The sequence below is a fragment of the Macaca nemestrina genome, chromosome 4, assembly GCF_043159975.1.
Source record: "Macaca nemestrina isolate mMacNem1 chromosome 4, mMacNem.hap1, whole genome shotgun sequence".
Taxonomy (NCBI): Eukaryota; Metazoa; Chordata; class Mammalia; order Primates; family Cercopithecidae; genus Macaca; species Macaca nemestrina.
Genome location: NC_092128.1, coordinates 69,963,244 through 70,035,332, shown reverse-complemented (window position 1 = coordinate 70,035,332; position 72,089 = coordinate 69,963,244). Strand labels below are relative to the sequence as shown.

Below are 72,089 nucleotides of genomic sequence, written 5' to 3'. Positions count from 1 at the left end.
GTGCCTCTGGTTGAAATATTCCTGGATCAATGATTAAGAAGTTAAGGCCAACTGCCAATGAAGTCAGACTATTCCCCAACCATCAGGTAACATTTTGATCTTCTCTATTAAAATGTCTTACTGGATGGGACCAGATCTCATACTTTTCATATATCCTCTATAGCACCTACTAAAGTGTTAGGCAGAGATATATGCTCAAGGAAATAATCAGTGACAGGGGTGGGAAATGAATCAAGGGTGAATGAATCAAGGTTATGGTAAAGCCATACCTTACATCACCCATAACTCAAAAGGCAGTCACCAGAGTAAATCTCTATTGTAGTCACTGAAGAACAGACTTCTTGTCCCCTACTAAATTATGTCTGAAAGAGAACAAATGATTATGGCCCTTTTATTTACTTCTCTTAGCCACTAAGAGATTGTATACGGGCATGAGTACTGCTTGATGGATGATATCTCCAAAAAAGGGTTTTCTGCCTCAGAGGAAACACTAACCTGTCATAAAGCACATTCTAATCCCAATAACACAATTTATGGAATCATTAATGTTAAAAAGTATTATATGTTATTCATAAGTAGGTGATATTTAGAATGGTGGTCTTAGTCTAACATCATTTAAAATACATTTTACTTTTAAACACTGGCATGAGGTAGAAGAAAGTCACAAAAGAAAGTAATCTTCAATATACTGACACCTATTCATACAATTAGCCCCGAGAGAGAAGAGTTACAGCCTTAAGCTAGATTATTGACTACTATTAAAATATTACCCTTACCTGAAATAAATTTCTTATATTTGAAACTGCCTTTTCTTTGCAGTTAAAGGTATTATAGAAAAAGAAAAATACACACTGAAATATTTATGAAGATTGTATGCAACAGCTTCTGCTAACCATGATTCTTTAACATGTTGCTCTAAATTACCTCAATTGTGATGCAGGCCTCTTCCACTTAAATAATTAATTAGATATCAATATGAAGGCTAAAATTCCTTCCAGTATAAGAAGCAAAATAAAAAAATTCACATTTAATATAATGTACTTCTCATAAAAACTAGCAGCACTTCATTCTACCAGGACATACAAATTTGGCTTCATTGATTGGTCAAAAACAAAGGAAAATGTATATAGGTCCAAAAGAGCTCCTTGCACAAGGGGAATGTGAGGCTACAAGAAGTTTTCTTTAACAATTAACTATTTCCCCATTAAGTGGTGTGTGAAACTACTGGAATGTCAATTTCAATGGCAGAGAGGCGAGAGCGTGCTGAATAGGGCTGTGAGTAAGTATGCATACTGGGTGGATGGGAGTACAGTGGTTGCCAGAAAGGAGAAGGCAAAGATTTGCATGTACAATACCAAATAAACAGTATAAGGGAAGTCATAAACAGGCCCCCAGCACTAGCAATAGTGACATACACTGCATAGTCAAATGAAAAGACTGGCTCAAACTTCTTGTTCAGATGGATGTTATAAAAGATGACCCAGATAGATGGGGAGAGGCTCACAGTACCTGCCAGGAAAAATAGCAGCCCAGCCACCAGGTGGCAACCTGCACTATTGACCAGACACTTGGCCAGTTTGATGTTGGGCACCGAGGACCTGAAGGCAGTGTTGCACATTCCAATCAGGCAGAGCAGCAGGGCACCCATGGCGATCAACATGCTGAGGGGTAGGGCAAACTGGAGGACACGCAGGTCCAGCTGGTCAACTGATGAGTACCAAGTAGTGTCGTACATCAGGCAGTCACTGCTCCCGTCATACCGGGCACATTTCACCCACAGGCCTGTGTAAACAGTCAGGTTCTTCTCGTTTCTGTTGAATGTGATCAATCGTAATTTTCTCCAGTTGGGAAGCAGAGTCCCTGCAAAGAGGCCTGCTACTGAGGCGATTCCACATAAGAAGGAAAGGACTGTGGCTGCGTGGACATCCCGACAGCCCATGGCAGGCAAGCTTGTGGAGTGCTGTCAGTCAGACTAGGGGGTGACACACAAGAGGATAAATCGTGAGGGGACAATAGCAGAACAGAGCAGGAAGGGTGGTGCCAACTGGCAAAACATTTAATGATGAAATGTCAATGCAAAGAGGGAAAGTCTCTCCCGTTTCCTCTCCGTACAATACAAATGTATATACATGCAGGTGTGTGTGACCTCAGAGCACAGGTACACACACATTTGGTTATTACTGACTGGGTAATGGAGCAACTAAAATCTTTAGTCATCAGTATTTTTCTTCAGAATTAAAAAACAACCAAGATAATGTTAAAATCTCTTACAATTACACCTTCAATCTTCTTGTTTGTCAATAATCGTTCTTTCAAAACACATATATCAAGCACTCTGTATATGTCAGGCACTCATATAGCAAGGGCGCACTCATCAATCATCAGTTAGCTACAAACACCACAAATTCAGCCTCAAATGCTCATGCAGCAGGGGTGAAGGTGGCTCATAAAAGGCAAAGGTGTAGGGAAAGAAGCAGTACAGAACAGGGGAATGGTTGAGAGTCAACTCTTAGCAAGGCTGCTTGAATTCTAATCCCCATCTCCTCACTTACTAGCTCACTGACCTTGGGCCAGATTCAGAACTTCCCTGTGCCTCATTTTCTTCATCTGTGAAATGGAAAGAATAACAGTGCCAACCTCGCAGGGTTGTTCTATGGGTTCAATGAGATAATATAATGTTGAGTGCTTAAAACATGTCTAGGACATAATAAATGCTACGCCAAGTGTTAACTACTTCTTAGCATTCAGTGACCCAGCTCATCACTTGGCATCTGATGTGATGCCAAGCACATCAGAGCAGTTCAAAGAACATTCATTGAATGAATGTTAAATAAGAAAAATCAAACTGATCTCATTCCTATGTACTAGGCACACGAGGAAATTATAAAAAGTAAATGAGCTCATCTCCAATGAGTCAGTCAAATGAAAAGATGAGAACATTGGTACCTGAAATTATTCTGCTTAATTACTTCCTTGTTGATTCAAGATGACCCAAGTGCTTTTCAGGGAAATCTACAGCACTTGTTGGTTATTACTACTACTGTTCGTATAAGATGAATGCAAACGTTTTTCAAGTAATGACAACCTATTTCTATTAATGCTATTATAAGAAAAACAGTCACCAGGACTTTCATTACAAATTAAAAGGCCATGTTCTTTTTCTGTATATGACAAACTATAAAAAGCTTGCATTATATTCAGCTTTAATTTCCTCAAGGGTCTGATATTCACTCTCGAAGCAGGACTCAAATGTTTTTTCTCTGCCTTCTATAATATCTACTATGAGGAAATAGAGCAGACTACTTCAATAAGGTTTACTTTTTTTGGTCAGAGCATGATGAAGGGGCAAGGTTGAGAATAATTTTTATTTCTGTATACAGTTCCATCATCCTTTGCAGAATCAAATATTATCTGCTGGGATGGTGAAGTTTTGTTTCTAAGTTTTTAGGATCAGAAAGACAATTATGACCAAAATGCTAGGAAGCTGGCTTAGAATGTGATTCTCATGAATTCCAGTGGAAGGGCACAATGTTCTTTAGAAAACAATGTTATTTGCATATTTAATCTAGTCATATAATACAGGAATAATTTTTTCTTTTTTTTCTTCTTTTTTTTTTTTTTGAAACAAGTCTTACCCTGTTGCCCAGGCTAGAGTGCAGTGACACAATCATGGCTCACTGCAGCCTTGACCCCCCAGGCTCAAGCGATCCTCCGACCTCAGCCTCCTGAGTAGCTGGGACCATAGGCACATGTCACTATGTTAATTTTTGTTTTTTGTTTTTTTGTAGAGGCAGGGTTTTGTCATGTTGCCTAGGCTGGTCTCAAACTGTGCTCAAGCAATCCACCAGCGTCAGCCTCCCAAAGTACTGAGATTACAGGTGTGAACCAGCCCTCCTCCCTCCTTCCACCCCCCCCAATTCTTCTTCCCGTTCTTTTTTTCCTTCTTTTAGAGAACTGGTTTCACCATGTTGGCCAGGCTGGTCTCTAACTCCTGGCCTCAAGCAATCTTCCTGCCTTGGCCTCCAAAAGTGCTGAAATGACAACCTGGGATTATAGGTATGAGCAACTGCGCCCAGCCAGAATAATTTTACTAACCAAAAAAATGCCTATGTGTACATACATATATATTCAAATATATACAAAGCATATATAAATGTACAATATAAAATCAGAGTTTAACCACAAGTAACCATTTTTAAAGCTCTCAAGTTAAACATGGTTAGTTCTAAGTTTTTCCATTAGTATTAGTTTACTATTTATTATGTTACCTTCTGTCAATATTATTAGAAGTAGCAATTGTTTAAGAAAATTTTATGAAAGGGAGAGACAAATTACAGTATTTTTTTCCATGCAAACTGGGAAAAAGTTGTCTTGCTTAATTGTGGCAACCAAACACCTCAGTACAGCAATGGAAACTAGTACAGATTTGAGAATGTTTGCACTGGAAAAAGCTACTAGAGATGCCAAACTCTAGGATACAGCTCTCTGGTGGTCTTTGCTTATTCACCTATCTCCCCCATACAACTTGTGTGCCTGGCACACAAGTGATTCTAGGATTATTTGAATAAACGAGTAGTGGGCTCTGTACAAAGACCCCAGTAACTCACAAAGGTGGGCCACTGGTAATGAAGAACTGTACAAGGAAGTAGTTATTAGTAAGAAGCAATCATTTATTCAACAAGTACTTACATCGTGCTGAGTGTCTAGCATACACAAAACACTCTGTTAGGCCCTGGAAAAACACCAAGACCACTGAGACCTGGACCTTGCTCCCAATGTGTCTATAGACAGACTTGTGGAAAAAAACAGTTGTTTTATGTAAACTTAGGCCCTGGAAAAATACCAAGACCACTGAGACCTGAACCTTGCCCCCAATGTGTCTACAGACAGGCTTGTGGAAAGAAACAGCTGTTTTATGTAAACTTAAAGTGCTGGTGGTGAATCAACTGTATAATTACTACATATCAAGTGATTATTGTTAGGTGTTAAGCAAAGTGAATAAGGTACCTATTCATAAAAATTTATCAGCCAGGAGTTAAAGACTGAGAAATGAAGGAGAATAAGGATTTGATTAAAGTTGTGAAGACATAAGAAAAAGGTTCCCTCTGTTCCTCTCAAGCTTCAGAAGTCTTCAGATAACCCACTCAAAGTCCTAATGCAATCACAATTCCTTCTTGCTTTCAGAAGCAGTATACTGCCTGGGTGAATTGGCTCATGCCTGTAATCCCAGCACTTTGGGAGGCCAAGGCGGGCAGGTTACTTAAGGTCAGGAGTTTGAGACCAGCCTGGTCAACATGGTAAAACCCCGTCTCTAATAAAAACACAAAAACTAGCCAGGCATGGTGGCACGTGCCTATAATCCCAGCTACTCAAGAGGCTGAGGCAGGAAAATCGCTTGAACCCGGGAGGTAGCGGTTGCAGTGAGCCTAGATCACACCACTGCACTCCAGCCTGGGCGACAGAGCACGAGACTCTGTCTCAAAACAAACAAACAGCAACAAAAAACAGAAGTAGCATAGAAATAATTGGAATTTCAATGTAATTGAGATTTCTCCAATCAAACTGCCCTGTAACACTGATTCCTGAAATGTAAATGGAGTGAGAAACAAGATCAGGATGTATAACTCTATTATTAATAAATTCCAGGCCAGGTGCTGTGGCTCATGCCTGTAATCCCAGCACTTGGGGAGGCTAAGGTGGGAGGATAGCTTGAGCCCAGGAGTTTGAGACCAGCTTGGGCAACATAGCAAGACCCAATCTCTACTAAAAAAAAAAGAAAATTAATTATTAAGAAAAATAAATTCCTATAATTCTTAGCCTATAGACTATCAAATGACATTAATGAAGAGAGGTGGGGCAATATATATTTCAGTATGAAGTGCTTTTAACTGTAATCTGCATCAAATCAATACAAATATTATATTGGTTCTCTGAAATTGCCTTTGATGAAGCATTTTTAGCTCAGATCTCAGGGATGGACAAAGGCCTATCTATACAGAGTCAACAAGGATACCATGGCACTTTCTCAGAAGGGAAGTACTATTAACCTTTAGCTTAATTCTTAAGCTAAATTTTGGCCTGATGCTGGAATTAATGTCTAGCTCCTTGTAGCTTCTTTTGGCTACTTCGCTTTTATGCCCTGTTCTTAATTTCACATGCTTATGGTTTGATAAGTTATATATCCAACGAGAAAGAGAAAGTAATTTATTTTAAGACAGGGTCTTACTCTATCACCCAAGCTGGAGTGCAGGGCATGATCACAGCTCACTAGATTTCAGTGAGCTGAGATCCTGGGCTCAAGTAATCCTCCTGCCTCAGCCTCCTGAGTAGCTGGGATTACAGGTGCATGCCACCATGCCAGGCTAACTTTTAGGTTTTTCTGTAGAGATGGGGTCTTGCTATGTTGCCCAGGCTGGTCTTGACTTCTTGGGCTCAAGCAATCCCCCAACCTCAGCCTTTCAAAGGGCTGGGATTACAAAAGTAAGCCAGCATGCCTAAAGTAAAATTTTATAGGATAGTTTGGGGAAAGAATACGTTTGATGTTTTAAAACAAAGATAATGCTGACTTCCAGATTAGGATTTGTTCATACTTGCAAGGGTAAAAAGACTACTCTTGTCCTGTGTCATTTAGTTTTAATCCACAATAATTTTTTTCAAATGCAAACCTCATCCGCCATTCCATTTCTTACCATTCAATAAGTTCCCATTTCCCACAGAATAAAGTCTCTAAAGTTTCCAATCCTCCCCATAGCTTACACCACCTGATTCCTACCAAATTCTCAACCTTCTTATGTGCCACTCTTCCACCCTACACACTACAGTCTATGCAGCCACACCACCTTTCTTTTAACTTCCCAAATTTTTCGCTTTCTAATTCGGTTAAGGGCCTTCCCTCATGGTCTTTCTCCTAGAACTTTCTTAATTCCAACCTATTATTTGCTTGGCTAATATTTACTCATTCTTCTAGTATCCAGGGAGGCTTGCCCTAAACCTCCCCCCACCCCTGGTTATATGCTGTGGTAGCATTTTTGCACTTTTTCTTCTGTAGCAGTGATCGTTCTTATAATTCCTTGTTCAGTGTTTTCTTTCCCATCAGACTGTGAATTCCAGGACAGAGATCCCTTTGTTTTGTTCACTGTGTCCTATACTGGCACATAAAAGGCACACAATTATTTTCTGAATGAATGAGCAAACAAATGGAGGTTTTGTATAACTCTAGTCAGAATACACACAGAAATTTAGTCTCAGTTCCATTCGCTTCATTTGGGACAATTCATACCACCCTGCATTCTGATACATCCAGACTGCTTCTAGACTGTGCCCCTGCCTTCTCCTTTTTGGCCAAAAGACTCTCCTATTTTACAAAACAACATTCATTTTCTTCCCCCAGAAACCTGTGCTTAGCAAAGACGAGGCCATCCTTAGGTACCTACATGCAGACTATGCTTCTAGGAATACATATCTAGGTTTAGCAACGCAGGCTAACTTCAACAATGCTTTGAAAGTCAATTATTCCTGGCCGGGCGCGGTGGCTCGTGCCTGTAATCCCAGAACTTTAGGAGGCCGAGGCAGGCAGATCACAAGGTCAGGAGTTCCAGACCAGCCTGGCCAATATGATGAAACCCCAAGACTCCATTTCAAAAACAAAAAGTCCATTGTTCCGGTGTTGATTCTTCTGTTTTCAACTTAACAGGTATGTCATGAATTAGACATACTTCTCTTAAGAGTGGTTAATATATCAAATTAATATTTAGTAAAGCTAAACAATATATATATATATTTTAATGGAGAAAAAAACATCTTTTTGCCATGTGAAAATCCCTAATTAGGGACTGTGGAAAATGTGCCAGGCTAAGAACACTTTAACAAATCTGACAAGCAGTCATGAGTACTAGCTGGATGACAGCTTTGAGCTACGTCGTACATACACCTAAGTGTGTTTGTTGTTTCCATCTAGGAAGCTGCTTGGTATTGTTGTCCAGGAGACCAAAGACCTGAATACCACTCAGAACCTATCATTTACAAACTGGACAAGTCACTTATGTCCTCTGAACCTCAAATTTTTCATCTGTAAAGTATACCACAAAGTAGTAAAATCATGAATAGCAAAGTCCTTTGTAAACCAGAATACGGTCAGAAATGTAAGTCAGTAATGATTATTAGCAGGCTTATTTACTTTTTTCAACTAGAAACATACTTTTCTTCTGGACCCTCAGCAAATGACCACAGATGGTTATAGGTTATAGTCATATAATAAGAAGGACAGAACATTCTCTTTGGAGACACTGACTAAATCAAATATAGACTCTATTTCAAATAACCACTTCAGATTTGTCATTTGACCCTCTGTTCCACCATGACTTTTAGAAAAGAAGATAAAATTTGGTACACAATTAAATGTTATCAAAGACATAATTTCAAATAAAAATATTTTCAAAGTATATATTTTCTGTGGTTTTGAATAGAATTTAAAGAAGGCTGGAGCAGGAACAGTGGCTGAGAGCTTTAGGAAGTCACAGATCTCATAGACCCTGCACTATTTTTTCCAGGCACAATTCTGAGTTATAGTTACAAGAGAGTTACAAGAGTACATATGTCTAATAGCAGCTGGCTTCTATTTTTTTGAGACAGGGTCTTGCTTTCTTACCCAGGCTGGAGTGCAGTGGTGCAATCATGGCTCACTGCAGCCTCGACCACCCAGGCTCAAGCAATCCTCCCACCTCAGCTTCCAGAGTAGCTGGGGCTATAGGCATGTGCAACCACACCTGGCTAATTTTTTTTTTTTTTAATTATTATTATACTTTAAGTTCTAGGGTACATGTGCATAATGTGCAGGTTTGTTACATATGTATACTTGTGCCATGTTGGTGTGCTGCACCCATCAACTCGTTAGCACCCATCAATTCGTCATTTACCTCAGGTATAACTCCTAATGCAATCCCTCCCCTCTCCCCCCTCCCCATAATAGGCCCCAGTGTGTGATGTTCCCGTTCCCGAGTCCAAGTGATCTCATTGTTCAGTTCCCACCTATGAGTGAGAACATGCAGTGTTTGGTTTTCTGTTCTTGCGATAGTTTGCTGAGAATGATGGTTTCCATCTGCATCCATGTCCCTACAAAGGACCCAAACTCATCCTTTTTTATGGCTGCATAGTATTCCATGGTGTATATGTGCCACATTTTCTTAATCCAGTCTGTCAGTGATGGACATTTGGGATGATTCCAAGTCTTTGCTATTGTGAATAGTGCTGCAATGAACATACGTGTGCATGTGTCTTTATAGCAGCATGATTTATAATCCTTTGGGTATATACCCAGTAATGGTATGGCTGGGTCATATGGTACTTCTAGTTCTAGATCCTTGAGGAATCGCCATACTGTTTTCCATAATGGTTGAACTAGTTTACAATCCCACCAACAGTGTAAAAGTGTTCCTATTTCTCCACATCCTCTCCAGCATCTGTTGTTTCCTGACTTTTTTATGATTGCCATTCTAACTGGTGTGAGGTATTTTTTAAAATTTTCTCATACAAACAGGATCTCGTTATGTTGCCCAGGATGGTCTCAAACTCCCAGGCTCAAGGGATCCTTCCACCTCAGCCTCTTAAAGTGCTGGGATTACAGGGCTGAGCCACCATGCTCAGCCCTAACTTAATTCTTGATGGTAACATTGAGAGTTCCTTCTACCTATAATTTGGGTTTTCTGAGAAACTGTAAGTCATCAATCATTGCACTCACAAGAGAGGTCTGTCCTATACATTTATTTTGTTGAACAAGAGGAAAAAAAAGAGTCATTGTTGGCAGACATGGTAGCAGGAGGGAGGGAAATAAGATATAATTAAAGGACGTACTTACCCTTTGAGGTACCCGACAGTTCCAAAACAACTTTATTCAGCTTAGAAGATAAACATGCAGATCTGAATACACAGTAGCAATAATCTGAGCCTAAAGAAATAGGAAAAATACTTCAATTTAACACAGTACTTCTCTAAAAGCTCTGCTTGAATTCCCATGAATTAGAAGAAATGATTAGTAATCACCTAAAACCAATGAAATGTTATACTAAAAAGGGCAGATAGTAAATTTTTTAAAAAGGCAGTTGAGCACGGGTGCAGCGGCTTACACCTGTAATTCCAACACTTTCGGAAGCTGAGGCAGGATGATCACTTGAGCCGGAGTTCAAGACCAGCCTGGCCAACATGGCAAAACCCCATCTGTCCTAAAAATACAAAAATTAGCCAGGCATGGTGGCTCATGCCTATAGTCCCAGTTACTTGGGAGGCTAAGGCACAAGAACTGCTTGAACCTGGGAGGCGGAGGTTACAGTGAGCCGAGATTGCACCACTGCACTCCAGCATGGGCGACAGAGGGAGACTCTGGCTCAAAAAAAAAAATAATAATAATAATAATAATAATAATTAGCCAGGTGTGATGGTGCACACCTGTTGTCCCAGCTTCTTGGGAGGCTGACCTGGGAGGATCACTTGAGCCCAGGAGTTTGAGGCCACAGTGAGTCATGATCATGCCACTGCACTCCAGCCTGGATGACAGCAATGATCTGTCTCAAATAATACAAAAATAAAAATTAAAAGGCTGTTTATTCCTTAATTCATGCATTATATGTGAGAAATATATAGAATATAGAAAAATACATAGAAATAGAAGGAAAAAATTAACTCATTTTGTGACTTGAGAATATAGGAGAAATGGGGATGAAAAACACTTTGCTGTCTTGGGAATATATGATTGATATTTAATGAATGCTTTAGATCATTTTCATGACTACGGTGAAAGGATAAGGTGGGGAAGATTGTGCAGTTGTCTTGGAAGCAAAAGAAATTTTCTTTTAAATTTTAAAAAAGGACACTGACAACAAGACCAGACAAAATTGATCTGAATTCTGCATCCTGAAATTTGCAACTAGAATGCTTAAAAAAAATAGTTCCACCAATGGCTCAACCTGCCATTTGAAGATGCTTCTATATATCTACTTTAAACATTAGTCACTTCCTCTTCAAATACCATTTATCTCAAACAGGTAAGATGAGAATGGAAACTCATTATTATGTGCGCCTGAGAGTTTCCTGGATTGAGGCGTTCATCACTAGCCCTATTATGATCATTATGTAGAATGCTCTCTACAACTGGCTGCTCGGAGATTTCAGTCCAGTCCCGTGGGGTCCAGTCCCAACCCCTCCCCCACCCCAAATGTGTTTCTTGAGTTGATATCAAGCATAATTCCTCACTCCAAAGTCAGAGGAAATCGCTTTACAATTAATAACACACATAGACTCCTTGGGCAATCATTTTAAGTGAGGTCACCAAGTCTGACCTTTCCCGTGGCTATGGGCCCCTCACAAGGCCGGGAACATAGAACTTACAGAAAAGCAAAACAAGCTCCCAGGGTAATCCGCATCCCCCTCCGCCCCCCTCCGCCTCCTCTCCTCCTCCCTCTTTTCGAAGAGCCCTGTGCTTAGTAGACGCAGACCTGGCAGAAAGAAAAAAATGCCCTACTATTTACAGCCAATGGAGAGAGACCGCAACAGCGACTGTTAACGCTCTCAGAGCTAGCCCATCCCTGCAACACTGAGTGGGTTTGAACCGCAAGCAGGTCATCATTACACAACCAGCATCAGCTGGTTATTCAAAAATAGCAGCTTGGGCTCCCCCACAAACCCGCGCCAGCAAAGCTCCCAGCCCTTGGCGGTTCCGGCAACACACCTCGACATTTCCATACTCCTGTGTACAAAATAATTTTTTAAAGCCTTATCAAATACCTACTCAATTTTCACATCCACAGATGTGGTCAGCGTTTTCCAATGCTCCCGATTCCCCTGGATTTAGCTATTTTACATAAAATCCTCAGTTACTTATGCAAAAGACCCAGAAATCGGAACATCTTGACCACACCTACCTGCTTCTCACACGCAGGGCATTTTACTCGCCCACACTGAGGAGCCTCTTGGAGCGTCTCCCTCTCAGCGTCCCAGGAAGTGCGTTCCCAGAGAGGCACACCGGAGGCTTCTGGGAGCGCAGTCAGGTTCTCCCGTGGCCCTGAACGGTAATGCCCTGGATGGCTGGGACTACAATTCCCAGAATCCACTGGGCCGCCAGCCGCAGGCAACATCCTGCGACCACCTCCTGCCTTTCCCTTTTTCCCCCTCCACCTCCCCGGATTTCTCTTGCACCTTATGTTCTGTCTAGAATTGGGTTATCGGTTAAAGAAAAAAAAAGGCCAAACGAAACAAAACTAAAAGTAGTTTTGAGTTGGGTACCTAAGTAAATATTCCCCAGTGAAGGTGACTTGCCCGTAAGAAGGTTAGCAAAAATTCTTAAATCTGGATTTTTTTTTCCTCTCAAAGGTTTATCAAGGCACAAAGTAGAAAAGAGCTCAAAGTCTAGAACCAAACAGCCCAGATTTGTATGGGGCTTTGCTGTGTATTGATTGGGTGGCCCTGGGCAAGTTATCTCTCTATGTCTGGAGGTTATCTGTTAAAATGGAGATAAGATCACCCACATCATACTGTTGTCTTGAAAATTGAGGGACCTAATATAGCTAAAGTACGGAATATATAGCTAGCTATTAGATATTTGAACTAATTTTACTCTCCCACACAATTTCTACTGTCCTGTCCCTTTCTCTGTTGGCTTCTCTCGAATGTGAAGTCCTGCATTAGTGAATGAATATTTGAATTAAACTAAAGGATTCCAAAGTCCTAAATAGCAATGATCTGAGTTTTTAAAAAATAAAAGATGCTGAAGTGTTGTGATGCCTACTACTTCGAAATGATCACACACACACACACACACACACACACACAAATGGATATAAAATGTGGCAAAGTGTATAATTGATTCATGAAGAATACGTTTATGGGTGTTTCTTGTACTATTCCTTCAAATTCTCTGTATCTTAGAAATTTTTCAAAATAAAAAGGAGAAAAAGTATCATAGTTTATACAAAAGGATGGCACCCATCCCAAGTAAGTATAACCTTGGGCAAGTGAGGTAACCCCTTTGTGCCTCAAGGTCTCATCCGTAACAGTATATCTACATCAGAAAATTGTGATGAGGATTAAATGAATTACTATAGAGATGGCTACAACAGTGTCTGACACATAATGACTATATGTTTGCTATTAGCATTTTCCATTTTGTGTTGCTCTAGTAACAATGAGACTATTTGTCAGAGACTTTTTTAAAAGGGAGGGTAGAGAGGCTACTATCACTCCACTGCTACCTCCTTCTTATGTGTGATACTGCTTTAGAGGATAGATAAGGTTATCTAAGGCCAGAAGCAATCCAATCCCAAAGCCAGACTGGGAAATGTAATAATGAGGAAGAAAGATAGCACTGGGTGGTGAAAAGATTTCTGGGCTCCAGGCCAGCTCTGGCAATAGCAGATGGATAATAGCAATGTGACAAAGGATAATCACTTATTTCCTCTGAACTTCAGTTCTCTCATCTATAAAGCTGAATTGAATCAAATAACTATGTACAAAATCATTTTATAACTTATTTCCCAATCACTGATGAATGCTGCCTGATTAGAGGACTTGAGCTGGGAGGTACAGACAATTGATTACAATAATTTAAAAAATCACAGCACAAAAAGGAAGGAAAGACAACCCTATTCCTAGACTTACTGTTCAAGCTGGGGTCTAAAATGCCTGCCTCTGGCATAGCAAAGATGGAACAGAATACTTAAATACCCTGTTGGAGTTCAGTAGTTAAATAATTGGAATATAATTCTCAAAAATACTTTAGATAAGAATTTAGATCTGCAGGCCGGGCGAGGTGGCTCAAGCCTGTAATCCCAGCACTTTGGGAGGCCGAGACGGGCGGATCACCAGGTCAGGAGATAGAGACCATCCTGGCTAACACAGTGAAACCCCGTCTCTACTAAAAATACAAAAACTTAGCCGGGAGAGGTGGCAGGCGCCTGTAGTCCCAGCTACTCGGGAGGCTGAGGCAGGAGAATGGCGTGAACCCGGGAGGCGGAGCTTGCAGTGAGCTGAGATCCGGCCACTGCACTCCAGCCTGGGTGACAGAGCGAGACTCCGTCTCAAAAAAAAAAAAAAAAAAAAAGAATTTAGATCTGCAATTAACAATCCTGTCTTTCCTGTTTTTCTCATTAGAGATTCTTTAAGGAGAAAGTCAAATCTTAAATTCACTGCCGTGTACCATTCACCACCAAAATTCTACAGATATTCCCATTTGGTCACTGCGTTAGCTTTCTATTGCTGCTGTGACAAATTATCACAAACTGAAAGGCTTAAAACACAATAAATTTATTATCTTACAATTCTGGAGGTCAAAAGTCTGACACTGGGCTAAAATCAGGATGTCAGCCGGGCTTTTTTTTTTTTTCCTTTTTTACTGATGTGTGATAGATGTACATAGTGTTTAGAAGTAGATATGATCATATAATATATTCATATAATTTGTAAAGATCAAATCAGTGTACTTGGGATATTCATCACCTTAAATATTTGTCTTTATGCTAGAACCATTTGAATTCTCTTCTAGCTATTTTGAGATATACAACACATTACTGTAAACTATAGTCACCATACTGATCTAACATTAGCTTTCAGTTCTTCTATCAAACCATATATTTGTACCCACCAATCAACTTCTTTTCAAACCCCTCTTCCATCCTACCCTTCCCGGTCTCTGGTGACCACCAGCCTACTCTCTATTTTCATGAGATTTTTTTTTTTAATGTCCCGCATGAGTGAAAACATGTGTTATTTGTCTTTCTGTGCTTGGCTTATTTCACATAATGGCTTCTAGTTCCATCCATGTTGCTGCAAATGAGGATTTCATTCTTTTGTAATAGTTGAATAATGTTCCATTGTGTAAATATAGCACATTTTCCTTATCCATTCATCCACTGATGGGCATTTAGGTTGATTTCATATTTTGACCATTGTGAATAGTGCTACAATACACATAAGTGTATTGATGTTTTTCCAATATATTGATTTCCTTTCTTTTGGATATACACCCAGTAGTGAAACTGCTGGATCATATGGTAGTACTATTTTTAGCTTTTTTGGAAACTCTATACTATTCTCCATAGTGGCTGTACTAATTTGTATCCCCATCAACAATGTACAAGAGTTTCCCTTTTGCCTCATCCTTGCCAGCATCTATTATTGCCTTTTAGATAAAAGTCATTTTAACTGGGAAGAGATATTGTAGTTTTGATTTGCATTTCTCTAATGAGTAGTGATATTCAGCATTTTTTCGTATACCTGTTGGCCATTTGCATGTCTTCTTTTGAGAAATTATTCAGATCTTTTGCCCATATTTTAATCAGGTTATTTGTGTGTGTGTGTATGTGTGTTTGCTGTTGTTTGAGCTCCTTATATGTTCTTGTTATTAATCCCTTGTCAGATGGGTAGATCGCAAATATTTTCTCCCACTCTGTGGGTTGTCTCTTCACTTTGTTGATTGTTTCCCTTGCTGTGCAGAGCATTTTAGCTTGATATAATCCTATTTATTTTTGCTTTCATTGATTGTGCTTTTAAGGTCTTACACAAAAAATCCTTGTGTCCAAGACCAATGTCCTGGAGGGTTTCTCCAATGTTTTCTTCTAGTAGTTTCATAGTTTCACGTTTTAGGTTTAAGTCTTTAATCCATTTATATTTGATTTTTGTATATTGTGAGAGATACAGGTCTAGTTTCATTCTTCAACATATGAATATCCAATTTTCCGGCATCATTTATTGAAAAGACTGTCCTTTCCCCATTATATGTTCTTGGTGCCTTTGTCAAAGATGAATTGGCTGTAAATGCGTGGGTTTATATCTGGGTTCTTGATTCTGTTCCATTGGCCTCTGTGTCTGTTTTTTAAGCCAGTACCATGCTGTTTTGGTTACTATGCCTTTATAGTAAATTTTGAAGTCAGGTAGTGTGATGTCTCCAGCTGTGGTCTTTTTGCTCAGGAGTGCTTTGGCTATTCAGGGTCTTTTGTGGCTTCATATAAATTTCAGAATTTTTTTAAATTTCTGTGAAAAATGCCACTAGTATTTTGATAGGGATTGCACTGAATCTGTCAATAGCGGTGGTTAGTCTCATGTTCACAATATTAATTTTTCAATCCATGAACATGGAATATCTTTCCAATTTTTTTGTGTGTCCTCTTCAATTTCTTTCATCAGTGTTTTATAGTTTTCCTTGTATGGATCTTTCACATCTTCAGTTAAATTAATTGCTAGGTGTTTTATATTCTTTGGAGCTATTATAAATAAAATTCCATTCTTCATTTCTTTTTCAATCATTTGCTTTTGGCATATATACATGCTACTGATTTTTGTATGTTAACTTTGTATATTGCATCTTTACTAAATTTGTTTATTAGTTCTAATAGTTTTTTGGTGGATTTTTCTAAGTAAAACATCATATCATCTGTAAACAAGGCTAAATTCTTCTTTTCCAATTTAGATGCTCTTTCCTTCCTTTGTGTAATTGTACTGGCTAGGACTTCCAGTACTATATAGAATAAAAGTGGTGAAAGTGGGAATCCTTGTCATGTTCTAGATCTTAGAGGAAAGGCCTTCGGTATCTCCCTGTTCAGTATGATGTTAGCTATGGGTTTGTCATACATGGCCTTTATTATTTTGAGGTATGCTCCTTCTATACCCAATTTGATGAGGTTTTTTTTTTTTTTTTTTAATCAAAAGGGGATGTGAATTTTATCAAGTGCTTGTTTAGTATCTATTTAAATAATCATATGGTTTTTGTTCTTGGTTCTGTTAATGTGGTGTATCACATTTATTGATTTGCATGTATTGAACCATCCTTGCATCCCTGTAATGAATCCCACTTGATTATGGTGAGTGATATTTATAATGTTTTGTTTTGAGAAAGAGTTTTGCTCTGTCACCCAGGCTAGAGTGCAATGGCGTGATCTTGGCTCACTGCAACCTCCACCTCCCGGGTTTAAGCGATTCTCCTGCCTCAGCCTCCCAAGTAGCTGGGATTATAGGCATGAACCACCATGCCCAGCTGATTTTTGTATTTTAGTAGAGATGGGTTTTCGCCAAGTTGGCCAGGCTGGTCTTGAACTCCTGACCTCAAATGGTCTTCCTGCTTCAGCCTCCCAAAGTGCTGGGATTACAGGCATGAATCACTGAACCCAGCCTTTAACATATTGTTGAATTTGGTTTGCCAGTATCTCAAAATTTGTTGAGAATTTTTACATGTATGTTCATTAGTGATATTGGCCTATATAGTGATAGTGGCCTATATAGTTTTCTTGTTTCATTCTGTCCTTGTCTGGTTTTGGTATCAGGGGAATTCTGGCTTCATAAATGGGTTTGGATGTTTTCTCTCCTCTTCAATCTTTTTGAACAGTTTGAGTAGAACTGGCGTTAGTTCTTGAAATGCTAAGTAGAATTCAGCAGTGATCAGGTCCTGGGCTTATTTTTTATTTATTGATGGGAGACTTTTTTTTTTTTTACTCATTATTGGTTTATTGAGGCTTTCTATTTCTTCATGGTTCAGTCTGGTGTGTGTGTATGTGTGTATGCATAGGGCTTTTTAAATGCAATACATCTGGAAAGAATGCATATATATAGAGTTGAGACATGAGAAATCATTGGTTCAACACTAACAAATCTATAAGAATTAGGATTGGGGAAAGGAAAAGATTACCTAAACATTTTTAGAAATTGGGAACTGAAACAAAAACAAGCTGATAAATCCCTATTAACACTTAAGAAGAGCCTTCTTAAGACTCTTTCCATGATTTTATTAAACTAGAGAGCCTCATCTGGCTGCTCTAGGGTTCCTCATATGCGAAACAGAAATAAGGGGATTCCCTGACTATTCCCAATGTTGTTAAGTGTTCTCCTCACCCTCACCTCACCCCCAGCTTCTTAATGGATTAGGCCTTCAGTCTCATAACTTGAAAGGATGTGGATCATTCCATAGACGTCTTCTAGCACCACCTCTCATATTTTCTGTACATACCAGGTCTCCACCTTCATTCTAGGAATAAAATATATTACTGAGTTGCAAATCTATGCTAAGGATATAAGACAATGACTGACAGAAAAATTTATTTTAAATTACATATTCTGGGAGGCCGAGGCAGGCAGATCATGAGGTCAAGAGATTGAGACCATCCTGGCCAACTTGGTGCAACCCCATCTCTACTAAAAATACAAAAATTAGCCAGGTGTGGTGGCATGCACCTGTAGTCCCAGCTACTGGGGAGGCTGAGGCAGGAGAATTGCTTGAACCCGGGAGGTGGAGGTTGCAGTGAGCCAAGATGGTGCCACTGCACTCCAACCTGGTGACAGAGCGAGACTCCATCTCAAAAAAAAAATTACATATTCAATCCAGTTAGTGTATTTCAAAGGTGCAATACTTTTCTTCATTTATTAATGAAAGAAGTTAGGAATTAATTTCCCCCAAATCAGGAAATGGCAAACAAATGTCTTTGAAAGTCACAGTCACATATATAGTGCATACTAGAAAAGAGGAGGGACAAGACAGGTTCCACACACTTTCATGAGTATCATCAAATACTGGATCTATTCAAGGGTAGAGAGAAACTTTCAAAAAGTAGCACTTTATTAAATGAAGCATTTACTATACTTCTTCCTAAGGGCACTAGATTGAGAACATGTTTTCTAAATGAGATCTAAGAAGTGGAAATGTGGAATCAATCTGTCCTCCTCCCCTTAAGGACTATCCATTGGTTAATTTAAATAAACAAGACTAAAAATCAAACCCCTCCCATACTCCCCCTCCCAAAAAAGAGGGGGAAAAACTCACTAAAATGTCCCAGATTACTCTCCAGAATAGAACCAGGGAGCAGTTTTAACAATTCAAATTAGTCTGTTATACAGTCAACACAGCATGCCTTGCTTTTAAACAAAAAAATTAAAAAATAAAAAAAATTTTTGGGACAACAAAACAAAAACTAATACTGATCACTTTTCTGACAATACACAATTATTCAAAATTAACTAGAGCTGGGAGAGGGAAGGTGAGGATACCTATGGGCCTTGTCTCACACGAGTGCATGTGTGTTAGGTCCAGGGCATTTGTCATTATCGCAAAAATGAATTTTGATTTTTAATCTCTAGTTTGATAAACACTGCTTTTGGTATGATGCCAACACCAGCTGTGCAGAAAAGGCTCTGGAAAGATGTTCATAGCAGCACACACTTGCAGCTCTTTTTCAGTTCTGGAGGCTCCAGAGCAACCAATATTGCTTCATCAGATACATTTTTCGGCCTAATTTTCAGTTTCACTCCAATGCTTCTTCGTTGATTCTCTCTCTGGATGATCTGTTCATTACTGAGCACAGGGAGTTCCAGTACCCTACTATTACCATATTATTGTCCATTTCTCCCTTTAGATCTATTAATGTTTGCTTCATATGTTTGGGACCTCCGGTGTTGGATGCAGAGATATTTGTAATGTTATATCCTCTTTCTGAATTGATCTGTTTATCATTATATAGTGACCTTCTTTGTCTCTTTTCAGTCTTTGATTTGTAGTCAATTTTATCTGATCTAAGTATAGCTACTCCTGTTCTTTTTTGGTTTCCAGCTACATGGAATATCTTTTTCCACCCCATCACTTTCACCATGTGCATCCTCATAGGTGAAGTGGCAGAATATACTTTGTTTCATATCCATTCAGCCATTCTATGCCTTTTCACTGGAAAACTGAATCTGTTTACATTCAGAGTTGTTATTTGATAAGTACTGCCATTTTTTTGCTTGTTTTATGGTTGTTTTGTAAGTCCTCTCTTCCTGTCTTCCTTTATGGGTTAATGATTTTTTCTCATTGTATGTTTTAATTAGTTGCTTTTCATTTTTAATAAATCTATTACAGACTGTTGTGTAAGATTACCATGAGGTTTACAAAAAAATGTTATTTTAAGATGACAACTTAGATCACAAAAAAAGTGGAAAAAAACCCCACAAAACTTGTATACTTTAACTCCATGTCTCACATATTTTGACTTTTAGTTATCTCAATTTACCTATTTTTTATTGCCTACCTCTTAACAGGCTGCTGTAGCTATTACTGTTTTTGATAGAGTTGACTTTTGGGCTTTATACTAGAGTTATAAATAAACTGCCCACCAAAATTACAATACTAGCATATTCTGGATTTGTCTGTGTACTTAATTTTACCAGTGGATTTTATATCTTCAAATGTATTAGGGTTTTTTTCTGCATGGTTAGTGTTTTTTTTCTTGCAGATCGCAGAACTTCCTTCAGCATTTCTTGTAAGATGTATTTGGTGGTAGTCTGGGAAAGGACATATCTCTCCTTTATATTTGAAGGATTACTTCTGGTTCCAGTATACTTGGATGACAGATTTTTTTTTCATTCAGCACTTTGAAAATGTCATTGCACCCCTCCTGGCCTATATGGTTTCAGTTGAGAAGTCTGTTGCCAGATGAACTGGAACTCCTTTATGTTATTTGCTTATTTTGCTGCTTTTAGGATTCTCTTTGTCCCTGACCTTTGAGAGTTTGATTATTACATGCCTTGTGGTAATCTTTTTTGCACTGAATCTGTTTGGTGTTCCCTAACCTTCCAGTACCTGGATATTCATCTCTTTCTCAAGTTTTGTTATTATTTATTCGAATAAGTTTTCTACCCCTGCTCTTGCTCAACTCCCTCTGGAACACCAATAATTCTTAGATTTGGTCTTTGGAGGTAATTTTCTATATCTTCTAGGTGATTTTTTCCCCTCAGATATCTTTACTCCCAAAAGGTGATCTTCAATGACTTTCAACTTTTCTTTTTTCTCCTCTGTGTATTTTCAAATGGTCCGAGTTCTCTGATTATTCTGCTTGATCCGCTCTGCTGAATTTTTCAGTTTAGCAAATGTATTTCTCAGTTCCAAGATTTGTTTAACATTTAAATATTTGTTACATTTATCTAATAAGTTTCTGAATTGCTTTTCTGTGTTATCTTGGAGTTCCCTGAATCTCTTTACTACTTTTAATTCTTGGTCAGAGAGCTCACATATCTCCAACTCATTAGGGTCAGTTACTGAGGAAACATTTCTTTTGATTCTTCCTTTGAAATATCCACTTGCCCTTTATTCACTACAAATAATTACCACAATTTTATTCAAGGCCTCACCTCCTTAGATCAAGATAGGTGCAACAATTTCCATAGGTAATGGTGAATTTAAAATAATAGAAAATCCAGTAATTTATTATTATTCAACATTTTTGTTTTGTTTTTTTGAGACAGACTTGCTCTGTCACCCAGGCTGGAGTTTAGTGGCGCAAACTTGGCTCACAGCAACCTTCGCCTCCTGGGTTCAAGCGATTCTCCTGCCTCAGTCTCCTGAGTAGCCGGGATTACAGGTGTGTGCCACCATGCCTGGCTGATTTTTGTATTTTTAGTAGAGATAAGATTTTACCATGTTGGCCAGGCTGGTCTCAAACTCCTGACCTCAAGTGATCTGCCCACCTTGGCCTCCCAAAGTGCTGCAGTTGTAGGTGTGAGCCATCGCGTCCAGCCTATTATTTTAAATTTAAAACAGAAAACCCTATTACATACTAAGCAGTGGGCTCTTTTTCACAGATTATTTAATTCCAACAACCCCACATTACCAGCAGAGAAACTGAGATACAGAGTAATTAATATGCCCCAAATCAAAAAGTATTAAGTGGTGGACTTCCTAAAAGGTTGCTGTCATTGCTCAGAACTCTATAAACTCAGGCCCATCTCCTTATTTTAGATTTCCGTCTCTAAGATTTACTCTAAATGCTCATGTCAGGTATTCCTGAACTTGGAATGGCCTTACACTATTTTTTTAACCCAGATCTTACGTACATTCACCCTTCTCTGAATATTTGTCTTCTCTAAGCTTTATACAATTCATAAACTCCAAAATGTAAACTAACTTGCAGATACTGTTCCCTTTCTGTTAGTCATATCTCACCAGAGCATTTCCAAGTCCATGACTGTAATTCAACAAATACAGATTAATAAAAATTACTCCCCTTATACTTTTTTTTAAAAAAGCCTGTCAAATAAAAAAAAAACCTATCGATTAATTGCAAAATTGGAAAATGTAATTGCAAAGTATATTATCACTGCTAGTTGAGAAGTGAAAAGGGGAAAACAGTTTGTTTTTGAATTACTATAAAAAATCTGAGGCTGGGCTTCTGCAGGCTTTATATGAAGCACAGTGCTGGCATCTGCTTCTGGTGAGACTTCGGGAAGCTTACAATCATGCTGGAAGGTGATGGGGAGCAAGTATGTCGCATGGTGAGAGTGGGAAGAAGAGATAGAAGGGGGAGGTCCCGGATTCTTTTAAACAACCAGATCTCATGTAAACTGAGCAAGAACTCACTCATCACCAAGGGGATAGTGCTAAACCTTAATTCATGAAGGATTTGCCCCCATGATCCAATCACCTCCCACCAGGGCCCACCTCCAACACTGGGAATCACATTTCAACATGAGATTTGGAGGGAGCATTCAAACCACATCAAATAGGGAAGTGTTAAGTTTTATGTATCCCTCAAAAATTGTATGTTGAAGTCCTAATCAACATTGCCTCAGAATCCAACCTTATTTGGAGATAATGTCTTTATAGAGGTAATCAAGTTAAAATGATGTCATTAGGGTGGGCCGTAATCTGACTGATGTCCTTATAAAAAGGGTAAATTTGGTGACAACCACACACACAAAGAGAACGCCATGTATAGATAAAGGCAGAGATTGGAATGATGCTTCTACAAGACAAGAAATGCCAAAAACTGGCCCCAAATCACCAGAAGCTAGGCTAGAGGCATGAGCCAGATTCTCTCTCATGGCCTTCAGATGCAACCAGCTCTGCCAACACCTTGAGCTTGGACTTCCAGGCTCAAGAAATGTGAGATAATAAATTTCATTGTTTAAGCCACCTAGTGTGCTATACTTTGTTACAGCAGCCCTAGCAAAGTAATAAAGGAAGGGAAGAAGGTTCTGAGTAAATTAAACAGTGAGATGTCACTTTACAAACTGTTAGAAATTTGTAGTGCACCATCAAATTGGATAGCACATCTGCTTCTAAGATTCTTGAATAAAGCTACTTAGTGAAGAGGGAGAAGGAGGAAGAGAGTGAAGAGGATTTACAGAAGAATTGGCCAATTAATAGAATAAAGGCTTTTGCCCATAACTGCCTTAAGGTGCTTTAAATCTTTGTCTCTTACCATGCCTACCACCTGCTCCTACCATCACCACTAATTTTTTTCAGTTTTAAATAGAAATTTTTTGTTGAGTTTTTGATGAGGTATTATAAACTTGTATTTACTGTAGTCCTTCCTTCTCCCCCATCCTCAGTTTGTTACTTACAGTCAACTCTGGCCCAAAAATATTAAATGGAAAAGTTCAGAAATACACACTATTCTAAATAACATGAGGAAATCTCATTCCATCCTGCCAGGCAGTGAATCATCTCTTCGTCCAGTGTATCCACGCTGTATATGCTACTCTCCCATTCACCATGGATAGATATCATCTGATCCTGACATCATGGCTCGATGATCCAGGATCACCCCAAGCAAAATATTCTCCTGAGGTATTGGCAGAAGGTCAGCAGTAGCCTAATACCAGGTACGTTACAATGCCTATGTCATTCACCTCACATGATCTTATCATGTAGGCATTTTATCATCTCACATAATCAGTACAGTAAAGATATTTTGAGAGGGAGACCATATTTAACATAGCTTTTATTACAATATATTGTTATAATTGGTCCAATTTAACATTATTAATCTCTTACTGTGCCTAATTTATGAACTTTATCATAGCTGTATATAGATAGAAAAAAACATAATATATATAGGGTTTGGTACTATCTAAGGTTTTAAGCATCCCTTCCCCCTATCCTCAGTTTCAGTTACTTAAAGACAACTGTGATCCAAAAATATTAAATGGAAAAGTTCTGAAATACACACTATTCTAAGTAACATGAGGAAATCATGAGGGAGTTTTCTGGTTCATATTTTTATAGGAAAGGAAGGTCATGTGTGCTCATTTTATTGTTCTAACAATTTCTCTTGACCCCACTACCACTTCCTGGAAAGATTTGTTTTCAAAACAGAGGTTCAATTTTTATATAGTCTTTATTTCTCCCATTAGAATTCACTTGACTCAGGACTTTTATGTACTGTGTCATTTAATCATGTTTCAAATCCATCCAAAGTCATAAGCTTTTACTCAATGTATGCCCTTGATTTAAAATATTCTCAATCTCCCTCAATTTGTAGCACACAAAACTGAAGGCATATTTTAGCTTACAATCATGTCTTTTTTCTTAAGAAAATCATACTACAGTTTTCTTAAAACCTTTTATATAGAAATAACACCAACAATAGTGTTTGGTAACCAAATAAAAAAATGAAAGTACTAATCAGAAGATATTGGCAGTTTCAGAAAAATATACTGGAATATGGGCCATGAACAAAGGAAGCTTTTGTCTTTTGCTTTCAACTTTCAACGCACTCAGAATTTAGAAAATAGGAAAAGACTATCTTGCCATATATTGCTCGCAAATTAGTTATAACATAAGCTGCTTGTCCTGTTCTTCAAATTCCAAGTATTTCAAAGGGACATGACTTGGGTAACAGCTATGCTTCACATAGCTTGGTATCTTATCTGCACATCCCAAAGAATTTAATTTCTATTATATACAATTAATAATATATACAAAAGTGATTACTTTCTCTGAAGTCTTCCAGGTACCCAACAACTATTAACAACATTTTTAAACAATTTTAACAAATTGCCTAAAATTTGTGGTTGATGATGGTCAGAAATGGTAGTTGAAATCGCCCCTGGCTTTTTAATGCTTACAAAAGCCAACTGAGGCAATAACCACACCTGATACTTCTGACCTATCCAGAGAGACATACAACAACTTTCCAACATCCATATTTTTTTCTTCTTCCCTCTCTCCCTTTCTCATTTCTACTACCTATTTCATTTTGCTTTTTCTTCAGTTAGCTACTGACACCTACTCAAAACTAAAGCTATTTCCCTAGTATCTTTCCCTCTACTTGCCAAGCTCCAATTAGAAAAAAGAAAACTGGCTGGGCATAAATGGCTCATGCCTATAATCCTAGCACTTTCAGAGGCTGAAGCAGGATGATTCCATGAGGCAGGGAGTTCAAGACCACTCTGGGAAATATTGTAAGACCCTGTCTCTACAAAATAATTTTTAAAAATTAGCCAGGAATGGTGGCACACACCTGTAGTCCCAGCTACTTCGGAGGATGAAGCAGGAGGATAACTTGAGCCCAGGAGATTGAGGCTGCAGAGAGCTACAATCATGCCACCACACTCCAGAGAGAGAACCTGTCTTTAAAAAGAATAAAAAATAAAACTAAACAAATAAAACAGATATGAAATCTCTTTAAGAAAAAAATACGTTTATTTTTCACTGCTTAACTTTGCAATTAAAATTATACATGTTGTCTGCCAACACTTTTTGTCCACTGTTTATTTCATTAATTCTTGAGTTATAAACTTTGTAAGGCATAGACTTTTTTTAAATAAATGTCTTTAAAAAAATTTTCCCATCCTAGCCAACATGGTGAAACCCCGTCTCTACTAAAAATACAAAAATGAGCTGGGTATGGTGGTGCATGCCTGTAATCTCAGCTACTTGGGAGGCTGAGGCAGGAGAATTGCTTGAACCAGGGAGTGGGAGGCTGCAGTGAGCCAAGATAATGTCACTGCACTCCAGCCTGGCAACAGAGCGAGACTCCATCTCCAAAATAAAAAATAAATAAATAAATAAATAAATAAAATAAAATAAAATAAAATTCAAATTTTTTAGGCTCCCAAAAGAGTTTAAAAAACAACTCATGTATTCACCACCAAACTTAAAAAAAATTACATGGCTAGCAGGCAATACAGGGCAGTGTTTAAATAAGTTAAAATATGTGATTTACTCGGCACAGTACTCAGCATATGGTAACATTACCACTTTAGATATGATTACTAGCACATAGCATGTACTCAAACAAGATTTCTGGATTTGTTTCACTTTCTATTCTGTACGAAGAGACAGATTTAAACCAAATTTGAGATACTGTTAAGGATTTAAAGATATGCATTAAATTCGATTCACTATTTGGTCTTTAAGCAAAATGTTGCCATATTTTTGCAATAAGATATCTTTTGTGTAGGTTTACACAAGTTATATTATTGCTAATTTTTATTAAGCTACAATTTTAAAGTGCACGTATGCTACTGCTTTGAAAAATTATTTTTAATATACCTTAATGACACTGCAAATTTCTAGATGGGATTTGTAAAACTGGGTTTTCAATCTGAACTTTGCAAACACTGTGAAACTGCTTGGACAATATTTTATGTGTTTATGTACATTTTTCGGCAAGAAAAGTCTGTAGCTTTCACTACTGAAAAGAATCTCTAACCTCCATCCTTGCAGAGCAAATAAGCACTGAGATAAAAGAAAACACATAACTTTACAAGAAAACTAATTGGACAAAACTTGAAACGAAATATCCTTGACGTAATTTTTCTCATTATAAAAGATGACTTTTTTCCTGATTATGTAACTAATACATGTTTACCATTTTTTAAAAAGTTCATCTTGCTATAATAAATAATATGAATATATATCACAAAAAGCACAATATAATAGGTATTTTGGAATTTTTCAGTGCACAGGTCCAACTTCATAGTACAATATACTTAATACTGTATAAACTTCTATTTCATGATGGTAAATAAATCTGATATTATAGAAAGCTCTGCAAGAACTACTGGGACTTTGTAAAAATTTGCTATACATTGAATTTAATACTCTGGTTATTCAGTAATAAGTGTTTCAAAAAAGTACGTATTTTGAAAATTGCATTTTGAAACGTAAAAATGATCTTAAGGACAAAATAAAATGCATCTGAGATAATGTTAAAAGACTTACTTCAAAGTAAGTCCTTATGTTTCAAAATTATTTTTTATAATATAAAAAAGGAATCTGATTTTCTCCATCAGAATAAAAATCAAAGGTCAAAAAAAGGTACATAGAGTACACTTTCAGTGACCAGAAAATACTAACGAATTGAACATCTTAGTGAGTCACATAATAAAATGTTTCAGTTAGTCATGGAGTGGCACCCTGGGCACTGACAGGGCAAATAATGCTGAACACACATCTACTACCCTTTGCCACACATTCACCTGATGAAACTATCCTTATATTGCTACTTGTTTACATTTAGAAAATAATGGAGCTTAAAAAAAATAGCACTGAAGTTACAAATGTAAAACATACCCAATACAAAACTTGGTCACTGTGATCACTACAAATTCCAAACGTTTTTCCTCACTCTTATTCTTTTCTTGTTAAGGAAAGAGGCTATTCCAATCCCCTGCAGTTTCTGTTATCAAATGCAAGATATACAAGGGCAGTAGGTCCTGTCTGTTCTCGTCAACATGTTACATACAGCACCTTGGACAGTGTCTGGTACAGGAGAGACACTCAATAAATACGTGAGAAATGAAGAAAAAAGAAATACAAAAGACAGTCTGGGGACTGGAACGGGAGGTAGGAGTCAGGAACAGAAAATAAAACAAATATAAGTGAAATAATACTGGGAAAATGTCACTCATGTTGTCAAATCAGAAATAAATTTAAGCTGAGAACAATGCATTATTTTTCTTTAATACTTTACAAGAGGATGAATAGCCCTATCTCAGGCTGTATGCAACATTAAATTCCAAAATAATTTCTAATTTAAAAACAGCATTGAAGAATAATTTTTGAAGTACTTTCTTGTTTGTTTTCAGAAGTCTCCCTCTTGTCCTCCAGGCTGGAGTGCAATGGCGCGATCTCAGCTCACTGCAACCTCCGCCTCCTGGGTTCAAGTGATTCTCCTGCCTCAGCCTCCCAAGTAGCTGGGATTACAGGCATGCACCACCATGCCCAGCTGATTTTTGTATTTTAGTAGAGATGGGTTTTTGCCATGTTGGCCAGGCTGGTCTTGAACTCCTGATCTCAAGTGGTCTTCCTGCCTCAGCCTCCCAAAGTGCTGGGATTACAGGTATGAACCCACCATGCCTGGCCTGAAGTACAATTTTTTTAAAGCTCATTAACTTGTTACTATTTTGTAAAAAAAAATTAAGTTGGATAAAATTTATATAATTAATTTTTTGGGTACAAATTTATGCATAAAAAATTTCTGCAAGAACGTAAACTATTAACAATCATTTTCCCTGGGAAGAACTGAGGGGCCTAATGCACAAAGAAGGGAGCTTTTATCATTTACTTATATGCTTTTGTACTGTTTGAATTTTTTGTTTTTACAATCAATATGTACATTTTATAATAAAACTCATTTAAAAGGAAAATGTCCAATTTGTATTTGTGAAACAGGTAGAAATTCAGAAATTGCAATCTCTTATATTGATTGTCGATATTAAAGTTTGCATTCTGTTTTATAGAAAGCCAGGGTCTCGCTATGTTGCTCAGGCATGAACTCCTGGGCTCAAGCAATACTTCCACCTTGGCCTCCCAAAGTGCTAGGATTACAGGCATGTATCACTATGTCTGGCCCAAACTACCATGGCTGGCCTGCACTTTCTATTTATTCTCTCTTTACTAAAATAACAAAGTGGGAAATTAAATAGATTAGGACAAAAGAAAGTGAAACAGACTAGGACAAAAGAAAAACAAAACACATAGATCGGCCTCCTCCAATTCAGGAAAAAATATTATACTCAAGAAAAGAAAATTTTCCAAAAGCTCAAATCACAAACACCTATCTGTTAGTTTCTGTTATATCTTTATTATCATTGAACACGTGTTCAAATTTAGGGTTTTAAGGTCTCCACAAAAGATAACTATTATATATTTAGTGCAACCAGGTACAAGACAGGCTCAAAAACAAAAAAAAACTGAATTGTTCATTCTAATAATAATCTACAGAATCCTTCTACATAAATTTTAAAAATGATCTCAATAGGGACATCCTAAGTAAAGGAATATCAGAGAATGTTATTATAGGTGGGCTGGCCATAAACTTGTAAAATGTAATTTTTTAGCTCTTTTTTTTATGAGATGGAGTCTAGCTCTGTCACCCAGGCTGGAGTAGTGGCACGATTTCGGGCTCACTGTATCCTCCACCTCCTGCATTCAATCGATTCTCTCGCCTCAGCCTCTAGACTAGCTGGGACTACAACAGGCATGTGCCACTACGCCTGGGTAATTTTTCATATTTTTAGTAGAGACAGGGTTTAGCCATGTTGGCCAAGCTGGTCTTGAACTCCTGACCTCAAGTGATCTGCCCTCCTCGGCCTCCGAAAGTGCTGGGTTTACAGGCGTGAGCCACCATGCCTGGCCACTAGTTACTTTTTACTGTTGATGTACTTAATTACAAAATGATAACTTTAAAAGGTATGGTTCTTGAACAATGACACATATATCAGAAGGTAATACTACTAAAAAAAAGATCTGTGAAAAAGCTTTCAAAATAAAAAATTTAAATATAATTTTAAAAAATGACATAGAAAAACTATGGATTTATCATGTGTAACATGTTTGAAATATCTATACATTGTGGAATGGCTCAATACAGCCAATTAATGTGCATTACCTTACGTGCTTTTTGGAAAAACCACTTAACATGTACTCAGTAAGTTTCAAAATGCATTGTTGTTACAGTCACCAAGCTGTACAATAGATCTCTTGAACTCAGTTTCCTTGTCTAACCGAAATTTTGCATATTTTGACCATCTCTCCTCAATCCTCCACTGCCCCACCAGCCCTTGATAACCAAATTCTGTTCTCTCCTTCTATGAGTTCAACTTTTTAAGATTCCACATGTAAGTGAGATTATGCAGTATTTGTCTTTCTAAGCCTTGCTTATTTTACTTAACATGTTCTCCAGGTTATCACAGACGAAAGGATTTCCTTGTTTTTAAGCATTAAATAACTATTCCATTAATACCATTTTTAATATATTTAAATTATATCCATTTTGGAAGTAGTAACAGCATGCTTTGATGGTGGCTCACTAGAAGACACTGTATCAGAAATCCACAAATTAAGCAATTGTTTCTTATGATGCGCATCATTTTCTTGGTTGGCCTGTTCATCCAGTGACTTTCTTATACAGTTCTTTAATTCTTCGATACCTTCTCCAGTAACTGCAGATATGGGGATGATATGTTGGAACTCTACAGTCCTCTCTGGAGTCATGTTTTTTCCAAATAAATGCAGAAAATCTAAAAGAAAGAACATAAACTAAGCAGATTTTCATTGTTTTTGAAAGCTAGTTAAAACTTTGGTTTGATTTGTGAAGCAGGGAACCAAAAACTTAGCATTTTTCATGCCTTTTTTCCCCTTTTTTCTCTAATTAAAGTTCTCAGAGCTTTGGATTTTACTATTGATTATGGTAAGGTTCTTGGCACAAAATATACTTGTTAGATGAATATATTTTAAACCAAACTAAGTATGAATAGAAGATGGATCACAAAAACGACTTACTTAAGGAAGTAATAAATTTTGTGTAGGGGGTTAAATAAGACAAGGCAGCACTGATTCTCTGAAAGACATTTTCTGTAAAAATAGTAACATCATTTATAATTTGAGACATTCTACTTGGCCTCAGGACACTGGAGACCTTTAACTTCCTGAAAGTATAGGTTTATCATCAATGATGCTAGGATCCATACAAAAACTGAAGAGGTATTATAGAGAATTCAAGGGAAGGTAATTTCAGATGAGTCCAATCTATCACCCCACATGGGCTAACAACTGTTATATTACTTTTACCTTTACCCTGTCACCATGGCATACTGATTGGCTGGGGAGATGGCATACTGATTGGATGGATTAACTGATATGAACTAGAAAGGCTGAACTGAAACAGATTGGTGGAAAAGACAACATGGAGCTTGCTTTCTGAGATTCAAAGGTCCCCAAGAAAGTCCAGAGAGGCTAACTCAGGATTATCACTAAAGGGCCTATATTTTATTTCACAATAGATCAGAACAACTATGGACTCCTGAGTCACCCCCACTTTTGGTACTTCCTCTGAAAATTCCCTTCTCTGCAAGATCAACTAGCAAACAGAACTAATGACCTTATAAAGCAAATGTCATTAGGAATGAGGACTATTTACTATTAGGGATTATTTATATCCCATGAGTAATTTATTAACTCAAGGGCAGCTCCAACATGTAAATTACACAGTGGAAAGATTTTTGAGAGGAAAGGACCTTCTGGTGCCGTTTGACAGTCTTAGCACACTATAATCTATTTTCCCACAATTGTTACCAAGAATAAAAAGAGACATATTACTGAAAAACATGTTAGCCACATACCATACACCCTACTTTTCCTCATTTGTGCATGAGGTTCTTTACTAGACTGAATGAAATCATCATTGCCATAGGATACAAGGTGTTCTGAAAATGTCAATATTCAAAACTGTGGAGAATCCCTTTAAGTTACTTTACATATAGTCCAAGAAGTAAATTCCAGACAAATAAATCATTTTGGAGTCATAGCTTCTATTTTTCTGTGTCACACATACACAGGAAAAATGCAGTTCTTTTCAGAAGACTCATCCTCTTCAGAAACTATCTATAGAGTTAGTTTTGCCAAGAAACATACTTCTTTAGAACTTCTTAGTTCTGTTTTTAATTTTATGATGTATAGTACTAGGGGAATGAAGAGCTTGTGAAGTATGTTAATGAAAATGAAAGACTTCACAGGGTAGATGCTTTTTCCTCCTTTTATTCAAATCCCACATACGCTTTATGGGCCCAAGTTAAGTTTTATTCTTCATGAAGCCTACCTTTTTAGTTCAAATTAATCTTTCTTTTGTCTCCTTTAATTTACTGTCCATATCGAACATTCTAGAATTTGATAATTATGTTACAATGTTATTTATATGTTTTGTACATTCTTTCTTCAAACATGACTTTTAAGAGCAGAAACTGTCAGTTTTCTTTTCCACTGATTATAACAGCATTCTCTGTACATTGTAATTATTCTTTAAATTAGAATTAAATGAATAAATAGGCTTACCTTTAGGATTCTGGAGCTGGTTCATCAATTCATGGAACTTACTTTGGGCATCTGGCAAGTCCATTTTATTAACTGCCAAGAGTGCAGGTTTTGTCTGAAGTTCCTCTTTGTACAATTCCAACTCCTTTAAATCAAAAGAGAAAACCCAATAATTTTAGTATTGGTTTCTGTATAAACTACTTATTTGGTAATTAATGACCTAGGTGATCTAAAGCCCATTCACGTTACTGAAATGCAATAAATCCCAACAACAGAAAACAAAAGGAAGAATTTCAAAAAATGATTCTAGTTAGATCAAGTGTTAGTGTGTTTTAGCTTAAATGATATCCTAGTGACAGTTGTAATTTTGTGTCTGGAGTCAAATATGGGTATCTGGACTTCACACAGATAAAATTCAGAAGTCAGTAATGATCACTGAATGTTATACCTGTAGTATTCTTGGAAAAAGTAAATGTACTTAGGAATAAATCTCTGTCGCCTTGGATTAAACAACCGTTTCTTAGATATAACATGAAAAGCACAAGTAAAAGAGTAGATAAAAGGCGGAAACCTGCTTAAGGCTACCAACCAGGAGTTTGAGGCTGCAGTGAGCTAGGATCATGCCTGCACTCTAGCCTACATGACAGAATGAGGCCCTGTTTGTAATAAAAATAAATAAATAAATAAGGCTGGGCATGGTGGCTCATGCCTGTAATCTCAGCACTTTAGGAGGCTGAGGTAGGAGCATCACTTGGGCCCAGGAGTTCAAGACAAGCCTTGACAACTTAGTAAGACCCCATCTCTACAAAAAACTTTAGTTTAATTTAAAAAAAGGAAAGAAAAGAATGAAACAAATGGAATTTCATCAAAATTAAAAATTTTGGGTTGTTTTCTTGCTATTGAGAGTTGTTTTGCTTCCTTATGTTTTGGATAGCAACCACTTATCAGTTATATGATTTACAGGTATTTTCTCCCATTCCCTTGGTTGCCTCTTCACTCTGCTGATTATTCCCTTTGCTGTGCAGAAGCTTTTTAGTTTGATGCAATCCTACTTGTCTATTTTTCTTCTTGTTGCCTATGCTTTGAGGTCACATTAAAAAAAATAATTGCTCAGACAAATGTCATGGAACTTCTCTGTTTTCTTCTAGTGGTTTTATGGTTTCAGGCTTTGAGTTTATGTCTTTAATCAACTTTGAACTGATTTTTCACATGGTGTGAAATAAGGGTCTAATTTCACTTTTCTGCATGTGGAAATTCAGTTTTCTCAATATCACTTATTGAAGAAGAAAACTGCCCTTTTCTTACTGTGTGTTCTAGGTTCCTTTGTTGAAAATTAACTGTAAATGCATGGATTTAATTCTGAGCTCTGGATTCTGTTCCATAGGTTTATGTGTCTATTGTTATGCCAGTAACACGCTGTTTTGATTACTATAGCTTTGTAGTAGGTTTTGAAATTAGGTAATGTGAAGCTTCCAGCTTTGTTCTTTTTGCTCAAGATTGCTTTGGCTATTCAGGGTCTTTTGTGGTTCCATACAAATTTTAAGATTTGTTTTCTATTTCTGTGAAAAATGTCATTAGAATTTTGATACAGATTGTGCTGAATCCGCAGATCACTTTGGGTAATAGAAACCTGATTTAAAAATGGATAATGAACCTGAATTGACATTTCTCAAAAACATAAAAATGACCAATATGTGAATATGTGTATGAAAAAATGTTCAACATCACGGATCATTAGGGAATGAAAAGGAAAACCACAATGAGATAGCTCCTCACATTTGGAAGGATGGCTATTATCAAAAAGACAAAAGAAAACAAGTGTTATCAAGGATATAGAGAAAGAAGAACGCTTGAACACTGTTGGGTGGGAATGTAAATTAGTACAGCCATTATAAAAAGCAGTATAAAGATTTCTCAAAAAATTAAAAATAGAACTACCAAATGATCCAGCAATCCCACTTCTGGATATATATCCAAAGGAAATAAAATCAGTATGTCAAACAGATCTCTGCACTCCCATTTTTACTGAAGCATTATTCATAATAGCCAAGACATGGAATCAACCTCAGTGTCCATCAATGGATGAATAATGAAAATGTGATATACACACACACAACTGAATACTCTTCAGCCTTAAAAAAAGAAACTTGTCATTTACAACAACATGGATGAACCTGGAGAACACTATGCTAAGTGAAATAAGCCAAGCACAGAAAAACAAATAAACTGCAAAATCCCACTTATACGTGGAATCTTAAAAGGTTGAATTCATAGTAGCAGAGAAAATGGTGGTTGCCAAGGTGTTTGGGGGAGGAAGGATGGAGGGGTGTTGGTCAAATGGAACAAAGATTCAGTTAAATAGGATGAATAAGCTCTGGATATCTATTGTACAGTATGATGACTATAGTTAATGTATTATATATTTGAAAATTGCTAAAACACATTTTAAATGTTCTCAGCACACACACAAAAATGTAAGATGATGAATCGTGTTAATTAGCTTGATTTAATCATTTCACGATGTACACATATATCCAAATATCAATTGTACACTTTAAGTACACACAATTTATGTCAATTACACTTTAATAAAACTGGAAAATTAAATAAATAAATGTTTTTTGCCACAAAGAAGACACAAAAAATACACTGAAAAAGTGAAAAGACAAGTCACAGAAGGGGAGAAAATATTTTCAAATTATGTATCTTATTTCCAGCCAGGCATGGTGGCTCACATCTGCAATCCCAGCACTTTGGGAAGCCGAGGTGGCAGATCACCTGAGGTCCGGAGTTCAAGACCACCCTGGCCAACATGGTGAAACCCTGTTTCTACTAAAAATAAAAAATTAGACAGGTATGGTGGCACGTGCTTGTAATCCCAGCTACTCAGGAGGCTGAGGCTGCAGAATCACTTGAACTCAGGAGGCGGAGGTTGCACTGAGCCAAGATTGTGCCACTGCACTCCAGCCCAGGCGACATCCCAAAAAAAAAAAAAAAAAAAAGAAGGGACTTATCTCCAAAAATATAAAACATGCTTACAACTCAACAATTAAAAGACAAATAATACAAATAGTAATGCACACAGAATCTGAACAGACTTTTCTCCAAAGACACAAAAATGGCTAATAAGCACATAAAAACATTCTTAGCATCAGTAATCTTAAGAGAAATGCAAATAAGAACTCTAACAAAATACCACTGCACTCCCACTAGGATGACTAAAGTAAAAACGACAGACAATAACAAGTGTTGACATTTATGTGGAAAAATTGGAACTCTCATACATTGATGGTGGGACTGTAAAATGGCACAATGGTGCTACCAATTCGGAATAGTTTGGCAGTTCCTCAAAATGTTAAACAAATAATTACCATCTGATCCAGCAATTCCACTCCTAAGTATATATCCAAGAGAAATGAAAACACGTCTATACAAAAACCTGCACACAAATGTTCACAGCAGTATTAATCATTATAGACAAGAAGTGGCAAATCAAATAGGATCTATAAAGTCCTGGAGGTAAGCAACATCATGTTGTCAGCCATGAGAGAAATCACATGGCTGAAATATAGCATCTAGGGGACAGGGTTATGGAGGACTGCTAGGCAGGGGCCCAAATTTGCAGATTTCATAAATCATGCTCAGGTTAGACTTTAACCTAACAGCTATGGGGGTCCATCAAAGTGTTTTAGGCAGGGAACATCAGCATCAGCTTGGTGCTTTTACAAAGATCACTCTAGCTGCCATATAAAAAATGGACTAGAGAGAAGCAAGGCAGGACACAGGGAGACTGGACATGACCAGATTCAATATTCCAGTAAGAAGGACTGATGATTGTAACAGTGTAGATGAAGACAAGAGGATGGATTTCAGAGAGATTTAGGATTAAAAACTGACAGCACTTGTGTAGGTGGTGAGAAGAATCAGTATATCACATAGCTCATACATTCACTAAGTTATGGGGATGGCTGAAAAGTTTTTTAAAACTTTACTTTTATCCATATTAAGTTTAAGTGACTAATGGGATATCCAAACAAAGAAGATGTCCAATGGGCATCTGGTATAAAGAACAACAAAAGCTGGGTGCGGCGGCCCACACCTGTAATCCCAGCACTTTGGGAGGCTGAGGCAAGTGGATTACCTGAGGTCAGGAGTTCGAGACCAGCCTGGCCAACACGGTGAAACCCTGTCTCTACTAAAAATACAAAAATTAGCCAGGCGTGGTGGCACACGCTTGTAATCCCAGCTACTTGGGAGGCTGAGGCAGGAGAATCACTTGAGCCCGGGAGACAGAGAGAGCTGAGATCATACCACTGCACTCCAGCCTGGCAGACAAAGCAAGACCGTTTCAAATAAAAAAAAGAACAATGAAAAGATCTAGGTATCAGCTACAGATCTGGCAGTTATCAGTATTATTAATCGTAACTAAAGCAATGAGAGTGGGTAAGATTGCAAAATAAGGTTAGGACAGAACTTTGAATAATGTTACTTAAAGGATGAGGAAAAAAAAGAGCCTAAAAAGTAGACTGAGAAATACTGTTAAGAGTAGAAATAGAACCAGAAGATTACAGGTCACAAAACTAAGAATGAGAAACAAGAAGAATTAGACAACGTGCCAAAGCTGAAGCAAGATAAAAGTCTGGGAAAGTATGTAATAGGGATTTGGAAGCCCAGGAGTATTTTGTCCATTGCAGTAGTTTGAGGAGTAAACAAATGTAGAGGAACTGGAGACAACAAGTTTAAGTAATTCTTTAACTGACATCAAAGCTTTAAAGGCAGAGTATGTATAGACTGTAATTATGTTATTTCATATAGTCTTATATTCCTACATATTTGACCAAATACAGAACACAGTAAAACAGAAAACCTACTTTTGTAAGCAGTATTATGGTTTCAAAAGCAGTTCTGTATTGAGTGTGAGAAGAAAGCTGAAATCCAGAAATATCAACCTAAAAAAAGAGAAGGAAAGAGACAGCCTTTAACATAAGAATAGCTATACATTTCTATATTTTAAAATGTTTTACTCTCTCAAGCTAAAAACAATTTCTCTGTACTCTACTTGTTATTTAGTAATTCAAAATAAATAACGGAAACAGAGATGTTAAGATAACTTTAATTATGCTGATAAAATTAGTCATTAATAAAAAACTAGGATAAGACAATTTGTATGAATAAAGACAATCTCATATATAACTCTAGCACCATCAATGAAGAATGAAAGAGATACTATAATACTATATAATACAGTAGTATGTTGGAAATCTTAAGGAAATACATGTTGGCAAGTATGGCCAAACTTACATATGATATAGTAAACAATGTCACTTCCATCCCCGTATTATAAAAGACTTAGTGGAGTAACATATGCTACCACTTTCTTATTTATAAAAAAATTCTTAGAAAAACTAAATTCATTGGTTTTCAATTTATTTGAACATCACCACATTAGTATGCATATGACTTACAACAAAAAGTAGTTGTCTAGTTCTTTCTATATGCTTGAGGAATTTGTGGCCCATTCCTTTGTTCATATGTGCTCCTTCTATTAAACCCGGAAGATCAGCTACTGATATCTAATACAAAGTTGCATGGTTAATGAAAAAGGAAAATGTATGAAAACCACAAGTTCAATTACATCCAAAAATTCTCAAGATATTTCAAATATAAACAGTTCCTAACTTATGATTACCACTAAATCTTTGAAAAGTCAAGATACTATAAAAGCAAAATTAATGTACAGTATTAAGAATTAAAATCTTGTTATCAGATATTAGAGTCCCATATTTACTATCAATCTAATAATCGAGGAATTTTACAGATTAGTTTAACATTTATTTATTATTATTTTAGAGACAGGATCTTGCTGTCACCCAGGTTGGAGTGCAGTGGTGTGACCATAACTCACTGTAGCCTCGAGCTCCTGGGCTCAAGCCATGTTCCCACCTCAGTCTCCCAAGCAGCTAAGATGCCAGGTGCGCACCGCCATGCCCAGTTAACAAAAAAAATTTTTGTAGAAACAGGGTCTCGCTATCTCGCACAGGCTGCTCTCAAACTCCTATCCTCAAGTGATCCTCTCACCTTAGCCTCCCAAAGTGCTGGGATTACAGGCGTGAGCCACCACACTAATCCCTAGTTTAAAATTTATTTATAATGTCCTAAATGGTATTGTCCAATATGAACTTTTCATAGAATTTCAACCTTTACACTCTGAATTCATACAAGTTTACAAAGATATTAATTCAGCAGACATTTACCAGGTACAGCTCTGCATTTTAAATTCAATTTGTAATGATCTGGCACCATTGTTCCTTTTCTGTTCATATTATACTAGCAGGATGATCAACCATTCTCACCAAGTATTAGGTTGGTGTAAAAGTAACTGTGGTTTTGGCATTACTTTTAACAGACTTTACTATATTAATAGAGGTGTGATTCTCCTCACCTGTTCTTTGTAGTGCCATGTTTGTTAATGCTTCACATTTTTGTAGGTCATTATTGTTTTTACTTAAGCAAATCTCATGGCATTACATGAGGAGCAGAGCTCTATCATCTAGAAGTTCATTCACCTGAGCATGCTTCCTTGTCACCTAGTCATCATCTCATCTTGTTCCAGTATTCAGGTAAGATCAGTCAGGTGAAACAGTATTCGACAAACCCGAGTTGTAGTTGTGGCTCTCCTACTTTCTTCTACTTTTGGCCATTACTTTTAATGGCCAAAACCACAGTTACTTTTGCACCAACTTAATAGAAGAATACAGTTTCCTAGACTCCTTTTAGAGGGAATAATAATTATTAACCATCATTCTACATTTGCGGGGTTTTTTTTTTTTTTTTTTTTTTTTTTTTTGAGAGAGAGTCTCGCTCTGTCGCCCAGGCTGGAGTGTAGTGGTTCAATCTCAGTTCACTGCAAGCTCCACCTCCCGGGTTCATGCCATTCTCCTGCCTTAGCCTCTGGAGTAGCTGGGACTACAGGCACTTGCCACCATACCCGGCTGATTTTTTTTTTTTTTTTGTATTTTTGTATTTTTAGTAGAGATGGGGTTTCACCATGTTAGCCAGGATGCTCTCGATCTCCTGACCTCGTGATCTGCCCACCTCAGCCTCCCAAAGTGCTGGGATTACAGGTGTGAGCCACCACGCCCGGCCACACTTGTGCTTTTCAAACCTCACTGGGCATCATAATCATGTAGGGAACTCTTAGAAGCTACAAATGCCCAGGCCCTACCCCCAAGAGATTTAGTTTCAAATCTCTGGGGCCTAAGCATCACTTATCATTGCTGTTCTTAGACCACCCAGATAATTCTGAAGTGCAATCAAGAATGAGAGGCAGTACTCGACATCCCCTGCCCAGTGTAGATAAAGAATTCAGGGTTTTAAAGGAAGCTGACAAAGCAGCATGCATAACAGAAGTCTCATGTCCTGAAATTTCCTCTACTGATTTCTCTTAAAAATTAGGTATAAACGATGTTCTCTTTTCCTCTAAATATTGTTCTCTCTATTCATATTATCCTATATTTAATACAATTTTACTTACATTTAACATTCTATAACTGAAGTTTTATATTTTAATGTTATCACTATTACAACAGCATATAATTTTTTAATGTTTCTTTAAATTACGTCATAAAACTATATGAACCTATCTTGATGCATCGTTAGCACCCAAAGTCTATACTTTACATTGTTTGATTCTTGATGCTATACATTCTATGGATTTTAACAAACGTATACTGTGTCTACCATTACAGCAACATTCTGTTGCTGTAATATTATACAGTATCATACTTTACTATACGTATCATACTTTATAGTATATCCTAAAAGTTCTCCGTACTCTGCGTATTCATCTCTCCTTCCTCCCTAACCCTGGCAGTCATTGATTTTACTGTCTCCACAGCTTTGCCTTATCCAGAATGTCATATAGTTGGAATCATACAGTCCTTTCAGATTGGCTTCTCTCAGTTAGTATGCATTTAAGGTTCTCCTAGATCTTTTTGAGGCTTGATACCCCAGTTCTTTTTAGAGTTGAATAATAATCCACTGTCTAAATATATACCACAGTTTATTTACCCATTCACCTACTGAAAGATATCTTGGCCAAGGTTTGGTAATTATAAATAACGCTGCTATAAGCATCCATGTGCAGACTTCTGTGTGTGCATAACTTTTCAATGTACAAGGGTAAATGCTAAGGAGCACACCTACCAGATTGTACATTATATTTTAAATATTGTTACTTTCCTTTTTTTAATTTTATTCTAATTATGCAGAAGATCCACAGTTGTTACTTATGAAGGAAAAATGAATTTTAATAGCTGGTTGAGACCAAAACTCCATTAAAACTTTTTTTTTTTTTCAAAAAAAGAAAGTTGGAATAAAATTATTACCACGAACTTTAGAGAGTATTTTTAAAAAATGAAGAAAAATAATCCAATATAGTAGTAAAAGGAAGACTTGCAATAAGAAGAAACCAAGACCAAGAAGACATAATGTTGTAGGGATAAACTGGACCTAACCTTTGCAAGAAGAAATTAAATATTTTATTATGATAGTGCTCAGAATTAATCTGACCAGTTTCACTTATAAACAAAATCTTGTTACCTTTTCTCCCCTAACACCACAGAAACAGGCAAATACTATAAAATCCAAGTAAGTACCAAAACCAAGTACTCTGACTTCTAATATAGTGTTTTAATTTAAAAACACCTACCTGTTTGAAATCACGGTACATAATCTTTCCAAGTTCAGGCTTTAATGTTGTAACTAAAAGAAAACACAGCAATAAATTAAGAGTAGAATTTATTTTAGGGCTGGTACTCTCAAAACTGTCTTGGCATTATGCGTGGAATAAACAATACTTCAATTCAGATTTTGCTCTAATTTGCTAAAATGGAAACTATTATTATCTTTGCTATTTAACATGTACTTGGAGGCCAAGTGTTGTGGCTCATGTCTGTAATCTCAATGCTTTGGGAAGTCAAGGCAGGAGGATCATTTGAAGCTAGGAGTTCAAGATGAGCCTGGGCAGCATAGTGAGACCCTGTTTCTACAAAAAATTTAAAATTAGGCAGACATGGCAGTGCACCTGTAGTCCTAGCTACTCCAGAGGCTGAGGTGGGAGGACTGCTTGAGCCCAGGAGTTCAAAGTTGCAGTGAGGTATAATGATCATGCCACTGTACTCCTGCCTGGGTGACAGAGCTAGACCCTGTCTCTAAAATAAACAAACAAACAAATAAATAAATAGTATTTGGAAAAAGACAAATACAGATTTTTATAATCTGCATAGGCCTAATGTAATTACTGAACCTCAACGTTCTTCTATTGCACTTTAAGGTGTGTGATAGATGTTCAGGAGGGTAAGATATTAGGTTTCTATCACTGGATCTGTGGGTGAAATTTTTCTAGTTCCTTCTCATTCAGTTATCCTCTAGTTCCTTCTCATTGTTATCCTTAAGCCTCATCAATCCCACACTAGCCTCTTTCCTATGACTAAAAGCTTTCCCTTCTCAAGTCCTACATATTATAACAAATATTGGCCTTGTGATTTATAGCAATTAGCCCAAACTTCACTCTACTTCGTCAGTCTAATTTTAGAACGGCTTGATTTTATTTTCCAAGTTAATGGCATTCTCTATCCTTTTAATGATGGCAGAGATCTTATCATACTCATTACTTTTAACCAAAGCTTCTTTTATATCTCATCTAGCTACCACAAGAGCCTACTAACTGGTTTTCTCAGACCCCTTCATGTCCCACGCCAATCCATTTTCTATATTATAGGCGGAGATCTCTGTGAGGAGCAAACTTAAGCATTTTATCCCTTGCTTAAATGCTTCCAATTGCTCTTAAGATACAAAAATCAAATACAGCCTAAACGGTCTATGTGATATGCTCTCTTACACCTCCAGGCTCATCTCGATTCTTTCCCTTACTTCATGTTCTCTAGACACACAAATCTATTTCCTCTGATTAAAGATCCTTCACCCTCCACTCTATTTTACTAATTAACTCGTAATTATTCCTCATGTATCAGTCCAAAATCACACATCCTTAAGGAAGCCTAAAGCAGTCATCTACACTCTTTCATAGTATCCTTTTATATTCCCTTATATTTATCAGTGATATATATGCCTTACTCCACTAGTCTACAAACTCAATAAAAGTCAAAATAGGAGCTGTTTCTGTTTATCAGTCTTTGTAATCCCAGAACCTAATATGGCTCCTAAAAATAAGTATCTGCTAAATGAATGGAAGTACTCAACGCAGTCTTCCTGGTACTTATCACAGTGCCTGATAAAGGGTAAGTGGTTCATAAAATCCTAACTAAACCAAATAAACTACTATGCAACAGAAAAATAAATGCAATAAAGTGTCTAACCTGTTTAAGAAACTTTGCTGAGGGGTACAGAGGTTTCAAAGATCAATGGAAAATATGGCTGGGGAGGATGGCTCACGCCTATAATCCCAGCAATTTAGAAGGCCAAGGTGGGAGATCACTTCGGCCCAGGAGTTCAAGACCAGCCTGGGCAACATAAGGAAACCCCTGTCCCTGCCCTGCCCCCCCCCCCCACCACACACACACATACAAAATTAGCTAAGCATGGGGGCACACACCTGTAGTCCCAGCTACATGGGAGGCTGGGGCAGGGGGATGGCTTTAGCCTGGGCTGCAATGAGCCATGATCATGCAACTGCACTTTGGCCTGTGCAACAGCACTCTATCTGCCAAAAGTTTTCCAACTAAGGATACCCTCAGAGTTGTCATTTTATTCATTCTCAGAGAAGTATTAGTCTTTAAAAGTTTACCTCCACTCATTAAAATATACAATCAAATTATACTTACATGCGTAATCTGCGATTGCAGGTTTTGCATGAGAAACACAACTTAGCAAAGAGGATTTTCCAGCGTTTGGGAATCTGAAACAAGAATATAAAATTATACACAAATGTCAATATTATTATCTCTGAATTCCTAACAATTCAAGTAGTCTTCTTGAATATATTTGGGATTAAAAGTAGAATATAAATGTATTATAAATAATCTTGAAAAACTTGAGAACATACACTTACAAAAAAGGTAAAGATAAATTCATGCTGGACACTGAAGATGTTTCAGTACTGAAAGTGTATAATTATTATTCTAATTATGATTTAAAAATAAAAACCTGTTGGAAGTCATAGAAAAACAGAAAGAAATTAAAGAAAAAAAAGAAAAACACCTGCAACTTACTATCTCCAGCTAAACACTGACAAAATATTAAACTGTTTTGTAAACTGCTTTAAAAATAAATTTTTACAGAAATTTTCAAACATATATATACAAAAGTAGAGAGGTGTAATGAATTCCATTTAGCTATCACCCAGCTTCAACAAATATTAATACATTGGCAATACACTTCTTAAAATTTGATTTGAATAGAAACCCAAATAAGGTCTGTACGTTACAAATACCTGATGTGTCTCAAATCTCTTTTCAAGCTCCCCCTTCCATCTTGTTTCCCATCTGCAATTTTATTTTTAAAGAAACTGGGTCATTTGTCCTAGAGTTTCTTTTCTGAAGTCTTCATTTTTCTACTGGCACCTACATGGACACTTAACATGCTCTTTTTCCCTGTATTTTCTGTAAAAAATTTGCAGTTGTTACAGAGTCTTCCCCATGCTCAAGTTTTAATATTTTTTTGAAGGAAGCAGGGGATAACTACTTTATAGTTGGTTGGCCTACTCTCTAAACTGAATAATATAAGGTGAACACTTTTCAGTGGTGAAGTGTAATTTACTTAACTAATTTCCTATTGACAGACATTTACGTTGTCTATAATTTTTCACTCTAAATAATACTGTAAAAAATACGTATACAGGTAGACACTGTTAATAGTCATTTCTGGGTGGTGGAACTCATAGACACCTTTTTCTTTATGCAAACAAGTGTGTATTATTTGCTTTTTTTCTAAACAACTTTAAACAATGCAATGACTATGTTTAAACCTTTGCAACTTTTTTTCATTTTTTCATGGCTTAATGGTTCATATCTTTTTTTTTTCTTTTTTCTTTTGAGACGGAATCTTGCTCTGTTGCCCAGGCTGGAGTGCAGTGGCGTCATCTCAGCTTACTGCAAGCTCCGCCTCCCGGGTTCCCGCCATTCTCCTGCCTCAGCCTCCCGAGTAGCTGGGACTACAGGCGCCCACCACCATGCCTGGCTAATTTTTTTTGTATTTTTAGTAGAGACGGGGTTTCACCATGTTAGCCAGGATGGTCTCAATCTCCTGACCTCGTGATCTACCCGCCTCGGCCTCCCAAAGTGCTGGGATTACAGGCATAAGCCACTGAACCCGGCCTATTTCTTTTAATGTTGTTATTTCAATAGCTTTACGGGTAAAAGTGATTTTTTTGTTGTTGTTACATGGACAGATTGTGTACTGGCAAAGTTGGGATTTTAGTGTACGCATCACCCAAGTAATGTACATTGTACCTAATAGGTAGTTTTTCATCCCTCACAGTCCTCCTATCCTCCCTGCCTCTAAGTCTCCAATGTCCATTATATCACTCAGAATGCCTCTGTGTACCCACAGCTTAGCTCCCACTTATAAGTGACAATATGTGGCACTTGGTTTTCCATTCCTGAGTTACTTCCTTAGGAAGATATCCTCATTCTTTCTTATGGCTGAGTAGTATTCTATGGTGTGTGTATATCTGGATACAAACACACACACACAATCAATTTTCTTCATTCAATGGTTGATGGGCACTCAGGTTGACTCCATGTCTTTGCAATTCTGAATGATACTGTGATAAACACGTGTGCAGGTATCTTTTTGATATAATGACTTCTTCTCCTTTGGGTAGATATCCTGTAATGGGATTGCTGGATGAAATGATATTTCTACTTTCAGTTCTTTGAGAAATCTCCATACTGTTTTCCATATAGGTTGTACTAATTTACATTCTCACTCACCAGTGAATTTTAGTGTACCCATCACCCAAGCAGTGTATACTGTACGCAATAGGTAATTTTGCATCCCTCACTGCCCTTCTATCCTCCCTCCCATTGAGTCTCCTATCCTCCCTCCCTCCAAGTCTCCAATGTCCATTATACCACTCCGTATGACTTTATGAGCGTAAAAGTTAAGTTACAAGATGGCCAAACAGGAACAGCTCCGGTCTGCAGCTCCCAGCGAGACTGACGCAGAAGATGGGTGATTTCTGCATTTCCAACTGAGGTACCTGGTTCATCTCATTGAGACTGGTGGGACAATGGGTGCAGTGCACGGAGGCCGAACCGAAGCAGGGTGGGGCGTCGCCTCACCCGGGATGTGCAAGGGGTTGGGGGATTTCCCTTTCCTAACCAAGAGAAGTCGTGACAGTCTGTACTGGAGGAATCGTACACTCCTGCCTAAATACTGCGCTTTTCCCCCAGTCTTCGCAACCAGCAGACCAGGAAATACCCTCCTGTGCCTGGCTCAGCGGGTCCCAAGCCAGTGGAGCCTTGCTCACTGCTGGCGCAGCAGTCTAAGACTGACCTGCCATGAGCTGCAGTTTGGCAGGTGGAGGGGTATCCGCAATTGCTGAGGCTTGAGTAGGAGGTTTTGTGCTCACAGTGTAAACAAAGAGGCCTGGAAGCTCAAACTGGGTGGAGCCCACCACAGCTCAGCAAGGCCTACTGCCTCTCTAGAGACAACCTCTCTGGGCAGGGCATATCAGAACAAAAAGCAGCAGACAGCTTTGGCAGACCTAAACGTCCTAGTCTGACAGCTCTGAAGAGAGCAGTGGTTCTCCCAGCATGGCGTTCAAGCTCTAAGAAAGGACAGACTGCCTCCTTAAGTGGGTCCCTGACACCCGTGAAGCCTGACTGGGAGATACCTCCCAGTAGGGGCCAACAGACACCTCATACAGGTGGGCGCCCCTCTAGGATGAAGCTTCCAAAGGAAGAATCAGGCAGCAATATTGGTTGTTCTGCAGCCTCCACTGGTGATTCCCAGGCAAATGGGGTCTGGAGTGGACCTCTAGCAAACTCCAACAGACCTGCAGCTAAGAAGCCCAACTGTTAGAAAGAAAACTAACAAACAGAAAGGATTAGCATCAACATCAACATCAACAAAAAGCACATCCACAGCAAAACCCCATCTGTAGGTCACCAACATCAGAGACCAAAGGTAGATAAAAACACAAAGATGTGGGGGAAACCAGAGCAGAAAAGCTGAAAATTCCAAACACCAGAAAGCCTCTTCTCCTCCAAAGGACTGCAGCTGATCGCTAGCAAGGGCACAAAACAGGACGGAGAATGAGTTTGATGAATTGACAGAAGTAGGCTTCGGAAGGTCGGTAATAACAAACTTCACTGAGCTAAGGGAGAATGTTCTAACCCATCGCAAAGAAGCTAAAAACCTTGAAAAAAGGTTAGATGAATGGCAAACTAGAATAAACAGTGTAGAGAAGACCTTAAACGACCTGATGGAGTTGAAAACCACAACACGAGAACTTCGTGATGCATGCACAAGCTTCAATAGCCGATTCGATCAAGTAGAAGAAAGGATATCAGTGATCGAAGATCAAATTAATGAAATAAAGTGAGAAGACAAGATTAGACCAAAAAAAGTAAAAGAAACAAACAAAGCATCCAAGAAATATGGGACTATGTGAAAAGACCAAATCTACGTCTGATTGGTGTTCGGTACCTGAAAGTGCGAGAATGGATTCAAGTGAGAAAACACTCTGCAGGATATTATCAAAGAGAAATTCCCCAACCTAGCAAGACAGGCCAACATTCACATTCAGGAAATACAGAGACCACCACAAAGATACTCCTTGAGAAGAGCAACCCCAAGACACACAATTGTCAGATTCACCAAGTTTGAAATGAAGGAAAAAATGTTAAGGGCAGCCAGAGAGAAAGGTTGGGTTACCGACAAAGGGAAGCCCATCAGACTAACAGTGGATCTCTCGGCAGAAACCCTACAAGCCAGAAGAGAGTGGGGGCTGATATTCAATATTCTTAAAGAAAAGAATTTTCAACCCAGAATTTCCTATCCAGCCACACTAAGCTTCATAAGTGAAGGAGAAATAAAATCCTTTACAGACAAGCAAATGCTGAGAGATTTTGTCACCACCAGGCCTGCCTTGCAAGAGTTCCTGAAGGAAGCAGTAAACATGGAAAGGAACAACCGGTACCAGACACTGCAAAAACATACCAAAATGTACACACCATTGACGCTACAAAGAAATTGCATCAATTAATGGGCAAAATAACCAGTTAATATCATAATGGCAAGATCAAATTCACACATAACAATATTAACCTTAAATGTAAATGGGCTAAATGCCCAAATTAAAAGACACAGACTGGCAAATTGGATAAAGAGTCAAGACCTATTGGTGTGCTGTATTCAGGAGACCCATCTCATGTTTAAAGACACACATAGGCTCAAAATAAAGGGATGGAGGAAGATCTACCAAGCAAATGGAAAGCAAAAACAAAAAAAGCAGGGGTTGCAATCCCGGTCTCTGATAAAGCAGACTTTAAACCAATAAAGATCAAAAGAGACAAAGAAGGCCATTACATAATGGTAAAAGGATCAATTCAACAAGAAGAGCTAACTATCCTAAATATGTATGCACCCAATACAACAGCACCCAGATTCATAAAGCAAGTCCTTAGAGAGCTACAAAGAGACTTAGACTCCCACACAATAATAATGGGAGACGTTAACACCCCAATGTCAATATTATATCAATGAGACAGAAGGGTAACAAGGATATCAAGGACTTGAACTCAGCTCTGGACAAATTGGACCTAACAGACATCTACAGAACTCTCTACCACAAATCAACAGAATATACATTCTTTGGCAGGGCGCGGTGGCTCAGGTCTGTAATCCCAGCACTTTGGGAGGCCGAGGTGAGCGGATCACGAGGTCAGGAGATCGAGACCATCCTGGTTAACACGGTGAAACCCCGTCTCTATTAAAATACAAAAAATCTGCCAGGCATGGTGGCGGGCACCTGTAGTCCCAGCTGCTCGGGAGGCTGAGGCAGCAGAATGGTGTGAACCTGGGATGCGGAGCTTGCAGTGAGCCGCGATCACGCCACTGCACTCCAGCCTGGGTGACAGAGCGAGACTCTGTCTCAAAAAAAAAAAAAAGAAAACAAAAGAACATACATTCTTCTCAGCACACTGCACTTATTCTAAAATTGACCACATAATGAGAAGTAAAACACTCCTCAGCAAATGCAAAGCAACAGAAAACACAAGAAACTGTCTCTCAGACCAGTGCAATCAAATTAGAACTCAGGATTAAGAGACTCACTCAAAACCATACAACTACATGGAAACCGAACAACCTGCTCCTGAATGACTCCTGTGTAAATAATGAAATGAAGGCAGAAACAAGGATGTTCTTTGAAACCAATGAGAACACAGATATAATGTATCAGAATCTCTGGGACACATTTAAATAGTGTGTAGAGGGAAATTATAGCACTAAATGCCCACAAGAGAAAGCAGGTAGGATCTAAAATTGACACCCTAACATCACAATTAAAAGAACTAGAGAAGCAAGAACAAACAAATTCAAAAGCTAGCAGAACGCAAGAAATAACTAAGATGAGAGCAGAATTGATAGAGACAGAGACACAAAATACCCTTAAAAAAAATTGAATCAAGGAGCTGTTTTTTTTTTTTTAATCAGCAACACAGATAGACCACTAGCAAGACTAATAAAGAAGAAATGAGAAAAGAATCAAATAGATGCAATAAAAAATGATAAAGGGGATATCACTACTGATTCCACAAAAATACAAACTACCATCAGAGAATACTATAAATAATTCTACGCAAATAAACTAAAAAATCTACAAGAAATGGATAAATTCCTGGACACATACACCCTCCCAAGATTAAACCAGGAAGAAGTTGAATCTCTGAATAGACCAGTAACAGGCTCTGAAATTGAGGCAATAACTAATAGCCTACCAACCAAAAAAAATTCAGGACCAGGCGGATTCACAGTCGAATCTATCAGAGGTACAAAGAGGAGCTGGTACCATTCCTTCTGAAATGATTCCAATCAATAGAAAAAGAGGGAACCCTCCCTAACTCATTCTATGAGGCTAGCATCATCCTGATACCAAAGCCTGGAAGAGATACAAAAAGAAAAAAAAAAAGAGAAAGAATTTTAGGCCAATAATCCTGATGAACATCGATGCGAAAATCCTCAATAAAATACTGGCAAAACCGAATCCAGCAGCACTTCAAAAAACATATTCACTACAATTAAGCTGGCTTCATCCCTGGGATGCAAGGCTGGTTCAACACACACAAATCAATAAACCTAATCCATCACATAAACAGAAGCAAAGACAAAAACCACATGATTATCTCAATAGATGCAGAAAAGGCCTTTGACAAAATTCAACACCCCTTCATGCTAAAAACTCTGAAGAAACTAGGTATCAACAGAATGTATCTCAAAATAATAAGAGTTATTTATGACTAACCCACAGCCAATCTCATACTGAACAGGCAAAAACTGGAAGCATTCCCTTTGAAAACCAGCATAAGACAAGGATGCCCTCTCTCACCACTCCTATTCAACATAGTGTTGGAAATTCTGGCCAGGGCAGTCAGGCAAGAGAAAGAAATAAAGGGTATTCAATTAGGAAAAGAGGAAGTCAAATTGTCCTGTTTGCAGATGACATGACTGTATATTTAGAAAACCCCATCATCTCAGCCCCAAATCACCTTAAGCTGATAAGCAACTTCAGCAAAGTCTCAGGATACAAAATCAATGTGCAAAAATCACAAACATTCCTATACACCAATAACAGACACACAGAGAGCCAAATCATGAGTGAACGCGCATTTGCAATTACTACAAAGATAATAAAATACCTAGGAATCCAACTTACAAGGAATGTGAAGGACCTCTTCAAGGAGAACTACAAACCACTGCTCAATGAAATAAAAGAGGACACAAACAAATGGAAGAACATTCCATGCTCATGAATAGGAAGAATCAATATCGTGAAAATGGCCATACTGCCCAAGGTAATTTATAGATTAAACGCCATCCCCATCAGGCTACCACTGGCTTTCTTCACAGAATTGGAAAAAACTACTTTAAAGTTCATATGGAACCAAAAAAGAACCTGCATTGCTAAGACAATCCTAAGCAAAAAGAACAAAGTTAGAGGCATGATGCTACCTGACTTCAAACTATACTACAAGGCTACAGTAACAAAAACAGCATGGTACTGATACCAAAACAGATATATAACCAGTGGAACAGAACAGAGGCCTCAGAAATACCCCCACACATCTACAACCATCTGATCTTTGACAAACCTGACAAAAACAAGCAATGGGGAAAGGGTTCCCTATTTAATAAATGGTGCTGGGAAAACTGGTTAGCAATATGTAAAAAGCTGAAACTGGATCCCTTCCTTACACGTCATACAAAAACTAACTCAAGATGGATTAAAGACTTAAATGTAAGACCTAAAACCATAAAAACCCTAGAAGAAAACCTAGGCAATACCATTCAGGACATAGGCATGGGCAATGACTTCATGACTAAAACACCAAAAGCAAGGGCAACAAAAGCCAAAATTAACAAATGAAATCTAATTAAACTAAAGAGCTTCTGCACAGCATAAGAAACTATCATCAGAGTGAAGAGGTAACCTACAGAATGGGAGAAAATTTTTGCAATCTACCCATCTGACAAAGGGCTAATATCCAGATTCTACAAAGAACTTAAACAAATTTACAAGAAAAAAACAACCCCATCAAAAAGTGGGCAAAGGATATGAACAGATACTTCTGAAAAGAAGACATTCATGCAGCCAACACACATACGAAAAAATGCTCATCATCACTGGTCATCAGAAAAATGCAAATCAAAACCACAATGAGATACCATTTCATGCCAGTTAGAATGGCAATCATTAAAAAGTCAGGAAACAACAGATGCTGGAGAGGATGTGGAGAATGGGACCGCTTTTACACTGTTGGTGGGAGTATAAATTAGTTCAACCATTGTGGAAGACAGTGTGGCAATTCCTCAAGGATCTAAAACTAGAAACATCACTTGACCCAGCAATCCCATTAGTGGGTATACACCCAAAGGATTATAAATCATGCCATTATAAAGACATATGCCCGCGTATGTTTACTGTGGCACTATTCACGATAGCAAAGACTTGGAACCAACCCAAATGTCCATCAATGATAGACTGAATTAAGAAAATATGGCACATATATACCATGGAATGCTATGCAGCCATAAAAAAGGATGAGTTCATGTCCTTTGCAGGGAAATGGATGCAGCTGGAAACCATCATTCTCAGTAAACTACCACAAGGATAGAAAATCAAACATTGCATGTTCTCACTCATAAGTGGGAGCTGAACAATGAACATATAGACAGAGGGTGGGGAACACCACACAACGGGGCCTGTGAGGGTGTGGGGGTCTAGGGGAGGGATAGCATTAGGAGAAATATGTAATGTAAATGACAAGTTGATGGGTGCAGCAAACCAACATGGCACATGTATACCTATGCAACAAACCTGCATGTTGTGCATACCCTAGAACTTAAAGTGTAATAAAAAAAAAATTAAAAAAAAAAAAGGTATAAGAGTTCTCTTTTCACCACATCTATGTCAACACCTATTGTTTTTTGACTTTTCCATAATGACCATTCTGGCTAAGTTGGTAAATCACTGTAGTTTTAGTATGCATTTCCCTGAGTATTAGTGATGCTGAACATTTTCTTATATGCTTCTTGGCCATTTGTATGCCTACCTTCTTTTGAGAAATGCTCATGTCATTCGTCCACTTTTTAATGGAATTGTTTTTTCCTTGCTGATTTAAGTTCCTTGTAGACTCTGTATATTAGTCCTCTGTTAGATGCATAGTTTGCAAATATTTTCTCCCATTCTGTAGGCTGTTTATTCTGTTGATTCTTTCTTTTGCTGTGCAGAGGATTTTTACTTTAATTAGGTCCCATTTATTTATTTATGTTGCATTTGGTTTGAGAACTTAGTCACAAATTCTTTGTCTAGGCCAATGTCCAGAAGGGTTTTTCCTACGTTTCTAGAATTTTTATAGTTTCAGGTCTTAGACTAAAACCTAATCTATCTTGAGTTAATTTTTGTATATAATGAGAGATATGAATCCAGTTTCATTATTCTACATTTGGATATCCAATTTTCCCAGCATCATTTTTTGAATAGGGTATCCTTTCCCCAGTTTATGTTTTTGTGTGCTTTGTTAACGATCAGTTGGTCTTAAGTATTTGGCTTTATTTCTGGGTTCTCTATTCTCTTCCATTGGTCTATGTACCTAATTCTATACTAATACCATGCTGTTTTGGTTACTATAACGTTGTAATATAATTTGAAGTCAGGTAATATGATTCCTCTAGATTTGTTCATTTTGCTTAGGATTGCTTTGGCTATTCGGGCTTTTTTGATTCCATATGAATTTTAGGGTTTTTTCTAATACTGTGAAAAATAATACTGGTATTTTAACAGAAATTGCATTGAATCTGTAAATTCTCTGGGCAGTATGGTCATTTTCACAGTACTGATTCTTCCAATCCATGAACATGGGATGTATTTCCATTTGTCTGCGTCATCTACGATTTCTTTCAGCAGTGTCTGCAGTTCTCCTTGTAGAGATCTTTCATGACCTTGGTTAGGTACATTCTTAGGTATTTTATTTTTTGTAGCTGTTGTAAAAGGGATTAAGTTCTTGATTTAATTCTCAGCTTGGTTGTTGGTGGTGTATAGCAGTGCTATTGATTTGTGTATACTGATTTGGTAACCTGAGAGTTTACTGAATTCATTTATCAAATCTAGGAGTCTTTTGAAGGAGTCTCTAGGGTTTTCAAGGTATAAGATCATATGGTTGGCAAACAGATAGTTTGACTTCCTTCTTTCCTATTTGAATGCCCTTTTTTTCTCTTGCCTGATTTTTCTGGCTAGGACTTCTCTTTGCACACATCTTTGACTTCTTTCTTGGAATAAATGTCTACATGAAGAAATACTGGATAAAATATAAGCTCATTTTAAAGGCTTTTGATTATACTGCTAAATTTCCCTCAAGAAAGGCCCACCATGTATGAAAGACAGTACTAGGAATGGGGGTTAATTAAAACATTCATTCCTAAATCTCATTCATATATTTTCATTAAATTTATCCAACAAATATTTATTGAGCACTGACTTTGTATCAGGCAACATACTAAGCAATGAGACAAAATGATTCCTGCCTTCACAGAGTTCTTAATTCAAATTTGAAGAAGGTATTTCAAAAACTCTGCCAAACTTTCACTTGGAATAATGGTGGAATATTCTGCAAATATTAATTTAGAATTCTATAAAAACTTATAAGCTGAAAGTATTTCAACAATTTCCCTCATTAAAAAAAAATCTTTCTGTAATGAATTTAAAATAAAATTATGTGAGGTTTCTTAATGACTTGTTTCTCTTGGAACATATGTTTTTTTAATACCCTGTTTTATCCAGGTTCTTAGAGCTTTTGAAAAGCAAATTGCAGCCATTTTTATCCACAATTATTACTAGCTGGACTTGCTGGTTTCCAGCATCCTCATATTTTCATAATGATTGAACACATAATGCAAGCAACTATTTCCAAGAAGATCAAAGTATGAATAGAAAGATGATGCTAATGATTGAAGAACAGATACTTGAAATTTTTCTTGAAAAATACCCAGTGAAAATTTTAGAGGCTAAAATGCAGCCTATGCAAAGATCAGATTTGACAACAGCAGCACAAATCTGTTAGTTGTACAATAACTTTCTTCTATGATTCATTCAGTCCATTTCCAAAACCAGCTAAAAGGATATCTACTTATGCCAGTATTCATAGTAGTAACTCTTCAAGAATAGTTGCCTAATTTAAAAACACTAGAAAACATGTTAAACATTCCATTTAAAAATCTTTTCGGCCGGGCGCGGTGGCTCAAGCCTGTAATCCCAGCACTTTGGGAGGCCGAGACGGGCGGATCACAAGGTCAGGAGATCGAGACCATCCTGGCTAACACCGTGAGACCCCGTCTCTACTAAAAATACAAAAAACTAGCCGGGCGAGGTGGCGGGCGCCTGTAGTCCCAGCTACTCCGGAGGCTGAGGCAGGAGAATGGCATAAACCCGGGAGGCGGAGCTTGCAGTGAGCTGAGATCCGGCCACTGCACTCCAGCCCGGGCTACAGAGCAAGACTCCGTCTCAAAAAAAAAAAAAAAAAAAAAAAAAAAAAAAAAAAAAAATCTTTTCCCCCCATTCTCTTTTCATATGCTTAAGAATCCTGATGCTTTAATTACTGACAAATTTCAAACCTACTTCTGAAAAGCTTTGTATATCACTATATGCAGTATTCCAGTAAGTTGGCAATATAATTATGATGATGACAGCAGCTACAATTCATTGAACGTACAAAAATGCAAACCATGTCTTCTGCTGTAAATGTATTATCTTACCCACCAACGTTTTAAGGAAAGACCTATCTCGATACACTATTAAAGATGAGAAAACAAATGACGTGGTGGAAAAAAGAAAAAAAAAAAACTACAGTGAAGGAAGAACGAGAGAAAAGGAAAGGAAAAAAAGAAGAGAAAACAAAGGCTTAGAGAGGCTGTATAATTTACCCAAGACCAGCTGGCCAGCCTCCAGAGGATTTGAGATCCTAACCTAAATAGTCTAAGCTGAGTCCTCCATGCCACTCCACTTTTATGACTAAGCCATGCTAGGCTCTTCTTAGACTGTAAAGTTTTCTCTTCAGAACTTGAAACCCATTTTCATGCCAAATGCAACTGTGATTCGCTGGACTGCCAGGCTTGCCCACAAAACCCTATTAAGCCCATAACGTTCCTGAAAATATAGAGGATTACAGAACTTCTATCTAATAACTCTCATAACTGTGCTTTATTGAAAAAAAATAAATGTGAATGGAAAGCCAGGATCACATCTTTCTTGTTATAATTTTAGCAGGAACGGGGCCTCTGTGAACCCTAAACCAATGGTGGTAAGCTCTAGTGGCTGGTCAGGCAGGGTAAAAGGCGAGGGATTCAGACTTAAGAGTCTGGTAAAGAAGCAGTAAGATGCCTGAAGAGGAAGACGAAAAGAACTTAGAAAGAAGCTACGGGGAAGCAAAAAATAGAACTAGGAATTTGAAGTAGGACAGTAACAAGGCAGTTTTCCTTATCTTGCTCTTAAACTTTCCATCTGAGTAACTGTGTAATACTGTGATAGGGCCAGAGGGAGAGGGCAGGAGGGAGGCGGGATGGGGGAGAGAGAGCAAATGCAAATTTAAGTTTTTCTCTTCCTTTGTTTTTTGTTTGTTTGTTTTTTCTGAGACGGAGTCTCGCTCTGTCGCCCAGGCTGGAGTGCAGTGGCACGATCTCGGCTCACTGCAAGTTCTGCCTCCAGGGTTCACGCCACTCTCCTGCCTCAGCCTCCTGAATAGCTGGGACTACAGGCGCCCGCCACCACGCCCAGCTAGAGACGGGATTTCACTGGGTTAGCCAGGATGGTCTTGATCTCCTGACCTCGTGATCTGCCCACCTTGGCATCCCAAAGTGTTCGGATTACAGGAGTGAGCCACCGCACCCAGCCCCTTTATGTATTCTGTATCCTGCTATCTATCCCCTTCCAGTGTAGTAGCCACACTGCAACTCCACAGCTAAACAGCATTATTTCATGAAAGAATGGAGGCTGGTGGAAGAGGACACTCTTCTGAGGTCTATAGTACTGGGACTAGATAGATCCTAAGCAGAGGCAAGAAGGATATACAGCCGGGCGCGGTGGCTCACGCCTGTAATCCCAGCACTTTGGGAGGCCGAGGCGGGCGGATCACAAGGTCAGGAGATCGAGACCACGGTGAAACCCCGTCTCTACTAAAAATACAAAAAAAAAATTAGCCGGGCGCGGTTGTGGGCGCCTGTAGTCCCAGCTACTCGGGAGGCTGAGGCAGGAGAATGGCGTGAACCCGGGAGGCGGAGCTTGCAGTGAGCCGAGATCGCGCCACTGCACTCCAGCCTGGGCGACAGAGCGAGACTCCATCTCAAAAAAAAAAAAAAAAAAAAAAAGAAGGATATACAAACAGTCATAGCAGGATTCAATTTGGCAGCAACAGTGCATAGGTCTGAGGATTGAGATTGTCTGTATTGGTCTTTAGCCATTTGACTAATGATAGTTTAATGTCTCTATTATAAAGACCCAAAAGAGGCCGGGCGCGGTGGCTCACGCCTGTAATCCCAGCACTTTGGGAGGCCGAGGCGGGCGGATCACGAGGTCAGGAGATCGAGACCATCCTGGCCAACATGGTGAAACCGCGTCTCTACTAAAAATACAAAAAAAAAAAAAAAAAAAAATAGCCGGGCATGGTGGCGGGTGCCTGTAGTCCCAGCTACTCCGAAGGCTGAGGCAGGAGAATGGCGTGAACCCAGGAGGCCGAGCTTGCAGTGAGCCGATATCACGCCACTGCACTCTAGCCTGGGTGACAGAGTGAGACTCTGTATCGAAAAAAAAAAAAAAAAAAAAAAAGACCCAAAAGAGTTATGTCAATCATTTTTCCCTTTTTATTTCCTTCTATATACTTTTAATAATAATATGGTTTGTTTGGATTTATTATTCTTTAATATCCGGTAACATTATTTAACCTTCTTATACTATTGCATTTGATTGATTTTTCTTTACGCATTCTCTAACATTCCCAATGATCTATTCAATTGCTCTGGTCTTAATTTTACAAATAAGCAATAACTATGAAACTCTATGTTGGTAATTTGAAAACAGTATTTAGCAGCATATTTTTCTAGTACATACACAACAACCAAATTCCATAAATTTGAAATAATTATGGCCCCAAACTACCATTTACGTTTATTTCCTATTTAAGAACTGTCTCTCTGAAAGTATAATAATAAAAAATGAATGATACTTACCCTACTAGGCCTACATCAGCTATAACTTTTAGGTCAAGGTGAATTATTCGTCTCTGGCCTTTCAATGGTAAGAAATTTGTAAGTAATTTACCACCAAGACCTCCTTCAGCTACCAAAATTCTGTCATTCTCCTTATTGAGTTCTCCTTAAAAAGAGAGAGAGAAATATTTACATTAAAGATCAATAAGTGAAATCACTAATGTAATCTATTTCTTTCAGAAATACAGGCAAGGAAATTCAAAATTACAAATCTATAGATTAGTAAGTGGAATCACTAATGTAATATTTTACTTTCAAAAATACATGCCAGGAAATTCTCAATTACAAATCTATAATAAGTAGAATCATTAAGGGAATGTTGTTCTTTCAGAAAAACAGTCCAGGAAATTCCAATTTTACAAATCTATTGAAAGTTTGACCCCAGAAAAACACTTCAGTAAGCAATTGAAAAGAGCCTAGTTATATATTTTAAGACCAAGCAAGAACTCTAACATCTTTAAAACAATCTTAAATCTAGTAGTCATTTTAACTTTTGTAAGTTTTAAAAATGCTCTCTTATAGAGTAGTAACTAAAATTGTTAGTTAAAAAACTTCTGAAACTCAAGAGAAGCTATTCCATTGTTTAATTTTAGAAAATGTGCACATTTTTACAACCTTCGAAGTTATAGTACACTCACCTATAATTTTACCGTTTTCATCAGTTACTGAAATACCCACAGGCACAGGGATTTCACAGTCTTCTCCTTTGGAGCCTTTCAGTGCACTAACTCTACCAAAAAAAGTATACATATATACATGTATGCTTGTGTATGTACACACACACACACACACACACAAAATGGTTACAAAGAACAGTAGCAATCAATTCTCTGGTTAATGCAGATGTTAAATGGTCAAACACAAGGTTTAAAAAAACTAAAATTATCCCTAATTATTTCTTTGCATTTTAGACATTATATCCCACTAAAATGGCACTGGGTAATGATTTAAGTCACTAAGCTAACCACCAAAGGTCATTTTAACCTGAAACTAAAATATTGCAACCATGAAATGAAGAGATTATTGCTACAATACAAATAAGGTAGAAAAAGCCAGGCATATAATCTCAGCACTTTGGGAGGCTGAGGCAGGAGGATCTCGAGTCCAAGAGGTCAAAACCAGCCTGAACACCAAGCACAACCCCATTTCTATTAAAAAAAAAAAAAAGAAAATTTAAAAATTAGTTGGGCATGGTGGCACACACCTGTAGTCTCAGCTACTTGGGAGGCAGAGGTGGGAGGATCACTTGAGCCTGAAAGGTAGAGGCTGCAGTGAGCTGTGATAGTGCCTACTACACTCAGCCTAGGCAACAGAATGAGACTCTGTCTCAAAAAAAAAAAAAAGAAAAAATGAATCTATAAAAAAACAAAAAATCCACCAAATAGCAAAGCTTCTAAAAACCTAACCTCGAAGGAAAGTACTTACATTAAAGAAGGCAAATCTAGCTACTCTTAAACTGCTCATAAAAGAAAAAATTAGTACAAACGTTTTAGTAATTCTACTTCTGGGAATTTATCAAAATAATAATTGAACAAACATGTAAAATAGTATCTACACAGGATGCTGTACTATAGGTATAATCGGAAAAAAAAAAAAAATCAACAATAACCTAAATAGACAAACGACAAAATAAATTGTTAGTTATTACGCAGGTATTCTGAATAATTTTGACATGGGAAAAAAGTAAAAATAGCAGATTGTAAAATATTGTACTCTCATTTTTGTATTCTAAAATTTTATGCACATAATTGCATTTGTGTAAACACACAGAAAGTCTTAGAAAAGTCAAGAAAAGGTTAACAGTGGCTATCTTGCCTTCTAATGGTAGTGGGGTGGAGTAGCATGGTTAAGACTGAGAAAGTTTTCTTAAAGGTTGTCAAAGATAATTTTAGAAAAAAACAGTGGGAACTCAGATAATTTTCAGTTTCAACAGGGAAAGTGCAAAAAGAATACAGATAGACATTGGGAAAAGAAACGGACAAAAAGTTTTAAAACTCTGAAATATTCTTTAGTATCAGTCTTTTATGAGTTGAGACATTTTAGGCTTTTATTTAGTTATAAATACAGGAAATAATTTACTTCAAATGAACAATTAAGTTTTTATTTTATAACTTAAAAAAAAATTTCCAGAAGGGTTTGATTTTCTAAATTTTAAGTCACTCAGTAATTACTTACTTGCTGTTTGCTCCTACTCCAGCCACAAACCGTTTCTGAGGATACTTGTCTTTAAGTTGTTTTATTTATTTATTTTTTTTTTTTTTTTTTTTTTTTTTTTTTTTGAGACGGAGTCTCGCTCTGTCGCCCAGGCTGGAGTGCAGTGGCGTGATCTCGGCTCACTGCAAGCTCCGCCTCCTGGGTTTACGCCATTCTCCTGCCTCAGCCTCCTGAGTAGCTGGGACTACAGGCACCCGCCACCTCGCCCGGCTTTTTTTTTTTTTTTTTTGTATTTTTAGTAGAGACAGGGTTTCACCGTGGTCTCGATCTCCTGACCTTGTGATCCGCCCGCCTCGGCCTCCCAAAGTGCTGGGATTACAGGCGTGAGCCACCGCGCCCGGCCTTTTTTTTTTTTTTTTTTTTGAGACGGAGTCTCGCTCTGTCGCCCAGGCTGGAGTGCAGTGGCCAGATCTCAGCTCACTGCAAGCTCCGCCTCCCGGGTTCACGCCATTCTCCTGCCTCAGCCTCCCAAGTAGCTGAGACTACAGGCGCCCGCCACCTCGCTCGGCTAGTTTTTTGTACTTTTTAGTAGAGACGGGGTTTCACCGTATTAACCAGGATGGTCTCGATCTCCTGACCTCGTGATCCACCCGTCTCGGCCTCCCAAAGGGCTGGGATTACAGGCTTGAGCCACCGCGCCCGGCCTAGTTATAAATACAGGAAATAATTTACTTCAAATGAACAATTAAGTTTTTATTTTATAACTTAAAAAAAAATTTCCAGAAGGGTTTGATTTTCTAAATTTTAAGTCACTCAGTAATTACTTACTTGCTGTTTGCTCCTACTCCAGCCACAAACCGTTTCTGAGGATACTTGTCTTTAAGTTGTTTTAAAGTCATTCTGTTCCGGGCTACAACCCAGACGTCACCACCTTTTCCACCTTCTCCACCTAAACGAGGATAACCCATTCCACCGGATCCTCCCTTGGTGAAGAGTCTTAGGTTATCGATGAAATTTCCATACTTAAAAAAAAAGAGAAAAAACATTTGTATACCAAGCGTATCAACTTGGAACCGCTTTCTAGTTCTTTCTTCCACCAAAACTTCTTTTTAAAAAATCGTTAATAGCTTCTTATATGCCAATTCTGTAACATCTTCTTAGCTCACCTCCACATCTCTGATCTGACCCCCTTTCCCATTTGATTATTTCTCTTAAGTCCCTTTTAGTTTTTTCAGTTATCAACTATTGTCCCACCCATCCTGAGGGTTTCTGACTTGGCCCTGTTTTCATTCTACACTTTCTCCCCTGGGTAATTTCTGCTTGTACCAATAACCATCACCTAGGTGAGATATTTTCTATGTCCAATCTGTCAGACATTTCCATCAGGATGAAATCTTTTAATAGGATAAAGCAATGTGAGCAGAATGTGTATCTAATTTATATGTGAAATCCCCTAATATGTAACTTGTTCTTACATATCAGTTGAATAAATAATAGCCACCTCAAAAATAAATGTTAACATAACAACACCAAACTCTTCGCCAGGTAAAATCTGTTCCTCCAATGTTCTCTCAAATAATGGAACTATGGTTTATCTATTGAGACTACACAAATGGAAGTCTTTCAGAATACACCTGTTTCTTGTCCCAAAGCCCTACTCTCTTCTCTCCAGTACCACTGCCCTAGTACCTGCACCACATGAGCTCCTTTCAGTGTCTAATCATTTTTTCCTTATTGCATTCTCCAATTTGTTGCCCGAAGTATTTTTCTGAAATTGATCTGATCTCTAATCACGTTTCTCCTTTACTCAAAAACCATGCATTTAAAAAAATGCTTACAAAATAAAGCAAAAAATTCTTAGTACTACAGTTGACCCTTGAACAACACTGGTTTGAACTGTGTGTGTCCACTTATACACAGATTTTTTTCAATAAATACATTAGAAAATTTTGAGCTTTGCAACAATTTGAAAAAACTTGCAAACCACATAGATGGGAAATCCTGAAAAAAGTTAAGAAAAGTTGTGTCATGAGTGCAAAAAATATACACAGATACTAATCTATTTTGTCATTTACTTCCATAAAATATACACATACCTATTTTAATTTTTAAAAAAAACGAGAGATGGGGTCTTGCTGTGTTGCCTAGGCTGGTCTCAAACTCCTGGCCACAAACAATCCTCTTGCCTTGGCCTCCCAAAGTGTTGGAATTATAGGCATGAGCTACTGCACCTGGCCACACATCTATTATAAAAAGTTAAAATTGGCCGGGCGCGGTGGCTCAAGCCTGTAATCCCAGCACTTTGGGAGGCCGAGACGGGCAGATCAAGAGGTCAGGAGATCGAGACCATCCTGGTTAACATGGTGAAACCCCGTCTCTACTAAAAAATACAAAAAACTAGCCGGGTGAGGTGGTGGGCGCCTGTAGTCCCAGTTACTCGGGAGGCTGAGGCAGGAGAATGGCGTAAAGCTGGGAGGTGGAGCTTGCAGTGAGCTGAGATCCGGCCACTGCGCTCCAGCCTGGGCGACAGAGCGAGAGTCCGTCTGAAAAAAAAAAAAAAAATTAAAATTTATCACAACTTGGCCGGGCGCGGTGGCTCAAGCCTGTAATCCCAGCACTTTGGGAGGCCGAGACGGGCGGATCGCGAGGTCAGGAGATCGAAACCATCCTGGCTAACACGGTGAAACCCCGTCTCTATTAAGAAATACAAAAAACTAGCCGGGCGAGGTGGCGGGCGCCTGTAGTCCCAGCTACTCGGGAGGCTGAGGCTGGAAAATGGCGTGAACCCGGGAGGCGGAGCTTGCAGTGAGCTGAGATCCGGCCACTGCACTCCAGCCTGGGCGACAGAGCGAGACTCCGTCTCAAAAAAAAAAAAAAAAAAAATTTATCACAACTTACACACACACTTGCAGACCTTACGTGGCAGCATTTGCAGTCAAGAGAAATGTCAGCAAATGTAAAAATGCAGTATTAAATCATAACTGCATAAAATTAACTGTAGTACATCCTGGAATACTGTAATAATTTCGTAGTTACCTCCTGTAGCTATCTCAGTGAGCTCAAGTGTCCCAAATTGCCACCAAAAAGGCCATGTGATACTACTCATCTCTCCATGGGCAGTTCATCTTGCCAGTAAATTTTGTAAGTCAGTAAAAAGTGATCTCTCACAGTTCTCTTGCATTTTTCATCCTGTTCAGTGTTACACTGTAAACCTCGAACAACACCATGGAACCCATACAAAGTGCCACTAGTGATGCTGGCAGTGCTCCCAAGAAGTCAAGTCATGACATTACAATAACAAGACGAATTGCTTGATACATACCACAGATTAAAATCTGTAGCTGCGATGGCCTGCTATTTCAAGATAAATGAATCCAGAATAAAAATCAATGTAAAAAAGAAAAAAACTTCATAACCCACTGCTGCAGCTGTGCCAAGAAGTGTGAAAACCTTGCACTTTTTGTAAATTAACTTTTTATCTTGTATTGAATATGCAACTTTTATGCAGATGCAGGATTGCTATTTTAAAAACATAGACTAATACAATTCAAGAAAAAGTAAAGTTACTATATGACAATTTAAAAGCAAAAGGAATGTGAAGGATCTAAAGCTAAATAATTGCCAGCAAAGGATGATTTGATAATTTTCGAAAGACGTTTGACTGTGGAAGACAGTGTGGGAATTACTCAAGGATCTAGAACTAGAAACACCATTTGACCCAGCAATCTCATTACTGGGTATATACCCAAAGGATTATAAATCATGCCATTATAAAGACACAAGCACATGTATGTTTATTGTGACACTATTCATGATAGCAAAGACTTGGAACCAATCCATCAACAACAGACTGGATTAAGAAAATGTGGCACATATACACCATGGAATACTATGTGGCCATAAAGAAGGATGAGTTCATGTCCTTTGCAGGGGCATAGATGCAGCTGGAAACCATCATTCTGAGCAAACTAACACAAGGACAGAAACCAACCACCACATGTTCTCACTCATAGGTGGGAACTGAACAATGAGAACGCTTGGACACAGGGAGGGGAATATCACCCACCAGGGCCTGTCATGGGGTGGGGGGCTGTGGGAGAGATAGCATTAGGAGAAATACCCAATGTAAATGACAAGTTAATGGGAGCAGCAAACCAACATGGCACATGTATACCTATATAACAAACCTGCACGTTGTGTACATGTACCCTAGAACTTGAAGTACAATTTAAAAAAAAAAAAAAAGAAGAAATCGGTTTGGCTTTGGCTTTAGAAATACCAAGATAACAGGAGAAGCAGGTTCTGCCAACCAACAAGCAGCAGATGAGTTCCCAGACGCCATTGAGAAAATCACTGAGAAAGAGCATCTCCCAAATTAGGTTGTTAATGCTGACAAAAGTACCCTATTCTGGAAAACATGCTACAAAAGACATTAGTAGGGAAGAGCAGTGAGCACCAGGATTTAACCCAGGAAGGGATAGGCTAACCCTATTGTATTGTGCAAATGCAGTTGTGTTTATAATCAGGACTGTCCTTATCTATGAAGCTGCTAACCCCTCAATCTCGAAAGGGAAAGATAAACATCAGCTGCCAGTCTTTGTTGGACAAGAAGGCCTAGAGAACAAAAAACCTTTTCTCTGGATTGGTTCCATGGATGCTTTCTCCCTGAAGTCAGGAAGTACCTTCCCGAGACTGACTTACAAAGTTCTCAGTGCCTCCCCTCCCTGCTACCCAGAACCCCATGAGTTCAACACCAAAGGCACCGAAGTGGTGTCCTTGCCCCCAAACACAATGTCTCTAAATCAGCCTCTAGATCAGGGGGTCGCAAGGACCTTTAAGGCTCGTTAAACATGATATTCTACGGAAAGGATTGTCAGCTATGGAAAAGAACACCGACAGAGAAAACTTCAGGAAAGTCTGGAAGTATTACATCATTGAAAATGTCATTGTTATTGAAAAAGCCATGAAAGCCATAAGCCCAAAACAGTAAGTTCGTGCTGGGGAAAACTTCGTCTAGGTGTTGTGTTGTAACGTCACAGGATTTACAACAGAGTCAATTAAGGAAATCATGAAAGAGACTGTGGATATGCCAAAAACGGCAGGAGAGTGGGTAAAGGACTTCACGACATGGATCTTGAAGAAACTCAAGAGCTAACAGATAACAAACCAGAGGAATTAAAAGAAGACAGCTTGATGAGTGCTTCAGATCCAGTACCAGATAACAAGGAAGAAAACACAGAATAAACTATCAGAAAAACTAACATTAGACAATCTGGCAGGAGGGCTCCTATTATTCAGGACTGCTTTTGACTTCTTTCATGACGTGGATCCGTCTGTGAAACAGGCACTGAAACTAAAGCAAATGGTGGAAGAGGTACTGGTACCTTATAGAAACATTTTTGGGGGGGAAAGAGAAAAGCAAAAGCATGACAAATTGCGATGTACTTCCATAAAGTTATACATAATGTGTCTGCCTCTCTTGCCTCCCCTTCCACCTCCTCCACCTCCACGTCTTCTGCCTCTGCCACCCAATATAGCAAGACCAACTCCCCCTCTTCCTCCTCAGTCTACGGAACATGAAGACTATAAGGATGAAGACCTTTACAATTCACTTCCACTTAATGAACAGTAAATATATTTTCCCTTCCTTATGACTTTCTTAGTAACAATTTCTTTTCTCTAGCTTTATTGTAAGAATACAGTATATACTATATATACAACCTATATGTGTCAACTGACTGCTTTTGTTATCAGTAAGGCTTCCAGCCAAAAGATTATTAGTAGTTGTTTTTGGGGGGAGTTGAAAGTTATATGAAGATTTTCAACTGGGGGGGCACCTCTAACCCCCATGTTCTTGAAGGGTCAACTGTATATCCAAAGCTACTAAAATACCCTTCTGGTTATCTTTTTTTTTTTTTTTTGAAACAGGATCTGGTTCTGTTGCTTGGGCTGGAGTGCTGTGGCACTGTCATAGCTCACTGCAGCCTCAAACTCCTGGGGTCAAGCAATTCCCCCACTTCAGCCTCCAGAATGGCTGGGACTACAGGTACCACACCACCAACCCAACTATTTTAAAGATAGGGTCTTGCTATGTTGCCCAGACTGGTCTTGAACTCCTGGCCTTATGGGATCCTCCCACCTCAGCCTCCCAAACAGCTAGAACAGCAGGCTCACCTACCATGCCTAGCTCCTTCCTGTATCCTTTTCTTTTGCTCAACCCTTCCCTCTTCCTCTTTGCTCTGTACTACATGAAATACTGCCATTTCTACATGCCATTCTGCTCACGCTTTTCCTCTACTTAGAATGTCATTTCTTTTTCCTATCATAAATCCACCTAAATGTCATATTTACTAATGTCTTTCTAAATTCCTCTAATCAATTCTCTGACTTTGCTGGCTCTCCCAGCAATTTGATTAAATCTCTATCTTACACCTTTATAAATCTTACGCTGCATTTAGTGTTTACCTGCTTCCTTCACTGACTCAAGAATTTCTTGTAGGTAAAGGACTTATGTATTAACTTCTTAGGCTGTTAAAATAACTTACGGAACAATTTCTTAAATTCATAATCCATATCTCTAGTCATTTAGGATAGCAATTACCAAAAACATCTGGGATTTTTTTTTTTTCAAAAAAGTTGAAATATTGACCATTCTGATATACTCGAGGAGAGTTTCTACAGTTCCATTAAATATATAACACTTTTTTCCTGCTCTAGATAAATCAGATTCAGGGGCTTAGGAGCCTTATTTTAAAAGGAGCATTTTTACTCCGCTCGTTAGAAATAAAGTAATGGCCAAAACATGACGCAGGCAACGTTTCAGAAAACATTACTAGTAGGTAAGTTTTTTTTTTTTTTTTTTTTTTTTAATTCAAAGCTGTTGTAAATTTTTATGGAAACGATTCTTAAGACCGACACTACACAAAAATCGACCTAAATGTTCTGCAAGAAGGCACATCAATTAAACGCTCTCGTGTCTTCATAAAAATCCATTAGAAAAACAAACAGTACACTCAAGGAGAAATATATAAAAACACACTGTAGACATTACTTAAAGGAAGAAAAAACCACAACATTTGGGCCACAGCAGGCAGGTATCCCAGTTCCTCATGCCACGTGCACACGATGTCTCTAAAGAACTTCAAACCCTGCCCCCAAACAACCGTCCTAACCACGCCAGGTACACACACCATTATCACCGTTACTGGCAAAGCGCGACTACAGGAGGGGCGGAGAAGTTTATGGGAAAACCAAGCAAGCAAGAGGCCGCCACAAAGAAAGTAGTGGAGAGACAGGTGAGCAAGGGAGAACTACAGCCGTCAGCGCTAAGGGGACCAGGTTGAGGGGACCCGCACGGACCTTTCTGAACAACACGCAACTGCAATGGACCATGGCTGCAACAGGCCAGGAAACCTTCTTGCCGAAGCCGCACAAGCCGAAGTACAGCGCGGCCTTTTGACGTCACCGCCGGGCGCCGACGCGTTTCTCCTCCGCCCACGCCGGCGGACTGTCGCGTGCGTTTTGTGGTGCTCTCGAGAGCGAACAGCCGCATGCGCTGTGCGGTGCAGCCCACGGGTGGGGCCGGAAGGCGTTCTCTCTCTTAAAACACGAAGATAATCTCGAGAAGCGGTGGGACAAAGGACAGTAGGGAGCAGGTTGCGTGCCTCAGGAATTAACATTTTGAATAGAATGGAACTGAAGACCCAGCGGCCTTGGAGCAGCTTTTATGCTAATTAAAGAAACTAAGAATCTTCACCCTCAGCGTGAAAAAACCTCCGACGGACCATAAAACCAAACGCGTAAAAGACACAGAAACTCAACTGAGGAAAAAGAACCCCCAAAAGCCATTAGTTCAGTGACGAGCTGAGTAGTCTTCAGCCAAAGCTTCCAGGAGACAATAAATTTAAAACTTGCGGCGGCACAAAATTTTATTGAAAATAATGTCAGGATCTGAGTTCTGTAAGAGGACTCCTGTGCAGTAAGAGAAAGAAGCTTCTTGGAGTCGGGAAGACGGGTTTTTATCGGTCATTTGAAGCGTGCCTTTGTGAGAACTAAGACACGATGTGAAAACCCCTCACTGTCTTGATTATTTTTCAGGACCGGAAGAGAGTAGCTCTCCCCAGCCCCTCATGCAGCGAAAAAACGTATGCAGCTGAAGTAAACGGCCCTGCACAAGGCTGCTAGCTGTATAATTCTTAACAACCAAAACGAGTAATTCCTAGAATCCTTTCACATCCTGATATGATATGGCTCTGTGTCCCCACCCAAATCTCATCTTAATTTGTAACCTCCACCGTGGAGGTAGGGAAGTGATTGGATCATGGGGGGCGGTTTCTTCCATGCTGCTCTCCTGATAGGGAGTTCACACAAGAGCTGATGGTTTTATAAGTGTTTGGAAGTCACTCCTTTGTTCTCTCTTCTGCTGCCATGGGGAAAAAGGTGCTTGTTTCTGCTTCCCCTTCCCCCATGATTGTAAGTTTTCTAAGGCCTCCCCAGCCATATGGAACTGTGAGTCAATTAAGTCTCTTTCCTTTATACATTACCCAGTCTGCACAGTTCTTCATAGCACTGTGAAAACTAATACTGAGGAAAGAGAGAGACCCTCTTGTATTGTTTTATACTCAGTACCTGTTTTAAAAAACAAACAATGAAGTAAAACCAAAGACAGGCAGCCCAGCCCCAGGCCTGGGTCTGCCTGGCCTAAACCCAGTAGTTAAAAATCAACTTATGACTTAGAAACTGATGTTCCTGACATTGTATAGAAGAACACTGTGAAACTCCCTGCCCTGTTCTGTTTCTCTCTACCAGTGCATGAAACCCCTTTCAGTATCCCCTAAATTGCTTAATCAATCACAACTCTTTCATATGAAATATTTAGTGTTGTGAGCCCTTAAAAGGGACAGAAATTGTGCACTTGGGGAGCTCGGATTTTAAGGCAGTAGCTTGCTGATGCTCCCAGCTGAATAAAGCCCTTCCTTCTACATCTTGGTGTCTGAGAAGTTTTGCCTGCAGTTCGTCCTGCTACAATACCTCAATGTGACAGTGTCTTCCACCCCTCACTTAGGACAGTGATTATTTGGAAAGATATGATATGAAAACCCCTGTCTTGATTACTTTGCTGCTACTGGACCTCCTGCTTACAATCACCAATCAGAAAAGCCGTAGTTATCATTTAACCTGCAATAGTTGTATTTTCCCTCTGTGTATTAACATTGAATAGTAACACCAGCAACAGATACTGATTTCCATCAGTGTTCATACCTCTCATTAATCAGAACATTAGGTTGTTGCTGTGTAGATGTTTTTAATTTAATGTTAATAACATTTGCTGCCATTAAGATTACTATCTTACTAGGTCTTCCTATTGTGTCAGAATAGTGTTGAGCCCAATGTACTTATTTTCCAATGCCTATTTCTTGTTAGTGAACACAATCTCAAATACTTTTCTTTCATGTAACATATACATGGAGAAATGATCACAGCAACTAAAAAAAAGAGAGATTGATATAGAAATATCTCAAAATGATGAGGATCATTGTGTACTGTAAACAAAGAAGAAAGCATAATATTTACCTCTGACAAAATGTGGTCAGAGCCTGAAGTATTTATGATAAATCTCATTACCAGATAGTAAAAGAAACATTGTGTAACTGGAAACTGTTGCCTTTAAAATGTGCAGCTAAAATGAACATGAGGCAAAATGTTTAGGACACTATTCAGACCTAAGGCAGAAGTCATTGTGGGAAAATACTAGTACTTCTGCCATGACGAGGAAAGGATGTCTTCTCAGGGTTGCTCAGTTTGATATATGGGCAAACCATTAAAGTCAGTGGCATTAAAGAGTCTTGAATAAAGTCCCAAATAAGCCACTGACATGACTCACAATTTGGTTTTAAAAATATTTTAATACAAAGTAATGAGTGTTACGAAAAAAAGTTTAATATAGAGTTGTTCTAATTAGAGTTTTAAATAATTTTATTTTGAAGAAATTTTTAATTTACAGAAAAGTTACAAAATAGCCAAAAGGGATCCCATGTAACCTTTATCCAGTTTGCCCGAATGTTAGCGTCTTTTATAACCATTTTTCAAAACGAAGAAAAGTTAATATTGCTAGAATATTATTAACTAAACTATAGACTTTATTTGCTTTCACTGGTTTTTCAGCTATGACTTTACGGTCTAATACTAACACCACGTTGCATTTAATCTAACATTTAGTGTAGATACACTTAAGCATAAAATAGACAAATATATAATTAACAAATCTAATATTTTGTGACGTTATATTGCTTAATTTTGTCAGCAGACTAAAATGAAAAGTGTCTAACTTCATTCTCGGCTTTGCAGAATATTTCTTTTTTTTTTTTTTTTTTGAGACGGAGTCTCGCTCTGTCTCCCAGGCTGGAGTGCAGTGGGCGGATTTCGGCTCACGGCAAGCTCCGCCTCCCGGGTTTACGCCATTCTCCTGCCTCAGCCTCCGGAGTAGCTGGGACTACAGGCGCCCGCCACCTCTCCTGGCTAGTTTTTTGTATTTTTTAGTAGAGATGGGGTTTCACCGTGTTAGCTAGGATGGTCTCGATCTCCTGACCTCATGATCCGCCAGTCTCGGCCTGCCAAAGTGCTGGGATTACAGGCTTGAGCCACCGTACCCGGCCAAGAGTATTTCAATTGATCTTGTGTCACCATCTCAATTGCTCTTAGATTTCTACCTTTTTTCTATCATGCTTTTGGTTCTGCTTGTTCAGGAGTCCTTAACAGGGTCCATCTGGCTCAGGCCTTGTACTCAGTAGATACTGTAGGAATATTTGTTAACTTATTCAAACAAAAGACAAGAACTAGATTGCTAACTCCTATATCATACAAACCACCTGAAGTGGAGCATAGTTATTCTTACTCATTAGCCTTATAATCCTTCAGATGTATCAAATACTGTTTCATGCCATCAAAATATTACAATTCTGAGAACCATTGTATCTCCCAAATTATGAGGTTAAATGGATCAGACAAATGAAGTTTACATACTAGGTAAGACCTCTTTAAGTAACAATGAAGTATTGTCAAAGAGAGGGCCTCAGGCCATGTGATTATTGTCTTCAAACAAGGCCTATGTGAGGGAAAAAAAAGTGGATTTATCTTATTGCCTTTCTTCCTAGGAACTTACACTTCAACTTTTCATTCATTTATTCATTCATTAATATAGTAATTTCTGTGTTCTTAATTTGTCCCACATACTCAGCTATGTGCTGGAACACTGTCATGGGTACTGAAATAACTAAGCAAGAATAAGCAGAGTAGTTGTGTCAATGACAGAAAGAAGCAAATTTTAATCTTTCTGATACCTGTATTCATACAGGTGAGTGGAGGAAACTTATTCCTATGGAACACGATTTTGCTTCGTTCTTAAGGCACTTTGCTTTTAATTTGAAGGATATAACGTAAAGGTTACTTCTTAAGAAGCATTTCTAGAAATCTTGAGAATTAGTAGAATCATTTTTTTAAGACCCCCATTGTCAACCACCTGTACTACAGGAATAAAAATATTTTAAGGGTCTTCTACTGTCTTATTAGTCATCGGTTACTCTCATTTTTTATACTTTATTTCAATCATTGATAGATGTTAGAATGACAGTGGAATTATCATCAGAAGAGACTTTCATGATAATGCTTCCCGTTTGTTCAAACAAGAGGACTTCTGAGCAGAAAAGTTGGTAATGTATTGAGAATTCTCATTTACCGAACTCATTTTCTTTGCTTCTTGTTACTGAGATTTCATAAAGCAATAACCATTGACAGCAAATTAGAATTCTTAGATATTATGAATAAGAAACAAAAGCCAGGCATCATGGCTCACAGCTGTAATCCCAAGCACGTTGGGAGGCCAAGGCAGGTGGATCTCTCGAGTCCAGGAGTTTGAGACCAGCCTGGGCAACATGGCAAAACCCTACAAAAATCACAACAAATTAGCTGGGCATGGTGGCACACACTTGTAGTCTAAGCTACCTGTGAGGCTGCGATGGGAAGATCACCTGAGCCCAAGAGGTTGAGGTTGCAGCAAGCCATGATGATGCCAATGCACTCCAGTCTGGGTGACAGAGTGAGACTCTGTCTTTAAATAAATAAATAAAATAAAATAATGAAATCAGTGCTTATATTAGTGTGTTCATGTGTTATTTTAAGTATTTATTACTACCACATCATAAATTAATAAAAATATTCCCCTTCAAAGAAGATATTGTAAGAATATGTTAGTCATTGTCCTATGCATGTATTATAGACTATCACTCTAGACATGGTAAACTACAGCGTTGGACAGAAAACTACAGCTTTGGACAGAATAGTAATTGAGCACAATTATTCCCATTGTATATTCTACATACAACACAGAACAGAGAGTATACTCTGAGAAGGTATAGAACATATACTTATTGGAAGACATGTTTGTATAAGTAAAAATGAAGTTTAATGAGAACTCATTTTACATGAGTTACATAGAACATAAAAATACAGATTTTAAAAATATTTTTTAAGCATCATAAGTGCTTAAAAGAGTCATAATTTTTAAAAATTAGGTCTGTAATAATTATATTTGGCCTTTAACTTTATTTTTTTCATTCAATCTAGTTCTTGCAACAGCACTGAATTCCTCATTTGGTTACTGTGGAGCTTCCAGAAATTTTGGTATTCATTTCTTATATCCATTTCTGTATTTCCCATTTAGTCTTCAACCCACTAGAACTTTGTTTCTGTTATTTCACTAAAATGATACTTATGTGCCATTTCCTTAGGCCATATCTTATTGGACTCGGAAATGTCTACTTGTGAGGCAATTGGAGTGATGGGGTATGCCCTAAATGCTAACAAAGGAGAAAAAATGAAGATATCAAAAGATAGTATA

At 38.2% G+C, this 72,089-nt stretch overlaps 2 protein-coding genes across 3 annotated transcripts in view; both read right to left on the bottom strand.

Moving 5' to 3' along the window:
* Positions 1-9,943, bottom strand: part of LOC105475472 (claudin 12) — an 11,270-nt gene extending 1,327 nt beyond the window's left edge. Inside the window, exons 1-3 of one of the 2 annotated variants that reach the window (XM_011730728.2) lie at positions 9,854-9,941; positions 2,565-2,607; positions 1-1,972 (exon numbers count right to left, since the gene is read on the bottom strand). The exon at positions 1-1,972 is cut by the window's left edge and continues 1,327 nt beyond it. In XM_011730728.2, coding sequence (XP_011729030.1) covers positions 1,205-1,939 — 735 coding nt within the window. In that variant the 5' untranslated portion in view covers positions 1,940-1,972; positions 2,565-2,607; positions 9,854-9,941 and the 3' untranslated portion in view covers positions 1-1,204. Of the gene's footprint in view, positions 1,973-2,564; positions 2,608-9,853 lie in introns of both variants that reach the window. The other variant, XM_011730727.2, reaches the window with a different exon arrangement.
* A 15,461-nt stretch (positions 9,944-25,404) lies between these two features.
* Positions 25,405-66,690, bottom strand: LOC105475470 (GTP binding protein 10). The gene is made up of 10 exons (XM_071094799.1): positions 66,554-66,690; positions 60,023-60,216; positions 57,679-57,770; positions 57,002-57,146; positions 42,883-42,956; positions 40,749-40,801; positions 37,504-37,611; positions 36,910-36,987; positions 32,060-32,183; positions 25,405-30,249 (listed from the first exon to the last, which is right to left on the bottom strand). The coding sequence occupies exons 1-10, from the start codon at positions 66,584-66,586 to the stop codon at positions 29,987-29,989; spliced, it is 1,164 nt and encodes a 387-aa protein (XP_070950900.1). The 5' UTR covers positions 66,587-66,690; the 3' UTR covers positions 25,405-29,986.
* Between the last annotated feature and the right edge of the window lie 5,399 nt (positions 66,691-72,089).

Excerpts from the sequence above, each read along its gene's own strand:
- LOC105475470 (XM_071094799.1), bottom strand. The coding sequence starts at position 66,586 with ATGGTCCATTGCAGTTGCGTGTTGTTCAGAAAG. Across the intron at positions 40,802-42,882 it reads TGCAATCGCAGATTACGCAT|TTACAACATTAAAGCCTGAA; the intron begins GTAAGTATAATT and ends GTTTTCTTTTAG. Across the intron at positions 36,988-37,503 it reads CTAGACAACTACTTTTTGTT|GTTGATATTTCTGGATTTCA; the intron begins GTAAGTCATATG and ends CTCTTTTTTTAG.